Below are 72,089 nucleotides of genomic sequence, written 5' to 3' on the forward strand. Positions count from 1 at the left end.
TGTTTTCCGCAGGGCACTGTACGGCTTCAGTACCTGATCTGAAAGATCCACTCCGCCCATGTACTTATTGTAATCTAGGATACAAATAGGTTTTGAGGTGTGGGTACTGGTACCTCGTACAGGGACGGAGGTGGTACTGTCTCCGTGAATTGTTGTCAGTATAAGGACATCCCTCTTGTCCTTATATTTGACCAACAACATATTTTCGGTGGATTGTGCCCTGCTTTCACCATTTCTCAGTAATTGGGCAACGTGTGTTTTTGGGAGGCCTCTTTGGTTCTTGCGCACAGTACCGCAAGCTGCTGTACCTCTTGAACCAAGGGCCTTAAACAGGGGGATGCTGGTGTAAAAGTTATCCACATAGAGGTGATAACCCTTATCCAGGAAGGGGTGCACTAAATCCCAGACAATCTTTCCACTAACACCTACGAGGGAGGGGGGGCATTCTGGTGGTTCAATTCTTGTGTCCTTCCCTTCATATACCCTAAACCTGTGGGTGTACCCTGAGGTACTTTTGCACAGCTTATACATTTTTATGCCATACCTTGCCCTCTTATTGGGAAGGTACTGGCGGAATTAACCCTTCATTTAAAATGTATAAGTGACTCGTCTACACAAATGAATTTTTCGGGGATGTACATCTCAGCAAATTTGGCGCTGAAATGATCAATGACCGGCCTGACTTTGAATAGCCGGTCAAAGGTGGGATCATCTCTGGGTGGGCACTGTGCATTATCGTTGCAATGCAAAAATTTAAGGATCGTCTCAAAACGAGTCCGGGTCATGGCCATACGATGAAGTGGGGTGCTGTACAGAACATCTGTACTCCAATATTGTCTAATTTCTGGCTTTTTAACTATGCCCATATGTAACACCAGACCCCAAAACGTCATCATCTCTACTGCATCTACAGGGGTCCACCTAGCAAATGATGACGTGGGGTTTTGGGCAATAAACTGCTGGGCATATAAATTACTTTGGTCCACCATTAAATTTATAAAATCATCAGAGAAAAAGACTTTGAAAAAGTCAATTTCTTTGAGGCCTGTAGTATCAAATTGGATTCCTGGGTTGGCCAAAAACTCAGGAACCTGGGGCTCAAAATTGTCTGGTGGTGGGGTCCATACGAGATCAATCATTGGGGGGGGGGGTCTCAGCTGCTCTACGGGGGTGTCTTTGAGGGTGTCCCTCATCACTAGAGGAGGAAGAGGAGCTTAAGACGAATGCAAATTCATCGCTTACTTCACTGGCTGTGTCAGTGTCAGAGGCAATAAGGGCATATGCCTCCTCCGCTGAAAACAGTCTTTGCGATGATTGGGACATTTTTATTATTTTTGTGTTTGTGTAAGTGTAGTGTTTCAACACGTGTATAGTGTAGGGGGGGGGTACAAACTTTATTTCAACACGGGGGGTATGTAGTGTGTATGTAAAAAAGCTCCTGCGCCAAAAATTGAGCACAGATGTTGGTCAGTAACGTCCGTCACTGATCAGCGCTCAGCGGCCACAGGACACCCACAAAATCACCGTGGGTGTAAAAAAAAAAAAAAAAACAGCACCCTCCAAAAAAAATAATTTAAAAAAACTGCTGATGAGTCAAAGGCAACAGGAATTTGATCCAAAAAAAAAAAATTAGATCAACCCTGTGCCAAAAATGCTGATCAGTGATGTCCGTCACTGATCAGCGCTCAGCGGCCACAGGACACCCACAAAATCACTGTGGGTGTAAAAAAAAATAAAAAAAAAACCCCACAGCACCCTCCAAAAAAAATAAAATAAAAAAAACTGCTGATGAGTCAAAGGCAACAGGTATTTGATCCAAAAAAAAAAAAAATAGATCAACCCTGTGCCAAAAATGCTGATCAGTGATGTACGTCACTGATCAGCGCTCAGCGGCAACAGGACACCCACAAAATCACCGTGGGTGTAAAAAAAAAAACCCACAACACCCTCAAAAAAAAAATGCTGATCAGTGATGCAACACTGATTAGCAGTGAGGGGCAGCAGGCACACAACTTTTGGTGCAACCTGACGGGGTATATATATAAAAAAAAAAACCTGCACCCCAAAAAAGTTGCTGATCAGTTAATTTATACTGATCAGCACAAAAGGGGGGCAGCAGGGGGCAGTAGAGACAAAATTATATTATACAATATTATGTTCTATGACACAATGACGCTGCAGCAGCAGCAGCACAAGCACCAGGAAGCAACAGCAACCAGGAAGCACCAGCAGCTGGCAGCACGGATGCCACCAACGCTGATCAGGTCAGTATAAGGGGAAGATGGGCACGGAGACCGCTCTGCACGCTGTTCCTGACCGGAATGGCGGCTGCAGGGCTGTCTCCGTTATTTTCTGTGAGGTGTAATGGCTGTGATTGGTCCGTCGGTCCGACGGACCAATCACAGCCTTGGGGGCAGGTGGGGTGAGGTGGGGTGACCACCAGTGACCCCTTTACACCCGGTGGTGATTGGTGCTGTACTTAACAGCACCAATCACCACCGATCCCTGTGTTACCGAGCGACGTTATTCGCCGGTACACAGAAAACGCTGTAATTGGCTGTTCACATTTGAACAGCCAATCACAGCGATCGCCGATGGGGGGGGCATCGCTGCCCCCCCTGGGCAATGAGGGAAGATGTCTGCTGTCAGGGACAGCAGCCATCGTCCCTCTGTCACCGCGTCTATAGACGCGGTGACAGTTTACAGTCATGACGTACATTTATGCCATGTGTCGGGAAGTACATCCCGACCATGACGTAAATGTACGTCAAATGTCGGGAAGGGGTTAATAAAATGTCAATTTATGCATAGACAATCACGCTTTAAATATCATTTAACTATTCATGTTACATTAACTGTTGTAAATTGTATAACTAGAATTAGCGCTGCTTCCACACACTTTTTATTTGTACTTATCACCCAGGGGTGCCTGACTATACACCCACTCATACAGCAGTTTATTAGTGAAGCTACTCTCTCAGGCACCTGAATACACCATTTGGTTACTGTGTTCTGCCCATTAAGTATGTACATGCCTAGGCACAGGTGAATTTATTAGTACCACAGGGGCAGATTTATTAAGCTCGGTGAAGTGATAAAGTGTCTAGTTTTTATTACCGGCCAATTAGCTCCTACCTGTGAAGTTACAGGCTTGATTTGAAAAATGACAGGTAGGAGCTGATTGGCCGGTGATAAAAACCAGACACTTTATCACTTCACCGAGCTTAATAAATCTACTCCCCAGTTAGTTTGATTATACCATATATGCACAAGCAGGGATTGTCCTAAAACCTTGACTGTTGGGGTACTTTAAAGACCGACAAAAACAGGGGGGTTTGTCAATCGCACAGGAAGATATCGATTATATTGATAGGACCCCTATACACCTATATACATGGTATTATTTATTGATTGTGGGGTGTGCTGCCATTGGACAATGAATAGAATACAATAGGAAGGAAAGAAAAGATTGTCACTAATTGGGCGCACCTGAGAGAAAGAATTTACTAAAATATAGCTTTTATTGGTTTATTTATTAAGAACTGCGACATATAAAAACACAAAAATAAAGGTAAGACAGGGTAAGTATAAAAGGGGATTTGACCCCGCGTAGTGTGTCCCCTCTATCCCCAACAGGTCTGTGGTAATTCTTAATAAAAGATACTGTAGGATTGGATCAGCGCTTTTGATTGTTGGGTATTCTTAAGATACCTTCTAATTGGTTACAGGGCGAGTGATAAGTATATGTGTGGTGCTATTTCCAGCGTTTTGACAGTTTGCTGCGATATAGCCAGATATATTATATCTCGCTGTTGTTTGATAGGGCACATACAATAAATTGTTTACAGAAACACAATGTGTACCGCTTGAATCATCGGCTATATATATATTTTTGCCGGGGGTATTGTTGTTAATGTCTGTTGTGCTGATATCTGCTGGAAGCACTTTATTCGCACAATGTGTATGGTGCTGTTTCCAGCGATTTCACAATTTATTGAGATGTTGCCAGGTGTATTGTGTCTCACTGTGTAGGTGAGGCACGTACAATAAGTTATCTAGGAAAAACAGCAAAGTATACCCCTTAAATCAGCGGCTATATATATTTGTACCGGGGGTATTGCTGTTTATACCTAGAATAAACTGGAAGCACTTCACTATAATCGTTCAAGAGTGATACACAGGATGCACCCTGTTTGGTATGCACCCTTTGATGCTGCGTCTAATGCCGGCTTCTCCCTGAGTAATGGGAGAGAGTCGTGCAGGGCGCTCAAAGTTCAGGCGCTACACTGTAAGTGCAGTCTGTGTCCCGGCTTCCTCTCCGTGTGTTAGGGAGAGCCGCGCCGGACACCGATTGCAAGTGCGCCTTTGCTGCACGGGGGTGTCGGGTCTCTGTGGTATCACTAGCAGTGAATGCTCAGGTGATCCACACCCAGATGCCCGTTACTCGCCTCTGATACGTATTGCGCTGCCAATCTATCTAGGTACAGATCAAAATATACATTTCAGTGGGTAGGGGAAAGAGGGGATTTAAACACACTAGGTGTGTTTGGTCGACGCGCGTGTCGCCACCAGCTTCATCAGGACCGTTAAAGGATCATAAAGACCGTTGCTGGGAACCTCTGCATTTGGGGATATTACACAATAGCTTGCTGCATAAAATATTAATATAATTTACACCAGTCCTGCTTAGCTTCTTGCAAATATAAATCATGATTTAATCCAGATTGTCTGCCATTACTTTACTGTAATTCTTCTTAAGTGAAATGAATTGTCACTCACTTTAGCCCCTATTCTGAACCCTTATTGAAATACCCCATGACTGAAAATCGTTAAGTCTTTACAATATGTAGAGAGAGTTTTTAAATTGCATTTTAGGTGGAACAACATGTGGTAATTATTAAATCACTCCTACAGGGAGATCCTCAGACATGGGCCACTGGCTTCAATCTACTAAATCCTGAATATTAACATATTTCTTTCAGGCAAAAACATGGGGTTATTTTATGATTTCTGAGGCTGCTATTTATATGCTGAGATTCATTATTTTTCACTTTTGCTGTTGGGTTGCCAATTCTCAGTGCAATGATCCTGTCCTTTATAGTGGATTCTTTTTTGGACTTTCAGGAAAGACTCGATTCACTATTTGGTTCAGAACACTTTCAAGAATGCTAATGCAAGTAGCGACAAATTGGCTCTGGGGGATTTCATGTTAGAGACAAGGTTAAGTGACGGAATCTAATTTTATGTTCCACCTGTATTCAAAAGTGCACCTGGTTCTATCCTGCACAGTCAGTATGTTATAACGTAGATGGACCTGACAGAACAAATCTGGATGAGATTTATTTGTAAATCAATAACGAGTACACAATTACAGCACATTTGCAAATTTTTTTTTTTTTTACTTTATTCTAACCTTAAAAATCAAAAATATACTTTGATCTTGATCTTGAAGTTGATCATTGTTCTTTTGGAAATAAGTTATGTCCTTGTACAGGTTATTGTTGAATATTTACCCCCGGAAATGTGTCCTATTGCATTGCTATGTGAACAGGATGTACAAGCAGCTTCTGCTGATTAAAATAAGTGCCATGCCTATATTCTGTATGCAGTTGCAACAGTTTCTGCATAAAAAATGTTATGCTACAGTGTTTTCCTGTCTATCATAATTTGGTATGCTGATAGAGCCACAATTACACAAGGAATATAGGCATGCTGGATATCATTTTAAGAAGCAGAAACTACTTCTGTGTTCAATTGCATCCGTTTCTGAATAAGACTCATTTACAGGGACAATGTACAGTACATGACATATTTTGAGAGATCAAAGAATATTTTTGATTTTTAAGGTTATAAATAACAAAAATATAAAAACCAGCTCTACTTATGTCCAACTTCATAAAGTTGTTTTGTGTCCGACTTTCTAACTCTGGCTCCATTACATCAGACTAGTTGTATGTTTAACATGGGGAAAACATCTGGATCTGACTTTTTACCGGCTAGTATATTAACTTTTTCCTTCTTACAAGAATATCAGAACCAATGTACAATTGTCGTTACCAATGTAAAGAAATCATTCTATACATGCAAAACTAAAAATAACTTTCATCAGGCTGCTCCCACCCTATGGAATGCCCTTCCATGCACAATAAGACTCTCTACTAGCCTCCAAACTTTCAAGCATTCCCTGAAAACTCACCTCTTCAGGCAAGCCTATCATATTTAAGTACCACCCTCAGAGACAGAGCTGGCCCTAGCCTAAATGACGCCCTAGGCAAGATTTTTGCTGGTGCCCCCTAGCACCGCCACTAGTTCCGCCTCTGACCTTGCTCCCCTTTCCCAGCACCATCAACCCTCATCATAGCAGTCATCATTTTGGTGCTCCTACCCGCAATATTTAAATAGAAACAGTGCACACATTCGGTGCGCAGCCCATACAGGGGTGTGTTCTTGCTGGGAAGGGGCATGACCACCCAATAGTACACCCAATTCAAATTATGCCACACAGTAGTGCAACTTTATTCACAATATATCATGAGATGGCGTCCCTTATTCACGTTACATCACACAGTAGTACCACTTTACCTTATATACATTACTCCTCACATTATTCACATTATACCCTTAGAAAAAAATCCTGAGAAAATATTGTATTTTAAGCACCTCCATGGCCACACTGCAACCCAGCACAAAGCAGTGTATGCTGGGCAGAGGAGAAGAGCTGCAGCTGCTGTTGTCACTTAAGGGGAGGGGGCCCGGGGCCCCCACTGGGCCCTTCCATTAGACTTTGGCCTGGGTAATTTGTACCCCCTACCCCGTTTTCTCGGCACCCCTGATAATACCACACAGTAATGCCCCTTACACATGACACACATTATTAATGTCCTTATAACCATAATGACTCTTACACATTATGCCAACCTTTATTAATGCCCTTCATACACATAATGACACACCTAATGCCCCTTACACACATGTTGAACATTATTAATGCCCTTATACACATGACACACATAATGCCCATTACACATATGTTGCACATTATTAATGCCCTTATACACATGACACACATAATGCCCATTACACATATGTTGCACATTATTAATGCCCTTATACACATGACACACATATGTGTCTGTGCCTGTTACACATATGTCGCACATTATTAATGCATTTATACATACCACACATAATGCCCCTTACACATATGCCGAACACTATTGCACAACCAACCCACCGGCAGACAGCACTCGCACAGCCGCTAACACTGTGACCTCTGCCTCTGCTTGGATACAGATGTTTCCTCATACATCTTGCCTCAATAGGTCATTCAGCTCCTGGCCAGTTCTGCTAATGTTGGGTGCATTTTTTGCTAAAAATTCATCTTATTTGCACACAAGGAGCTTCCAATGATTAAAATGATATGCGGCATGAATATATTCTGTGTGCGACTGTGGCTGTACCTGCATACAGAATGCCACGTTACAGTGATTTCCATGAATACACTATTTCATATGCAGATACAGCCTCACTCACACACAGAATATAGGCATGCTGCATATCATTTTAATCAGCAGAAGCTGCTGATGCCCCTAGGCATTCCAAATGCCCTAGGCAATTGCCTAGTTTGCCTATGCCTAAAGCCGGCTCTGCTCAGAGGCACTTATATATTATATAGCTTCCCTTCTTGACTTGCAACTTTGTGGGAATGCTATGCTATTACTTGTGCCTGTCCTTGTGTTTCCCTCCTACGTCCCTATAGATTGTAAGCTTGTAGCAGGGCCCTCCTACCTCCAAGTCTGTCTGTTGTTACCCAGTTTGTTATCACTGTCTACAATTGTAAAGCGCAACGGAATCTGCTGCGCTATATTAAAAACTGTAAATAAATAAATAAATAATGCCTATTTTATACTCTAGAATGTCATTTTAGTTCTTGATTGCTCATACAACCTATTTAAACTGAATGAATGCAAACATCTAAGTCATTAAAGTTTTTATGTTTTGTCAATAATTATTGGAGTGAACCTATTTGTGCCATAAAGAGACCTAAGCCTGCCAAAGGATTCCCAAAACAATCTTTCAAAACATCAAATTACAATTTATTTCTGCATTCCTTAATGGTTAAATCTTTCAAAAAGTTGTTTTATGTCACTTTTCTACTTGTCCTAAATAATGCCACCCCATACAGCTTTGTGTCTATAAACTTTTTACAACCAATACTAGTTATTTATTAATGAAACTCTATTTATTTTGCTCCACCCCCAGTGTTTTTGGAAAGATTTATTCATTTATTTGCTATTTTTAAATTGTGGGAGGAAATCAGAGCTCCCAGAGGAAACCTATGCAAATAAAAGAAAAATAATAACTCCACACATAGCATTTGCTGGTATTAAACAAAACTGTGGTCCCACCATACACAGTTTAATTTTATCAACTTTCAAAAGGGGACCAATGCTGTGTATGGAAATATCAGTTGTGTACATGAATATCCTAATATTGTCAAATCAGTTCCAATACTTACAGTTGACCAGTTAATATTAGCTATTATTCAGGACCATAAGGAAGGGGGATGCAATTGTTCCTATTACCCAGGGCACTAAGGTGGCATTGTTGTGGCCCCATGGCCTCTGTACATGGCTAAGAGGGTACCTGGAATGGCAATCTGCTACCAGTAGCACTGCATCAATGTTGCCCAGAGCATCCAGGTACATATCCTGTAGTGTGTAGCGTTCCAGGCATCTCTTTACCACCGGCACTTCCATGTGACATCACATGTTCAGTGACGACGCCTGCAGAAGATGGCAGTAAGCAGTGTTCTGGCATTCCTCATATCTATCTCTTTACCTAGCTATATAGACATTGACCCTATGTCCATGCTCAGTTCTATGATGTAGGCATATTGTTATATTGGGGCAGATGTATTTAGCAGCGTTAAGTGCTTTAACTGCACTAACACTAGTAAAATCTGTATTTTATCGGCTTGTCCTAATGTATTATTGCCTGCCCACAATGCTCTCTTTGCCAGCCCCATTGTGGCATTGGGATGGTTTTGCCCTTATTTTTAACAATTTTTTTTAAATGAAAGATTTCCTATTTTGAAATTACACTCTGTGGTCTGCGCTGAGGTGAGAGTCTGTCAGAGTCAGATCTCTCTGCTAATTATTCATTTTAATGTTGTTATTATAGCTATACTTTTTAAGTTTATATATATATATATATATATATATATATATATATATATATATATAATTGTTCCATTTTATTATTATTTTAAATATTACTAAAATGTTATTATTTTTAAAATGTTCTTGTCCCCCTAGTTGTCATAAGATATCCATCTGTTTATTCCTCTAAAAACCTTCAACCTTGAGTACTTAACACATAACCTTCAATTAAACTAATTTGACAATGACCTAAATGAGACAACATTAGATCTTATCGTGTAAAGCTCTTGTAGGTGTGAAATAATGACACGGACGTGGTACAGCTCAGCTTAAAAAAGGTCACAGCTTTTTATTCCAATGGTAATTACCCTAAACAAGGGAAAGGTGGACAGGGGACGCTGTATTCTTGCTCTAGCTTACTTACTTCCGGACATTCCCTGGAGGACAACGAAAACGTCCTCCCCAAATTGACGCACCTATCATCAGGGGTCTCAGCTAACCCTCATGAACCAGATCGTACATTAATCGCACAAGTAACACCCAGGTCCCCTCGCACAGAGCAGGACAAACTCACCAATAATTCGAGTATAGGTGCCCCGGAATGGTCATATGCACCCTGCACAAAGAATGCGGCGTGATAAAACACCCCCGCCCTACTACGCTTCTGCACAAACATAAAGCAGTGACAATAAGAAAAACAAAAAACAGGTTTTGGGTGGGTGAGTGGGAATCTGTAAGAATAATTTCCCAAGAGGCCTGATTGGCTAACCTTACTGACAGACAGCCAAACCTAACCAGTTCTGTCCCAGTGACAAGCTTGTCACCTGGCCTTATAGAAAAAAAACCTGGGATTCCTAACTCCTCTCATGCCGATTTGGCCCTCGCTTGTTCTTGTCGTTGTTTAACCTTTTGCAGTGCAAATTTTTTTTTTTTGCAATTCAAAAAGTCTAATTTTAGGAGTGCCTACAAATAATATGATCTTGTTTATGTGACTAGGTACTGGTGTTTTAGAAACATACAGTAACAATGTTAATGTACACAAATCTCTTATCTTGGCCATAGCTCCCGCTTTAATACGAATAAGGGCGTTATCTGCCATTGAACAGATCTGTTTTATTTCTAGCAGAAAACGCAATCAGAATGTGCATAATTTTATTTTATGAAATGAACAAAAATCCTGCAAACGTCCTATCCAGAAACATTTTTAAATGGCTCGGTTCCAGGATTACATGTTTTAATAAGGTTTAAGTTTACACTTTTGGGAGAAGCCTGAATTATATATTTAATACTAAGGTCAAAGTAAAAGCCAGTACAAACCTGGAATAGATTCAACGTGACTCTGGGAAAGACAAGGTTATCAAAACTCTGGCTGAGCGATTGTAATCTTGCATGTGCTCCCATATATCACAGCCTAAAGAAAATACTGCACACCTAAAGGCAATTTAGCATATTACATAGAATAAAAAGATTGTGCCATAATGGAATGCATTTGTTTATGTTGGACTTATTTAGTTATATGGTCCTTGCTTAATGACTATCATGGTGGACACATAGGTATTTTAATGTGCATTTTGTTCTTCAATAATATTTCATTGTTGCAAGTGGTTTTGCCATTTAAGAAGATGGCTTTGCTAGATTTTCTAGAATTCATTATGCACCATAAAATTTCAACTGATTTCTTTACATCAGGATGGAGAAAAGTATTTTCCTACATCATGCATTTTTACTAAAATGGAAGTTCTATAGGATGTTGCCCATGGCAACCAATCAGATTACAGTAGTCTGTTGGTAGCGTTTTTATTGAACTTTACTCTCCAGTCACTTATATACCCATTCCGCATCTAAGTCTTTGTACTGCGGAAAGCTAGTAGGATGTGTCATATGGGCAAAGATGTTTAAATATTAAATATTCACAAGGAGTAAACATTTAATCCAGATACAATTAATCCTAATTTTCTACAATAATTTGTTAGTCGGTACTTGTTTCCTAGCACGGCGCCCGTCGTATGCATCGCATACCACTACTTAAGGTATGCGATGGGATGCGATGGGACCCGATTTTAGGGTTTTAAGAGCTTTACTGTACAATTTTAATATCGCGTCGCATCGTATGCCATTACAATGGCATACAATGCGATGTGATGCGATCAGACCCGATTTTTAATTGTACAGCCACCCTGATGGGTGATTACTATGTTAAATGACACCCAGACCCGATTTTTAATTGTACAACCACCTTGATGGGTGATTACTATGTTAAATGCACCCCCATTGTTAACGCCACCCCCACTATCAAAGTCAACCCGAAGCGTAGGGCGGCGGTACGTGTCCGCCGACCTTTTCATACCCCCACTATACACGTCGGCCTGGAGTTGATTTTAGATAGTGTGGCGAGCACAGTGAGCCACGGAGCCCGAAGCGTGGCGAGCGCAGCGAGCCCCATGTGGGGACGCGGAATACATGTGAAGTAATCCGCGTGCGCTCGCCACAATATAAAATCAACTCCACGCCGACGGGGATAGTGGGCGTATGAAAAGGTCGGAGGACGCATACCGCCGCCTCTCGCGGGTTTGCTGCGCTCGCCACGCTTCGGGTTGGCGTTGATAGTGGGGTTGGCGTTAAAAATGGGGGTGCATTTAACATAGTAATCACACATCAGGGTGGCTGTACAATTAAAAATCGGGTCTGATCGCATCGCATCATATGCATAAGATAAAAAGGTTACCTGGACGTGGTTGGCCAAGAAACCTCTATCTTTTTTGGTTGGCCAAAACCTCTATGTAATTGTAAAGTGTAGAATTATAATTAGTAATGTCTGAATAATGCATCTGCATATTCCTCTTTGTGTGTGACACTAGCAGACTAGGGCCCAGATGCACTGAGCTTCAAAGGTGATTGAGAGAGAGAGTCCCCAATCTGCACTCAAACCAGCGTGAGCAGCACCTCTGAAGGATCCTCTGTCAGACAGAATCCAGCATATAGATATGAAAAAGAACAAAAGTTTCAGAGGGCGCTAAGAATCAGTTCAATTTGTTCAAAATGGGAATTTAATACATAAAACTGTTATAAAATCACATAAAAAAATCGCCATTTTTTGGCAAACCAGAAGTGTATAAGAATCACATATACAATTTCACAGTGTATCAGTGTGGCGTCCTTTAAAGCAATTTGACGACACGTATATTTTAGATAATGCAGATTTCCCAACGCGTTTCGTCATTCACATGACTTCATCAGGGGCAAGTGGATAACAATTCAACCATATGTTATCTGTAGTCAGTCTCCAATGCAATGTATTTAGAGCAATTCCATTGGAGAAAGATCCAAACGGAAAAAAAGGGGAAATCTGTATCCGCTATTGAGTTTCTTTCAAAGAATAGGGTATAGGCTCAGATAAGAGCTGAAGGTCAATTGCTTTAGACCACTGCCAATTCACATATAGTGACTGTGGTGGTGTGATGCATATAGCTGTGATCCCAAACTATATATATATTTGTTGCCTTAGAAACTCTTGTACTGATAACTCCTATTTTAAGGCTCAATGTATTTTAAGATCAACTAGAGGCCACCATAGATTTGCATTTTTCTGGTGCTGAGTATATTATGGACGCCTCAGTATAGAGACTTAATGTGAGTTTCACATTTTCAGTTCTGGATGTACTGTACATTTAAAATTATACAAATAAATATGATCATTCAAACATCCAATATCAAAGGGAATTAGCTTTATAACAATAAGTACACAGTTATTTCTAATAATATAACTAACTAGCGACGCGCCCTGGCTTCTCACGGGAAGCACTAATTATCTACAGCCAGATGACTTCTGGTAGATGGATGGGGGCGGTCATGTGACAAAGTTTTAGCAGATATCTATAGGTACAGTGCCTTGCTACACCCAATGATAAAAAACACATGTATTTAAGGCAAATGGGAAATTATATTTATTTTATTAATTCATCTTAAGGCCAGCGGATAGACAATGTTTTTTGTTTTTTTATTTGGAGCAAAAACATATACATTTTTTGGTGTGCCAACTCGGGAGCAAGCCACTTACAACTGGCCATGTGAAAAACATGAATTTTCAAAATGTAAGCCAGCAATAGTCAACGATTGGCCTTGTGCTTTGTTGATGGTAATAGCAAAGGGAAGACGCAAAGGGAACTGGAGCCGCTTGAATTCAAATGGTAAATCGTCGGAAATCATAGGTATGTGTGGAATCAGTACGTCTTCACCTTTGAATTTTCCACCAATGATTGTTGCCTCGATTAAATTTGGTGACAATTTTTTGATGGTCAATCTGGTTCCGTTGCACAACTTTGGTGAAAATTGCCCAAAAAAAAAAAATTCTGTTGATCTGATCACTACCAAACTTCAGAGGATCGCCCGCTGGGCTAATCTGAAGATTGCCTGAAAATTTCATCAAAATCGGTCAAGCCATTTTGGAGTCCATAGGGAACATACACACATACACACATCGATTTATATATATTTAAAAGGTGCAGGAGAGTTCACTTGCGTTCACCAAATTCTGGTACATTCCTCCCTTTTTCCAGCGCCCTGTCTTGCTCTAGGGCTCTTATCGAAGGCCTATCAACATCGGAATCTTTCCGAATTGTTTCTGATATTTACAAAGAATTTTAAAGATTGGTTTTTAACTCAACATACCGCACACTCCCGTGTACCCCTGAGGAAGTATATATATATATATATATATATAGATAACCCAGTAACAAACTGTTACCTGCTCACTGTCTACTCCATCTGTGTCACCCTGCCTGTCTGCCCCTCCCATTTTGTATGTAAACTCCCACAAGCAGGGCCTTCTTTCAACATGACCTTCGGCTACTTAAACCATCTCCATGCATCCTTTGACAGCATCTAAACCCTTGGTTTTATGGCACTTTGGGGCAGATGTATTAAGCCTGAACAAGAGATAAATGCCAGAGTGATAAACAGAAATAAACGTTCAGCCAATCAGCTCTTCACTGACTTTTTTCAAACACAGGCTGTAACATGGCAGTTAGCAGGTGATTGGCTGGACGTTTATCTCTCTTTATCACTTTATTATTTATTATTCAGTGCTGGAACGTATAGGCACATTAGCGTGTCCAAAGTCTATAGTATTGGCTGACTTCCTGATTCCATGGAGACGTGGAACGCATGAATGGCACGCAAGCTACTTCCGGAAGACAACAATGACATAGTTCCGCTTCCGGAAATCGCTGAAATGGAACGCAATTGAAACTTCCTTCTTTCAGCTGTGCAAACAAACCGGATATTGCCGCTACACTGTGGGTATAAAAATAGAGTCCAGGACATTAATCAACACACTTCTGACGAAGGACCAGAGCGTCCGAAACGCGTTACGTGTGTTGGATACCCCACTGTGGACTTCTGCTGCTGCATCCCTGTCGTGGTCGAGGTGTCCTGAGCCGGCTATCGGACCCTCTCTACCTCTCACCGCGTTACATCTCTGGTGGTGAGAAGAACTGTACGGGAAGCTAGCCCAGCTGTTGTTGCCTTGTGGGATTTGTTTATATGCCATTTATACCTCATATGCTTTGTGAGTGTTTTTAAACCGAATAAATTGTTCACTTTTTTGGATACCAGACGTATTGTACCAAATTTGTCTGAACTGTCTCCCCTCACCATACACCTCATTTATGAGGGTGTTCGGAGGCAATTTATATTGTTTCAGGTCTCGTCAGCATTCTGAAGTCTCTGGATGTACACCTGACTGGAATTCCTTTATTTCATTCTATGTACACCTATTGTGAACAGGAGGGAGCGCTAGTGGTTCTGTGATTGTGAAGTTGGGCACATTCTGCCGAGATCCCTGTTCAATGCTGTCGGGGAAGACATCCTTGAACAGGGCCTTGCATAGGGCCCCGTCACTATTACCCCCGTTCGAAATGGCGGCGGGAGATTGAATATCCCCCTAAAGCTTAAATTCTGCCGTCTGTGTTGCAATACAGAGTTTACATTCTGGTGACTGTAGAGCAGGGCTCAGTTCTGCCCCTAAATATATGACATCATGGTGTTACATCAAGGGTGGGAAGGGTTCTGCAGGTAGCAGGAAGTACAGTAATGCCTTAAGTGTTGTTAGGATGGTGCTAAAGGCAGCAGGGTGCATGTCTAAAGCAGGTTGCAAGTTGTCATTACAGACAAGCTAAACTTAGGTGCTGCGCTGGATTGAAGATGCCAAGCCCAGGGCCTGTAATATTTAACAAATGTTTTTAAAATTGTCTTTTTATAGAATAACATGGGTCCCAGAAATGACGTGTAGTCTATTCTATTCTTGGGCCTTTGAAGCAGAAGAGATCTAACGCAATGGGTCTAAATGAAAACTGGCTGCTGCTTAGTTTTTAAATTACACTTTTAAAGGGAATAACACATTCATTCTGGAATATAACTTGAGTAATGCACTCCCTGCTGCATTTCATTCAAGCTTCCATCTATAGAAATATGGCCGCACAGCACTTGTGAGCCTTGTCAGGTCATTGCTTTATACTGTTGTGTGGGGATTTACATGATAAGCTTGCATCTTTCCTATAGGGGAAATGTTTTCCCTGGATAAAGTGGAATGGGGATCAATCAGGATGTTCCTCATGTACAGCAATCTATAAATATCCTAAAATAAAACCCCTTTAATCCCATAATATGACTGTGTAATGCAGGATATGTACTTAAATGCACCAAAAGCAGTAGTAAAAGGGGAAGCTGGACTTGAATGTTGTTGTTGATGATGATCATGATGATGAAGGAATGTTTTTACTGAACTTGCTTCTGTTTTAATTTGACTGTTAGTGGGTAATTGCTATTAATTTTAGATTGAAAAAAAAAAAAGTATTTCAGTAATTGTTGCTTATTTACACAGTATTAACCAAGTTCATTGTGCAAGTAAATGGATTAAGGGCCAGATGCACTAAGCTTCAAAAGTGATAAAATGAAGAGTGATAAACAACCAACCTACCAATCAGCTCCTGACTTTTTTCAAACACAGTCTGTGACATGACAGGTAGGAGCTGATTGGTTGGTTGTTTATCACTCTCCCTTTTAGCACTTTTGAAGCTTAGAGAATCTGGCCCTAAAAGAGACAAAATGGGAGTTGTACCAAACCCTCTATAGAAGACAAGTGGCAAAGTTCCCTTAGCAACCAATAAGCTTCTAGACTATACTAGATAAATTAATCTAGTCGGCTGCTATAGAGAACACCATCTTATGTCCTCTGTTAAAACAGAAATAACGCATCAATAATTCTATGCTTTTGTTATCCTCTGTTTTCTCAAATATTGTTATTTATTGCTGCAGGTGGCGTTAGCTTGTTGCACAGGGTACTAGCCACGGCGTATGAGGCCTACCCTTTGCGCTAAGCATCAGGTGTTTGTGAGAAGCAGCAACCATTTTGGCAATCATGACTTGCATAAAAAATATATTAAAATGGCTGAAGACACAGAACAGTGCTGTAAAAGTGATTTCTTATAGAGAATTGTTTTTGGTTTTAGAAGCTTAAGAATGTGATGTTGACAGTAGAATGGAGCAAGGACAGAAAGCTAGTCGGTACTCTTTACCTAGAAGGGCGCCCATCGCGGCCATCTCGGGCATTGAATGCACTAAAAAATCGGGTGCGATGCGACCGACAATGTTAAATGGGCCACAGAGGCCAAATAAGCACCCTGAAGTGTGAAATGGCCCCCACAATTGTTAACGCCACCCCACGATCAACGTCAACCCGAAGCATGGCGAGCGCAGCGAGCCCGCGAGGGGCGGCGGTACGCGTCCTACGACCTTTTCATACCCCCACTATCCACGTCGGCGTGGAGTTGAGAATAGAAAGTGTGGCGAGCGCAGCGAGCCACCGAGCCTGAAGCGTGGCGAGCGCAGCGAGCCCCGCGAGGGGACGTGGATACCTTCACAGGTATCCGCGTCCCCTTGCGGGCTTCACAGCTGTCCGCGTCCCCTCGCGGGGCTCGCTGCGCTCGCCACGCTTCGCGCTCGCCACACTTTCTATTCTCAACTCCACGCCGACGTGGATAGTGGGGGTATGAAAAGGTCGTAGGACGCGTACCGCCGCCGCTCGCCACGCTTCGGGTTCACGTTGATCGTGGGGTGGCGTTAACAATTGTGGGGGCCATTTCACACTTCAGGGTGCCTATTTGGCCTCTGTGGGCCATTTAACATTGTTTCCTATGGAAAAATCGGGTCAATTGAGACATTGAACAGGAAAATCGGGTCAATTGGGACATTTAACATTGTTCCCTATGGGAAATCGCGGGCATCGCGTCGGTCGCATCGCACCCGATTTTTTAGTGCATTCAATGCCCGCGATGGCCCCGATTTTTTACTAACGATGCCCACGATCAAAATCGTGGGCGCCCTTCTAGGTAAAGAGTACCAGCTAGTCTCCACAAACTTAATAATATGGGAACAGGGCCACACATGCATAGACCCCAAGGACACTGATTCTTTGCCTAGTAACAAGGAAGTTGGGTGTTGGGTTAATTATGACATCATTATTGAAAGCAGAGCTTGCCAATAAGACTCAATGCTTATGAGTAATTAATTAATTAACGAGGTGAGCGCATGACAATTCCCCCTTTTCTATTGCACTAATTGTGAGATTTGACTACTCAGTCATAGCTGCTCCCATATACATAGTGATCATTAGTGTCGTAACCAACCCTCTCCATAATTAATTAATGTGATTAAGGTTTAAATATCAGAGTTAGAAAAGGAGGAGGGAGGCAGTTGAGGAAGAACAAGCAAGCACGGGGGGCTGGAGGTAACTATGAAGGAGGTTTAATGGCTGATCACTGTCCTTGAAAGGTTTTCATTTTGATTTGATTTAGAATTACTGTTTAAGTATTAGCTAATCCATTTTATGTTTCTTGTGTTAGTCTGCATTTGCAGATACCTGTAATGAAGCTATTTTTCAAGTAAAGCAATGTCATACATTTTATAACAAGGTTGTATTGGTGTGCAATCATTTCAGCGTTGCCGTTATATTTAAAGGTAATAAAGTAAATATATACAAGTTTGGGTTATCAATCATATCTAATCGTTATCAATCATATCTAAGCGTTATCACCTCTTTAGAATTTTTAATAAATATCCCCCTTATAGCACCTTTAATATACATGACATCAATATGAGATGTAATTGCACAGAGGAAAAGGCAAAGATGACAATACGCCTTGATATACAGATTTCCAAAGGCCTGCCTTGGCATACCCTTATGAAAACCACAGGCCATAGAGTACTTCAGTGTTTTCTTTACAGAGCCAGCAAAAATATGAGGCTTAGCCAGGCAAAAAAAAAAAAAATGGAAAAAAAGAAGAAGATGTAATGAAGTAAAACAGTAGTTCCTCTGCCACTGCTTACTCAATCCATATGTGGATTTAAACACAGGAAATACCCACCATTCACCGCAATCAAGCTAGAGGCCTGTGCATCACAAAGTGCCTTGTGGAACTAATTGGGCTTTATTAAGATTGTCATTGACATGAGAAAGCATTTTGAAAATTTAAATCAGAACATGCAATGTATATAGAAGAAGATAACACTCTTCCAGTTGATTCGATAATATAAAACAAAAGCCATGCAGACGTTCCGCAGTATTTCTTGTGATACAGATCCCTTTGTAAGATATCCTGTGCGAAATACAACTTGTTGATATGTTGTGTGCTTTTAGCTGGAGGTTTTTTTTTTTTTGCATAAATGTTTCTAACGTAGGCAAGTTTTCCAAAGTATTTTTTGGCACCACATCACAGTTTTCAAATGCCCTAACTTTGCCAACTTAAAATTATATTAAACAAGATTTGTGGCACGTATCATGAAACCAATATTTGCAATGAAGTTGTGGAATTTAGGATCATATTTTTGCATAATAATAAACTCTGCCAAACATTATTTTTTTTTTATTCCTTTTCAGGATTGCTTAGAATTTGTCTTTACACATACAGATGGATTATGGTTAATTTACACTAATGGCACAATCTGGTACCTTCCAAAGTACTAAAGACATCTTGGACCATTCTGTACTAAGCCTACAAACTTAGTTACAAGACTGTTGTGCTGTTGACAGGTGCTCAGTCATGTCATTATTTTAGATGGGGTATAGTCCAAGGTCATTTTAATAGCATTGCAGGCCCTGGGCAAATCAATGCATTAGGGCCCTATCATGGATATACATTGAAAAAAATAAATTATAATGTCCTCGTCTGCACTCTACATGCTTCCATACAGTGAATGACTGTAAACAATGTGATTGGAGGATAGCTCCAGTTATCTACTCATCAGCATGCTGATAGCCATTCACAGTCTGGCTGCAGAATGGGAGGCAGATAGAAAATCCACAATGTGCTCAGACATTAAGATGGCCCCATGGGTGAATTCAGGGGAGCTGAGGACCGGGGCTTTTCAACGAGCCTGGCCCCATGTCGCTAGCCCCCCCGGGAACCAGAGATATTGCCTGCCAAATCTGGAACGTTTTCCCTATAGGATAACATGGGACCCACTAATTCCGACCCCCACCCGGTTCCAACGGCTGCCAGTCCCTCCCCCCAGCATCACAGCAGCTCATGGTTGATTTAAACCCAAATTGTTGGGCCTTCAATTTGATATCAGGCAGGTCCATATGGGTCAATTGGTCCCGGAGATATTGTGGGTAAACCAATTTTTTTATTTCTAAAATGTAATTTCATGGCTGTTCAAGTTTATTGAGGGCAGATTACTCTGGAACCAAACGGCCCAGTTTCACCGGAACAAAATCATTCAAAGCCCATTCAAAAGTTCTTTTATTTGATACTGGTCTCATGTAAATGGGTCAGTTGGTTCCAAAGATATAGCTGGTTAAACAAGATAGCCGGTTAAAGGGGGGGATGGGGTGGACCCACTGTACCAGGTAAGTCCCCAATAGACCTTCAGAAAATTTTATTGACATTCTAATCATGTCTAAATTTAATCAGCATTGACTCAATGAATGTTGAGGCTGTCACATTGGGGGCTATTTTGGTTCACTCTTTCTGACAAATTCCTTCTTAGATGGACAAAACCATGTGCACTGCAGGTGGGGCAGATGTTACTTGTGCAGAGAGAATTAGATTTGGGTGGGATTTTACTTCAAAGTGAGATCTATATTGCAGTGTAAAAATAAAGCAGTCAGTATTTTCCCTGCACAGAAACAAAATAACACCCAAATCTAATTCTCGCTGTACCTTTTATATCTGCCCCCCTGCAGTGCACATGGTTTTGTCCATCTAAGAAGGAATTTGTCAGAAAGAGTGAACCAAAATAACCCCCATTATGACCAAGTATACATTCTCATGTTGAATTTTGCATGTCAACATGATGAAGGTCGACAAAATATACCACACCCATAGTTGTCATACTTCTATTTTTCCTAAGTAAATGTAGAGATGTCACGTTTAGTTTTTGTGGCATATCATGTTATAGATTTTGATTCTGAAGGAATCCAACTATTTATATTCACATATGTGCCATAAGACTGAATAAACAACTCAGAGAAATTGATGACATTTTGGTAGCTTGGTAATGCCTGATGTTACTGGACGATACCCACATTCTGGCCACAAATTTATACTTCTCAATTATTCACTGACCGAGGGGAATTTCTAACAGAGATATTTGTCCACTAAAGGGAAAAATAGTTGGTTTCAAGATCAGTGACAAAGATTGATGAATTCCTTACTTAGCATAGAAACATACAATTTACAGCATCATTGCCCTAAAATATTACTTAAATAAAGAATATTTTAAAAACGTCTTTTTAGAATTGATAAAAAAACAAAAATCTTAGATTTTTTTTTACATGAAATGCTGGAAAATGCTGGTACATAGGGCATAATTCATTAAGGATCACCCCCTGCCTGCAATTGTAGTTCAAGAGGAACATTGGCCCTTATTCTGATCGGTGCGTACTTTCCCGAATTCTTTCGGTGCGGTCCGCACGCCACGCTGTGCGGTGGCGTACGGCCAACGTCTGTAGAAACGCCCACGTGTCCTCCGCATTCGGACGGACTCCATCTCTAAGAACAGGGCGTGTTTACGGACGACATACAAACCATGCGTGTGCGGGGGAAACAGTCAGATTCTGCACGGTGTGACCGCGTATGCACGGCCTTCCCGTGTCAGAACGCACGCGAGCCGGCCACTACGCACAGATGCGGTGTACTTACGCAAAAAAACAGACTACTCTTATCTGAGTTCCCAAATAGATCACATGACACACTTAGGCAATTATCAAACCACTTTGAGAACAGATTGTTGCTCCTGGTCATCTGTTATTTATCTAATTGATCCTTAAACACTTACAAGCACTATACATTAACCCTAACATTCCCTATGGGGATAAAAATGTGATCTACCCTTTTGCTGCGTACATATCTAAACATCAACATGTTTTTGTTTTAAATGCTATTTATACTTTTAATGTGAAATACTAAAATAACATACAGACAACTTCTTAAATAAAGGGTAACTTTTATTAACAACCAAAAAAAAAATTCAAAAAATTACTCCAGGAGCAGGTCACATAGGTCCTGGACATGTGTGTCATCCTCCCGCAACCTCATGAGGGCCCCTCTAACACCCTGGGCTGGCTCCTGGTAATCTGTGTGCATGAGAAAGGGGGTACAACATTAATTATGCTACTCACGTACACCTTGTACAGTCAATCCTAAGTACCTACACCATGAGAAATCATACATACAAACAAATACTTAGGCAATCTTGTATGTAATGGCATCAAATATATGATCATGATGCTGCCACCACACACATACACACACACACACACACACACATACACACACACATACACACTTGTGTGACATATACATTTCACAATCTATATATCAAAAACACAACCACACTTGAGGATCACTCACAGTTGTCCTGGCCAAAGACTCCTCACTCAACTCAAAACATACACCCACTACAACATGCCACATTTACCCATACATATATACCTGCATGTTACTGCTTAATAGCTAAACTGCATGATAGATAGATAGATAGATAGATAGAGAGATAGAGAGAGAGAGAGATAGAGAGAGATAGAATAGATACCACATTAAAATGCTAGCCTAGTCCCTCTACCCATTACTTCATGATTCCTTGTCACATTGCCAGATAGGTGAAAGTGCAGCACTAATCCGCTTCCATACACCAAACAATTTCTAAGGTCAATCCATCCTACATAATACCTTTCAAAAATACATGACAACAACACGGGCCCACTGGCTAGAGGGGGGCCCAGGCAAACTGGCCACTTGGGACTCCAGTATAAATCAGGCCTGCCCATATTCCATTGATGTTTTATTGTTGCTTCTATACAAAGACCCTCCATAAATAAACACTCATCACCTACATGAGCATCCAGATTGCACGTTTGCAGCATGGCCCTATAAGGCCAAAGTGTGTCTGTTGTTTCCCATTTTTTTGGACTACTCTTTACTATATTATAGCAAAATTTAATCAGCTGTGCGACATAACAAACTGTACCTAAGTCAGTAATGATGCATTATGTCTACTTACCCCTGCCAGGCAGCTCCACCATCTCTTCATCCTCCACATTGGGAGGTGGTGGCAAATCGGGGAGGGGTAGGGTCACCTCCTCCTCCTCCACTTCGACCTCCTGGCCGACCTCCTGGGACACCTCCTGGGCCTCCTCTGTGTCCTCCTCCGTGACCACCTCCTGGGCCTCCTCTGTGTCCTCCTCACTGGCCACCTCCTGGGCCTCCTCTATGTCCTCCTCACTGGCCACCTCCTGGCCCTCCTGTGTGGCCTCCTCACTGGCCACCTCCTGGGCCTCCTCTATGTCCTCCTCACTGGCCACCTCCTGGGCCTCCTGTGTGGCCTCCTCACGGGCCTGTCTGGCTCTCTCCCGCGCTGTGGGTTAAACAAACAAAATGGGTGAGTGTCATTTGACATTGAAATCACTCTAACAAGTACATATCATAACCACATTATATATGTGTTATATATCACACATATAGTATATGGCATTTCTATGTCATCAACACCCAATTGACCTCATGTAATATTAATATTAAATAATGTGAAAATGCAAACACTCACTGGCCTAGATGCACTAGCCTTCAAAAGTTATACAATGTAGAGTGATAAACACGCAGTCAATCAGCTCCTTCCTGTCATGTCACAGACTGTAGTTGAAAAATGCCAGGTAGGAGCTGATTGGCTGCCTGTTTATTACTCTCCATTTTATCACTTTTGAAGCAGACCGAATCCTGGCCACTGTCAATTATATGTATTTTGCGAAAATACTTACAGCGTTGAAGGCGCCGCCTCAGAGCCTGCAGCGGCTCCGGCTCCCGCCTCCGCAGGTCGGACCATCGCCTCTCCAGTTGGGCGATGGTCCTCCGCACATGAGTGCGGGCGAATATGCGGCGCCGGGCCGCAACATATGCCCGGCGCTTGTCCCGATTAGTGATGAAGGGGCCTGCCTGGCCCAGTCTCCTCTCCATCACTGCCACCAGCGACATCAGCTCCGCAGTGGAGAAGGGCTGTGCTCGCTGGTAGGCAGCCATTTTAGCAATGGCACAAATCAAACAATCATGTGCTGTCATTGGTTGGTCAGAGTGATATTTGGTATTAACTTTATTGTTCATTTTTACACTAACAGCGTGTATGCGCCCGAACAGACGGCTAACCCATTGCATCGCACACCCATCCTAAACAGACAGTGTAAACTAAGATGGAAACACATTATATTAAGGGCCGTATTCAATGTTGTGCGAAAATGGTTATGTTTACGATTTTTCGCACCTTTCTCTTCTTTCGGTACAGTGACGCGATTACTAATTTCGATTTTTCGTGTATTCAAAGTTTCGTTTTCGTGGAACGCCTAAATGCGTAAACTAACCAATGAAGTGAAAACTGGGCGTTTCGTTTTCGCTACCCAGCCTCGCCCGTTTACTATATAAGGAAGAGTACTGCGTAGTGTACTGCGTAGTTTACCCTCCATTTTGGAACACTGCGGAGCGCTGATTTGTATCGTGGACTGTGTGCTGGAAAAGCATATCCAAACGAAGGCAGAGCACTGGAATCACTCGCGGTCTTGAGGTTAACCTTTTTTTTAAAACTGAGTGTAATGTAATTGTTTTATTTTGTTTGCAAATGTTTTTTATGATGACAAGTGTGCAGGGATGAATTCCAGTTTTGGGGTGGCCGGTTTGATAGATTTGACAATTCTAAAATGTAATTTTAGAATGTATGTTTTTTGTGAAATTGCGGTTTGCTGTTTTATGTGCAGGTTTGGGGTGTCCTTTTTTTGCGCCAAAGATCAGGGTGTGGCTCTTAGCCTACTGTACACTGCTAGTAAGGTTTGTTTGGGGGCTGCAGGGCTGCTGAATGATGTCTTTGGGGTACCATGTGGGGTGAATATTGTCATTGTCCCTGTTTTTTATCCACCACACATCAGGGTGTGGCTCTTAACCTACTGTACTATGCTTGTAAGGTTTGTTTGGGGGCTGCAGGGCTGCTGAATGATGTCTTTGGGGTACCATGTGGGGTGAATATTGTCATTGTCCCTGTTTTTTATCCACCACACATCAGGGTGTGGCTCTTAACCTACTGTACTCTGCTTGTAAGGTTTGTTTGGGGGCTGCAGGGCTGCTGAATGATGTCTTTGGGGTACCATGTGGGGTGAATATTGTCATTGTCCCTGTTTTTTTGCCACCACACATCAGGGTGTGGCTCTTAACCTACTGTACTCTGCTTGTAAGGTTTGTTTGGGGGCTGCAGGGCTGCTGAATGATGTCTTTGGGGTACCATGTGGGGTGAATATTGTCATTGTCCCTGTTTTTTTGCCACCACACATCAGGGTGTGGCTCTTAACCTACTGTACTCTGCTTGTAAGGTTTGTTTGGGGGCTGCAGGGCTGCTGAATGATGTCTTTGGGGTACCATGTGGGGTGAATATTGTCATTGTCCCTGTTTTTTTGCCACCACACATCAGGGTGTGGCTCTTAACCTACTGTACTCTGCTAGTAAGGTTTGTTTGGGGGCTGCAGGGCTGCTGAATGATGTCTTTGGGGTACCATGTGGGGTGAATATTGTCATTGTCCCTGTTTTTTATCCACCACACATCAGGGTGTGGCTCTTAACCTACTGTACTCTGCTTGTAAGGTTTGTTTGGGGGCTGCAGGGCTGCTGAATGATGTCTTTGGGGTACCATGTGGGGTGAATATTGTCATTGTCCCTGTTTTTTTTCCAACAAACATTAGTGTGATAAGTTGAGATTGAACATATTTCACTTTCATTCATAGAAATGTTGAGGAACTCTCAAAGACATTTCAATGAGCAGGAAGCACATTCGGATGATTCCCTGAGGTTATCCAATGAGTCAGGGCAAGACACAGAGGAAAACAATGTGCCCGGTCCAAGCACAAAAGAATGCAACAAATTAAGGAAGTCCAAAAGAAAGGTAATGTTCTCCTCAATTTGTACCACCCCACTATTGCATTCGCATGCACTGTCCATTAAATGTATTTAATTAATTTTCATTTTCTTATAGGCATGTCACAATTGTTGTCCGACTTTACCTGTTATTTTACATTGATTTTATATTTATTGTTTCAATGGCTGCATGTGTACATTATTTACGCAGACTTCAAGAATGAGAAGCCCTCATCTTTCTGAAAATTCGACATCTGAGGAATCGCTAGGAAGATTTGATAATGCTTGGGAGGACAGTGAAGAATTTAGATTGTGGCGATCAAAAATATCATCATCTCGCCGAAAGGAAAATACTTCTGCAAATTCTCAAACCAAAGTAAGTTAAATACTGTATACTTCTTGTTTTTATTTCAAAAGAATGATGCTAATATTTTGGCTTTGTATCTTTTTTATTAGCAAAATGAAGAAACCCATTCCCGTAGGCATGATACAACTGTTCGACACAGGCGTCAAGAAGATGGTCACCAACATGAAATACGTTGTACAGAACCACAAGCTCCAAGGCATACAGGCAATCGTGATAATGATGGAAATTCAGATGCAGGTGGATCACATAATTCTCCCGGAGATGGATCTGCAGAAGAAAACTGCAAGAAGATGCAGAGAGGAATCCGTTTCAATGAGTCAGAAAGCTTTGCCTTAGTTGATTTAGTTGATCGTTACTACGACATGCTATTCGGGCCAAGGGCACAAACTACTGCTCCTAGACAAAAAAGAAAAATATGGAACACAATTGCTGAGAAAGTAACATCGATTTCTGGAATACGCAGGGATGCAAAGCATTGCATGAAGAGATATAACGACTGCCGTCGTCAAACTAAAAAAAAATTAGGAATTCAACGAAGGCACGAAATGGGGACCGGTGGAGGGCCGGAACTGAAAGTGAATTGGCTTTCATGGGAGGAAGTTATAAAAAAAAGATTAAACCCAATCATGGTTACAGGCGTAGCAGGCAGAATTGACTCCAGACGTCAGGGAGATTTTGTGCACGAAGAGGAGCCTTCCAGAAGGAAAAGAGGATCTGTAATGAAAGACAGAAACAATAAAAGAAGGCAAATAGGTAAATACAATTTTATTTTACACTTCAAGTTTCAGGTATGACCCAAACACTCTGGTCTGAGATGAAACTTGATCGAAACTGAGGTTTAAGCCAAATTCTCAAGTATGTATGGCTGCCCATTGTGTGCTGCCACACGCTATACTGCGTCAATGTCACCTGGAAAGCTATTCGTCTGCAGGTTATTTTCGCAGATGAACAGCATTTATGATGGCGTTGCAAAGTGCTCGGCTATGCAACGCTGTCTACACAATATACTTTGTTGATGGGTGGTGTTTTGAACTACTAGAAAAAAAAATCAGTGCTTATTGACCTGATATTGTTACATAATAATTTCATAAGTATTTCTTCTAAATGATATTGATTTTTTAAATTATATTTGCAGATGATCGTCCAGTTATTGGTCAAAGCATTTGTAATGAAACAGCTGTAACAGCACTTCAAAAGAACGCCTTTACACCCAGTAGAACCCAAGAAATGCTAAGCATACCAAGTTGTTTTTTAAGTTCAGCGGAGACTACTTTCCAGGGTTTTGAAGCAAGTTTACCTGAAAAACAAACATCATCAAGAGATTTGCATCAAAGTAAATCACGAGGAAACAGTGTTGATTCAGTAGAAAATGCACCAACACCGACTGAAGGTACAATATTTATTTTTCCACAGTTGAATGTCCATGGTGTACATATATATATATATATATATATATATATATATATATATATATATATATTGAAACAACTCAATTTATAATTTTATTTATAGATGACAATCCAATGAACATTGCAGGAATGTCCTCCTGTATTGATCCATGTTTTAGTCCAGATTTGATCGGAAATAATTCCAATGAAGAGAATGATGAGCATCAAGCAGCTTCTACACCAATTGGTAATTAGTGTTTTGATAAATAACATTCATCTAAAAAACTCTTAAATTACTTATTAAACCATATAACTGTAATTTGTTTAACTTTATTCACAGCAAGACAGCCAAGGGTGCAAGTAACAACTAGCAAAGAGATTCCAGATGCAGAATATCAGCACATCCTTGCTCTCTCTGATCAAATGCAGGATCGACACAAATCATTCCACACTCTTTTACAGCAAAGTATGGGTAGCCTGGAAACTTCATTAACAGAATTAATTACCACAGTGCAAGAGAATGAAGTTAACCGTCAAAAAGACAACAAAGCATCTCAGGATATTATGATAATCATGGCGACTGCGCTTAACAAATTAGTAGAAAACACATCATGTCAAGCAAGTAGTCTAATGCTAATTTCAGAGGCAAATCAACATTCTGCAACATATTTGAATGTGATGGCAGAATGCCAACGTCAGACAGCATCAAGTTCTGTTTTGATTGCCACATCTTTAAAATTGATTGTTGAGAACATGGCCAATAAAGCTCAACGTAGATCGGATTCACAGCATGCTCAAACAAGTCATCAACAGTTAGAACGAAAGACCACTGCCCTTACAGCAGGTTCAGCAACCTATTCATATTCACAAATGTATACGGGGTTTCCAGGAATGTTGCCACCGGGCCGTTATCCTCCAACAGCAACAGTATCTGTGCAACCAATACAATCACCTTCCACGACTGAGAAGCTGGCTTCAAAGATCGCTGAAAATGAAGAGGAGTGTATTATACCACCAGAATAGGGTAACATTTTTGTCCATCTAATTTTTGGAAAAATATCCTTTTGAGCACTTCCCATTCCATCACGGCAGTGCCCTTTGTGCGAGTTCTCACCCACATCCCATAATGGAATGTAGGTGAGAAGAAGTACAAGGTACTGCCATGTTGGGATGTGTTAATGGCCTTTTCACCTGTATCTGCTTGTACCCACACTTCCCATTCCATCACGGCAGTGCCCTTTGTGTGAGTTCTCACCCACATCCCATAATGGAATGTAGGTGAGAAGAAGTACAGGGTACTGCCATGTTGGGATGTGTTAATGGCCTTTTCAGCTGTATCTGCTTGTACCCACACTTCCCATTCCATCACGGCAGTGCCCTTTGTGCGAGTTCTCACCCACATCCCATAATGGAATGTAGGTGAGAAGAAGTACAGGGTACTGCCATGTTGGGATGTGTTAATGGCCTTTTCAGCTGTATCTGCTTGTACCCACACTTCCCATTCCATCACGGCAGTGCCCTTTGTGCGAGTTCTCACCCACATCCCATAATGGAATGTAGGTGAGAAGAAGTACAGGGTACTGCCAGGTTGGGATGTGTTAATGGCCTTTTCAGCTGTATCTGCTTGTACCCACACTTCCCATTCCATCACGGCAGTGCCCTTTGTGCGAGTTCTCACCCACATCCCATAATGGAATGTAGGTGAGAAGAAGTACAAGGTACTGCCATGTTGGGATGTGTTAATGGCCTTTTCAGCTGTATCTGCTTGTACCCACACTTCCCATTCCATCACGGCAGTGCCCTTTGTGCGAGTTCTCACCCACATCCCACAATGGAATGTAGGTGAGAAGAAGTACAAGGTACTGCCATGTTGGGATGTGTTAATGGCCTTTTCAGCTGTATCTGCTTGTACTCACTTTTTACCCACACAACAGCAATTTGTTTAACGCTTTATCAATATCATTTCAGATGTCCATTTGAGGAATTGTGAAGAAAACAAGAATTTCTTTCAAAGTTTAACCAGTTTTAATTTTATTTTTTCTGGAACAAATTTGTTTTAAAATCTCTTTGACTTTTTCAAAATTTGGGTTCGATGGTCCGCTTTGAACTGCAGTACAATGTTGAGGTTCATTTCAATATTCTGAAGACAACACCCTTTAAAGACAGAAGAAGTTCGCAAATGTTAGAATTTTTGACGAAATAACAGCATTTATAAAAAATAATCGTAATAATGTTAAATTTTCTGTCAACAAGCAGAAATATGAGTACGCTTGAAAAGTTTAATGTCTGGCTACAATAGTAATGTGCATGTGATATCGCTTATAGGTGATACCTCATTTTAGAGTGACAGAATAAAAAAAAGCTTGTTCAGCATCATCAGTTACTCAGGATGACCAACTTGCACTATTGGAAATATCTTTACAGCCACCAGCGTACAAGTTTTTTTTTTTAATAAAAAAAAAATCAGGAAATATGGTTTGGTTTTGGTCAGATGTGCGAAAAGAACGATTGCTACATTTGCAATGAGTGTTGGTGAATGACAGAATATACTTGGAGCAGATAAGATGGATAAATAATAATACAGATGTTTAGGTGGCACAGGAAAATTAGTGTGCAGTGTAACTAGGTTATCCTTGATTATGCCCCCAGCATGCGCAATGCTTTAACCAGTGCATAAAAAAATGCAAAGGTTGCCACAAGATCACATGTCTGCAGATGTGTATTTGTAAATATTGTACTACCTACATAGCTACATATCAGAGACCCATACTTTAATTGGGCATGTGCTAACAACAGAGAAAGGTAATATCTATGGGAGTGTGGGTTTGTGGACATTTCCAGATTACCTTGCCTGGAACTAGAGGTTACAAATCTAATTTAAATAACAGCAGCCTACATTTTCAGAAGATTTTCCAGGCCACCCCTTTGGACAAAGTTTAATTTCAAGAATAAAATATAGATAAATGAATCACGTTTTGCCAAAATGTCATCCGTAAATCAAGTTATATGGTAAGGAAGAATATTAACCTCTGTTTCCTGACATTTTTTATGAACGGAAGCGCACACACTTTACAGGGGGGCAGGGGTTCAGATTAGCATACTCACCAATTTCATCAGCAGAGGAGCAGATAATCCCACCGTCAACAGATCCATCCGTAAAGGTGAGCAGGCAGAAGGGTCATAACTGAGCAGGTCCGGCAGCCACACAGCACATCCTGCAAGGGAAAACAGACGGGGGGCACAGGTTATTGACTGTTTGGTTGGTTAGGAGTCTTGACACCGGATTCCCATGCGCACAGAGCGCACACACTTTACAGGGGGGCAGGGGTTCAGATTAGCATACTCACCAATTTCATCAGCAGAGGAGCAGATAATCCCACCGTCAACAGATCCATCCGTAAAGGTGAGCAGGCAGAAGGGTCATAACTGAGCAGGTCCGGCAGCCACACAGCACATCCTGCAAGGGAAAACAGACGGGGGGCACAGGTTATTGACTGTTTGGTTGGTTAGGAGTCTTGACACCGGATTCCCATGCGCACAGAGCGCACACACTTTACAGGGGGGCAGGGGTTCAGATTAGCATACTCACCAATTTCATCAGCAGAGGAGCAGATAATCCCACCGTCAACAGATCCATCCGTAAAGGTGAGCAGGCAGAAGGGTCATAACTGAGCAGGTCCGGCAGCCACACAGCACATCCTGCAAGGGAAAACAGACGGGGGGCACAGGTTATTGACTGTTTGGTTGGTTAGGAGTCTTGACACCGGATTCCCATGCGCACAGAGCGCACACACTTTACAGGGGGGCAGGGGTTCAGATTAGCATACTCACCAATTTCATCAGCAGAGGAGTAGATAATCCCACCGTCAACAGATCCATCCGTAAAGGTGAGCAGGCAGAAGGGTCATAACTGAGCAGGTCCGGCAGCCACACAGCACATCCTGCAAGGGAAAACAGACGGGGGGCACAGGTTATTGACTGTTTGGTTGGTTAGGAGTCTTGACACCGGATTCCCATGCGCACAGAGCGCACACACTTTACAGGGGGGCAGGGGTTCAGATTAGCATACTCACCAATTTCATCAGCAGAGGAGCAGATAATCCCACCGTCAACAGATCCATCCGTAAAGGTGAGCAGGCAGAAGGGTCATAACTGAGCAGGTCCGGCAGCCACACAGCACATCCTGCAAGGGAAAACAGACGGGGGGCACAGGTTATTGACTGTTTGGTTGGTTAGGAGTCTTGACACCGGATTCCCATGCGCACAGAGCGCACACACTTTACAGGGGGGCAGGGGTTCAGATTAGCATACTCACCAATTTCATCAGCAGAGGAGCAGATAATCCCACCGTCAACAGATCCATCCGTAAAGGTGAGCAGGCAGAAGGGTCATAACTGAGCAGGTCCGGCAGCCACACAGCACATCCTGCAAGGGAAAACAGACGGGGGGCACAGGTTATTGACTGTTTGGTTGGTTAGGAGTCTTGACACCGGATTCCCATGCGCACAGAGCGCACACACTTTACAGGGGGGCAGGGGTTCAGATTAGCATACTCACCAATTTCATCAGCAGAGGAGCAGATAATCCCACCGTCAACAGATCCATCCGTAAAGGTGAGCAGGCAGAAGGGTCATAACTGAGCAGGTCCGGCAGCCACACAGCACATCCTGCAAGGGAAAACAGACGGGGGGCACAGGTTATTGACTGTTTGGATGGGTAGGAGTCTTGACACCGGAATCCCCTACACAGTTTTGGAATATGGCTAACTCACCAGATTAGACGGAGATGAGATCACTCATCCAAGGTAACCAGGCTTCCACAGAAACATCCTTAAAAGCAGACAATAGAAAGGGATAACCACCAACAACCTGTATGGAAAGTATGTGAAAATGTAAAACAGGACATATGAATTTTCAATCAACAAAAATGTAAATAGATCACATCTCACCTGCATAATGAACAATCTTTTGAAATTTATTATCACTTTAGAGGACTTTTAAATAAAACTTCCAACCACGAAACAGTAATAACAGCAACTGGGAATACAAACTCAATGAACTGTAATGAACTCCATCAAGAACAAACTCTGTAAAATAAAAGGTAAATAACATTTATGTAGATAAATGATATATTTATATATATATATATCTATATATATATATAGATATATAGATATATAGATATCTATGTGTGTGTGTTTGTGTACAGATGATTTGTATATACTCACATGAGAAGAAGGTGTCAATAAGATGCCTTCTGGTCTCTGCTCCTTCGTCCATACCCACAGATAATACCGAAGAAAGATCCCCATCCTGGCTAACACCAGCATGAATATTCACCGGCAAACGTCTTGCGACACAGATATTATGCAGAATGCAACAGGCATTAATAATGCCGCAAACTTTTCCCGGTGAATATAAGAGGGTCCCGCCGGAGATATCTAAACACCTGAACCGGCTCTTAAGTACACCGAAGGTCCTTTCAATTACACCCCTCGATGCAATGTGAACCTCCTGGTATCTTCTTTCGGCATCACCTACAGGATCAGGTAATGGGGTCAACAGCCAAGGTTTATTCGGATAACCCGCATCACCTAAAAGGGATAATTGAAAAGGTATTAAACTTTTTTAATTACAGTAGCAACTTAAAAAAAATAATGAAAACTTACATACCCAACAGCCAGCCATCTGGCATTCGACCTTCCTCAAAGTCCAGGAATAGAGATGACTGGCTTAAAACGAAGGAGTCGTGGGTCGACCCAGGGAAACCCACACAAATGTCCAATAATCTCATTGTGGAATCACACACCATCTGTACATTGAGGGAATGGAAGTGTTTTCGATTCCGATAACATTCTTCCGATTCCCTGGGAGGTGTGAGTCGCACATGGGTGCAGTCTATCGCGCCCAACACATTGGGGAATTTCCATTTTTGAAAGAAACCAAATTTGATCTCATTCCATTCGCTGTCAGTGTCTGGGAATTTTATAACCTGGGTCGTTAATTTACGGAAAGCTTTTATGACCTGGGACAAACAGCGTGACATTGTTGGCTGAGAAAAACCGCATGTCTGGGACAAAGTAGGCTGGAAGGTGCCTGACGCAAAAAATTGCAATGCAGCCAGTAGTTTCTGGAAACCACTGACTGCATGATTTGACCGTACCCGAGGTTCCAGGTCAGCTTCCAACAGATCATACAGCGAATAGATATCCTGAGACGATAAGCGAAAGGTACCTATCACTTCCGCCTCAGAGAGACCGTCCAGTACACGCCTAGTACGATACTGGCGTGGACGTGGAATTGAAACACGCACTGACTCACCAAATGTAGACAGATGCTGACCACGATGCTGATATCTACGCCCCTGACCATGATGCTGATATCCACGTGCCAGGCGACGATGTTTGCATCGCAGCATGTATGTCGATAGGACCATGAACATCACAATCAAGTCAGCAAAATACTCCATTATTGTAGGCAGTGATTGAAAAATAATTATTTCTTCTCCAAAAACGCAAATTGCCCTAAAAAAACGCTTCCAAATACAGCTGACTGCAATAAGCTGCTACTCCCTGAAGTCCCAAACGTAGGAGTGAGGCACTGTGAGGGGTGAACAGCATCTTGGGAAAAAATAACATGTGCTTTACCAATGCATGATGGGAAATCAAGTGTATTAATAACAATTTATATATGCCCCTTCTTAGGAAAACAGCAACTTTCAAAGAGGCAAACATTTCTCCAACAAGAATGTTTAGGTTCCGGAGGTTAAAAGGAGGCATCACTCAATAAAAATTTGTATTCGTGACCCATTGGGCGTCGAAATGAAAATGGAGAAACGGATCAAACATGTGCAGATAACAATTTCGTCATCTCACGATTGAATACATTTGTGCGAAAAAGCGAAAAAATCTATAAAAAAAACCACGAAATGTAAGGGTTTGACCAAGCGAAATAAGCGAAATGCAAGCGAAACTTAAAACTTTCGCATGCGTGAAAAATCACAACATTGAATACACGAAGTCTTTTCGTCGCGAAAAAACGAAATTTTTTAGAGAAAAAATGGATTTCGCAAGGGATTGAATACGGCCCATAATCTATAACATTCACCAAACATGGGTATAAGCAACAGGTGAAATAGTCTGCATCACTAGACACTTACACCTAACTCAACAAGGTACTAAACAGCTATTTTATAATGAAAGCTATGCAGCAGAAACATAGCAAATAGTGGCAGACCTTTTCCCCAAATTAGGCCATGCTGCCATGTGTACACTTACCTTCTACTGGCCCATACTACAGAGGTGGAATGAAAAGTAGGTAGCATCCAGCCTGAATTTGGAGTGCTTTCACATGTGATTTGGATGCTAGCACTGATTACTTGTGGCTAAGTGGTGGACTGGATTTACATATGGAATGGGTAGTGTCAGTTGTACTACATACCAAACAAGTGCACAGTACAGATGTACATTCAAATATACATTTCATGTGTGACCTCAGTTTTATTTGGTCTTTGGTGTTGAAATCTGCATTTAGCTACTAAATCAGACTTACTCAGTTTGCCAGGTTTTTGTGAAATATTTATCCACACCAAGGGGCGTGCCGTATGCGCCGCACGGTTGACGCTGCCGTACGGAACGCGGCCGTACGGAACGCAGGTTGCAGCTGATTAACGCCAATTACAGAAATAGTATTTAAAGTTGTCCTAGAAAGGCAAACAGTTGTTGGAAACATGGCTGGCTCAGAGTCAGAGGAAGAACAGGTGGTGCAGAATCTCTTGTCCCGCATGGAGGCCAACACCACCTATGTCCCCCTTAACCCAGAGCAGCCAGATGGGCCATCAACATCAGGCCAATCAGCAGCTGGCCCATCCTCAGCATCAGCAGAATCATTGGGAACACAGCAGGTAGCTTCCCAACAGAGTAGCCAGGCCAGCACTTCAAGTACAGCAACCGGTGGCCGTGGCCGTGGCAGTGCCAGTGGCAGTGGCGGTGCCAGTGGCCGTGCCCGTGGCCGCAGTCGGGCAACAGAGGAACCAACCACAAGAAACATGGCATATGAACCGCAGGAGCTTGACATCCTGGTGACCCGGGCACGTGATTTGATAGAGTGCCCAGCGGTAAAGTTGACACACACAAGGAGATGGAAGATCTGGGAGGAGATAACGGCGGAGATTAATGCAGTGGCTCCACAAGTTCGTGAGGCGGAGCACGTTAAGAAGAGGCAAGTACATTTGTGTTACATTTGAGCAGTACAAGTCCAGTAATGTTTACATTCAATATTAGATGGAGTTGGTCAATGGGTGGGCACGTTGCTTGGAGGCACAGACATGTTTGCCATGACATTGAATTGATAGTTATTGTAGGGTGACTGTGGTTGTATCTTCTAAGGGTTGTTTTTAAAAATGAATATAATCTAAGTTTGGTGTCAGTAGGCACATGTTGTATTATGTTTCAGATTGCAATGGGTGCTACAGCAAACATGAGGAGTGACATGTATTAATATGTACACTTTGATTGCAGGTGGCACGACTTCAAAGGGAACCTCAAGAAGAAATTGACCCAGCGGTGGGAACACAGCCACACCTCTGGGGCTGGCCCCATGCCTGCAAAGCTGCAGCTCACCCCCCTGGAAGAGATGGCACAGTGCTGCATTGCAGTGGAGGAGGTCCGGGGGGTGAGCACCATAGACAGCGAGTCCCCAGCGGAAGGCTTCTACGCTTGAAGGTAATTATTTGCCAGGCCATAAGTAGATGTTTTGAATTTTGCATTGAATGTGTGGTAATTGGTATTTTCTCCTTCAACAGCATCCCCACCGCTTGGTCAAGAATCTCTTGAGGAGGTTGTGGAGTCTGTGCCACCTGGCCCCAGTAGCAGGCCCGTGCAGCAGCAGCCGGCAATGTCCGCGGCTGAATTGTCCACGTGGGGGCATGTGCTAGAAAGTATTGTGCAGCAGGGAGACTCGGCATCAGAGCTGGTGCGTAGGGCCGAGGAGGTGCTGCAGGGTTTGACCACCAGCCAGCAGAGTATTGCTGCGAGCATGCAGGCTATTGCTGCTAGCCTGCAGGTGCTGGCTGATCAAGCCCTGAGGCAAAATGAACTCCTCCTCCGCCATAATGAACTTATGGTGGAGCTAGTTACCACCAATAGGGTCCTAATGTCACCCGTTTCTGGTGCATTACCACCATCATCACTCCCTGCTGCCAGAGGGGGAAGAAGATCCACCCCCTCCCCAGCATGTGCTCCACGTGACCCACCATCTGACTCTGGCCGTGGGCGAGGCCGAAGAGCTGCTGCACGTGGCAAGGAGCCTGCCAGGGGCAAACGTGCCCGCAAATGAACTTGTGTCCCCATTAATCTCCACCGTTATGTCTTCCCAAATCTTCCATTGAGCTATGTGTGTCAGCATCCTGTGTCAAAATCCGTGCCGAGGGTCACCACATTTGCCCGCGGTTCAAATGTCATGTTTGGTTCCCCTGTTGCCCAGTTTTGGCTAGCATTACTGTGTGCTGTACTTGAAGTGTTGGTGCTCTACTTTTGTTGTGAAGCCACCTGATGTGTTCCTAATGATTCTGCTGTGGCTATTTATTATATATTATTTACTTTTAGTCCTGTTATGGTACCATTTATTTTGTGATGGTTTCGAAATTATTTTCTAAGTTTCTTTAATAAATGTTATTTTGGCCCCACAAATGTCTGTATTAATTGATACATGCAGAAGAGACATGTGTATTAGTATTATTAATATTAAGTTGTGTTCATTATTTGCAGTGTAAAAGTGTGTGACAAGTGCAGCATGTAATGTTCCCTTTAAGCTGCAATGGTTCTAATTGAAGCAGTGAGAAGCGTGTAATTAACAAGTAATGAGTAAAGTAGGTGATTGTATTGTGTTCAGCTGACATTGGTTGAGGTGCGTCCGTCCTGATTAGGCGTTCCGATTGCCTAGCGCATGACCGAGTGGTGTCCGCTAAGCAATACTAGCCTTTTGGACACCGCACATTTCTTCCCTTTTTGTTTGCGTGCATTCGGCGTGCTGTCCGAATGCACGCCTACCAAAATATGTGTACTCCCCCGTGTCCGCCCATGTTTCCGCCCAGTTTAGCCCACTTTGAAACTACGCCCCTGTGTCATTCCGCATGACGCCCATAACACACCCATATTGGCCGACTGATTGCGGTGCACATTTCTGTACGATATTAGTGAGAACAAGTACGGAGACCATGCGTGGCACATGCGCATGGCGTTCCCCACGCATGCGCAGACGGCTAAAAAACGCGATCCGAAAGAATTCGGGAAAGTACGCACCGATCAGAATAAGGGCCATTGTGACCACCTTGCACTGCAAAGACGTTCAAAGTTATGCTATGCGATCACTATACGATCACTTGACCCATCCTGCATATGCGCAGGATGGGTCCACTAGTGTGGAATGTTACACTTAAGTTATATTATAAAATAGACCTCCTCTTTCTTATTCTCATCCAATGAGGTAAGGAAGCAATAAAATAATTTACTCTGAGAACAGAATGTTCTTGATATCTGGACCTTAGCCGATCTCTAGCCCTACTGCATTGCTATAATTCAACAAAGAACCACAACAGGAACATAAGTTGTCATTAGCGATTGGTGAAGGTACACTGCGCTCACCTTAGGTGTATTAAATTGTTCGTAGGTGCTGCTCATTCATAAGGGTATCCCGGTCCCTTTTAACAAATTAAATATATTTGGTGGGTGGAGTGAGCGCTAACCTACTGGTGTTGTTTGCCAAAAGTAAATATAGATGGTGCTGTTTGAGAAGGAAATGAAAAGAAACAAATGGAGTGTTAAGAACTAATTTATTAATAAAATGTAACCTTACAAGAGCCGGTGTGTAATAATTTCAGATGGGTTTCTAAGTCACCCAGTGGGCAGATACCTTGTGTGGTACTACGTGGTGCTTGGTATGCACCTATTAGGGGTCCCCAATTGAGTGAAATTTCCTGGACAAATGTCACCAGGAGAGATTCCCAAACGGGTTTCCGAGTGTCTTTCCTAGACCGCTTTATGCTCCCGTGGGTCCTGAGCCCAGGACCTATGGTCTCTCCTGGTGATTTGTGGAGGAAAAATTGGTACTCTGAAGTCAGGGTGTACTGGGTGGGTGGTGAGGTGCCTCTCAGGCTTAGGGCGATTCCTTAGAGCCCCCTTAAAATCTCATAGGTTCATTGGAACCTATGCCTTCTCCATATACTTCAAAATGGAAATGTCTTGTGGGTGTCACAGTTTATCCCTACTAGCGGCGTCCCGCTGAGTCAGGGTGTGTGCAAGAACCTATGAGATTGTAAGGGGGTTCTACGGAATCACCCTAAGCCTGAGAGGCATTATTACACACCGGCTCTTGTAAGGTTACATTTTATTAATAAATTAGTTGTTAACACTCCATTTGTTTCTTTCCGTTTCCTTCTCAAACAGCACCATCTATATTTACTTTTAGCAAACAACACCAGTAGGTTAACGCTCACTCCGCCCACCAAATAAGTTGTCATTAGCCCTGAAATAATTGGGCTCCCCACCTTTCCTGACACCCTCCATAGAGTAATGTATGCATTATTATAATTAAAATTTAGACTTCTAACAGTTGTTAAACATCTAAGATTCCATTACCAACTAAGGATCACACTAAAAATGGCAATTTCTATTGAATCACATTTAGTTATTTTAGTCAAGTAAAGCCTACCAAACAGCGGCGAGTGCTGCCCTTGGGCTACAGCACTGACCAAAGACTGCATTGAGGAACCGGCCAGCACATACTGGATCAGCATACAGTACATGTAAACTTGTATATAAGATATGCGCCGACTGCCGTGCCTGGGGATCAGCCGCTGCCGCAGCACAGGACACAGGCTAACTGTCATGAACCTGGGTGTTTGTCCTGTTGTTCATAGAATTTCAGTGTATTCTGCCTGGATTCATTCAGCCTGCACTTAGGCTGCCATCATTGTCCCAGTAGCTATCGGGTAACAGCGGCGACTGGCGCACAGAGTGTACTAACACTCGTACGGCACCTCTGCTACCCGCAGACTACCAGAGAGACACCCGCGCCCAAAGCTGCACCGGTCCCCTCTCCTCCGAAGACCGCACAAGAGGGTGTAAGCTGGCTGTCTAAAGAAAATTAAAGGGGTACCCGAAGAACTTTTTACATTTACCATTTATCCTTATCTTTATCATCTTTATCAGCTGTTTGGTGGGACGCCGCAAACAGTTAACATTTAAAGACAATAAGGACTGAGTTAAGACACTGATCTGAAGAAAGATTAGTAAGCGAGTTTGGACATTGGTCTCTACCACATACAGACCAGGAGATTGATGCCACGATCTGACACACACGCCCAGGGCCCGGTGTACAGAGCATGACACATATCAACATTATCTGTAGGCATAATTTTATTGCCATACGTGTAATGTTTAGCTATTATTATTATTGTTAACAATCACCTTTTTAAGTAAACTCAATTCAGAATTACTATTGTGTCATCCATAATCATAGGTGCTGATTTGAACATTGGAGACAACTGTGCTCCATAATATTAATTGGTATTATTTTGTGGCCACACCCCTTCCCCAAGAAGCCACTCCTCTATATTTTTGGCATGAGCACCCACCAGCAAAAACATAAATCGGCACCTATGTCCATAATTATCCAATATGCATGATGAAACTCACACTAGAATGACCCATTCAAACGAGACTAAGCGCAGCACTAACCCAAGATTTTTTATATATATGTTTGAAATTTATGGGGTCCTAGTCAGATCCCGTGTATTGTAGCTAGTCAAACCCTTTATTCAGTGCGCTGGTAGAAACGGAATTTGCATAGTGTGTGAAATTTATTCAGGCCGGGGGATTAAGATCCTGCTCTCAAACTCAGAAGTTGCCATCAGCAACGACGCTACTATATTCTGATACCTTGCATCCTGTATGGTTATTCCACAGTTTCATAATTCCTGTTTCCAGTCATTACTCTGTGACAGTACAGCTCCCTAGCTGTCCACAGTTTCTGCCACCATCAGTACCGCTGCCGTAGTCTGGCTTCCGGCTGCTTCCCACTACCTGCTCTCTATGAGCTGCATCCAGCTATCTAGTTGCTGTCTGCTACATCTCTGCTGTGCAGCTTCGGGTAATCTTGCCATTCAGCTGTATCCTGACGCTCACCAGTCACTGCACAGTAGCTACACTTTAGTCCTCCAACTCTAGTCCAGTTCCTGGTCATTTTCCAGTCCACTCTACAGTATTCTGCAGTTCACCAATTCCAGTCCAGTTCCTGGTCATCCTATGGTCCGCTCTACAGCACTTGGCAGATCACCTCTGATTCTAGCCTGATACAGTCCCCTCTGGTTCTATTATGCCGGTCCAGTGATTTCCTATTGCTGCCTGGTCCAGTTATCTCCAACTTCTGTCAGGACTTATCCTGCCTAGTGTTACTGGCACTACCTGGTCCTGAGACTCTCATTTACATCCCCGGATCCTGCCTTATTGCCAAGGAGGCATCCCTGAGATTACCAGTTTATTTAATTTTATTGCCAAGGAGGCATTATTCAGTTGTTTTGCCTAGAGACATTCTTTGTTGCTCCCATCCAGAGACATTATTTAGAGACTGTATAGAGATATTCCGGCTTCTCCAGATTCAGTAATGAATGCTTTGCAAACATTAACAAATCTCCACGTCATTTGGTCCTGATATCTAGTGTCTACCACTGACCACTACTGGTGTACTGGTCTAATAATGAGTATTCAATGAAGTATAGAAGAAAACAAGGTACTTGTGTAATATCTGGGCGCCCGATTTTGTGATTGTATGCCTTACCTTAAGGCATACAATCAGATGCGATTTTCGGCAAAATCGCATTGAATCGCATCGAAATCGCATCGAAATCGCATGCAATTCGATGCGATTTTCCAAAGGATTCAATGTTAACATGGTCCTGTTCATTTCCCCACTATCCAAGTGGGCATAGAAATGGTTTTATATAGCGTGGCGAGCGCAGCGAGCCACCGAGCCCGAAGCGTGGCGAGAGGACGCGGAATACATTGTAAGTAATCCGCGGCCCCTCGCCACGCTTCGGGCTCGGTGGCTCGCTGCGCTCGCCACGCTATATAAAGTCAACTCTATGCCCACTTGGATAGTGAGGAAATGAACAGGACCATGTTAACATGGAATCCTATGGAAAATCGCATCCAATTGCATGCGATTTCGATGCGATTCGATTTTCCGACCGATCTTAAAATCGGGCGCCCAGTTATTACACAAGTACCGAAAACAAATACCTGTGACCACAAACTGCCCCTTGCTCTATAACACTTTTAACTAAAACTGTCACATTCAATTTTGAAAAACATTCCAGGTAGAAGGTATAATATTTTGTTTGGGTACCTTTTTTATATACAAAAGGCTCCCCAGAAGGCCCTAAAAGTTATTTCTATGATAACCATAACAAGAGTTATCATTAACGCAGAAATTAATAATAATAATTTATTTATATAGTACTCTTTCTCCTATAGGACTACTAGGTGCGAGTGGGATGGCGAACATGTAGTTCACCATGCCTGCTCACACCCTGCATCTGCACATGCACAGATGCAAAACAAATCGGAATAACCCCCATAGTGTTGTGTATTCCTTTCAAATAGCTCAACTTTGGTGTCATCGGTCCACAGAATATTTTGCCAGTACAGCTGTGGAACATCCAGGTGCTCTTTTGCAAACTTCAAACGTGCAACATTGTTTTTTGTGGACAGCAGTGGCTTCCACCGTGATGTCCTCCCATGAACTCTATTCTTGTTTAGTATTTGTGTATCATAGATTCGTCAACAGAGATGTTAGCATGTGCCAGAGATTTCTGTATGTCTTTAGCTGACACTCTAGATTCTTCCTCACCTTATTGAGCATTCTGAGTTGTGCTCTTGCAGTCATCTTTAAAGGATGACCACTCCTAGGGAGCGTAGCAACAGTGCTGAACTTTCTCCATTTATAGAAAATGTGTCTTACAATGGACTGATGAACATCAAGGTTTTTAGATATACTTTTATAACTATTTCTAGTTTTATACAAGTAAACAAATCTTAATCATAGGTCTTCTGAGAGCTCTTTTGTGCGAGGCATGGTTAACATCAGGCAATGCTTCTTGAGAATAGCAAGTTCAAAACTGGTGTGTTTTTATAGGGCAGGATAGCTTTAACCAACATCTACAATCTTGTCTCATTGATTGGACTCCAGGTTGGCTAACTCCTGACTCCAATTAGCACTTGGAGAAGACATTAGCCTAGGGCAGCTAATTCTCAAACGGTGGGTCCTGACCTTCTCAGCATGGGGTCGCGACTCCATGTTGCTGACCATCAGGCTGATAACTTCTCTAATCTCAGTCAGTGATTCAAGGAGTCTGAAAAGTCTGTTGAATTGTCTGTTATTTTAGACTCCTCCCATCATTTTGTTCCTCCACAATACTGCCATGTATGTGCTGTCTGCTGAATATACATGTGATAACCTTCTGCATGAACTTGCTGGGGTCCTGTAATTGTTTTTTATTGGACTTGTGTAGTTTCACGGTGGCACTCCCCTGCGGATCGCATCGTTTGCAAATCGCATGCAAATCGTATGCAAATATCGCACGTGATTTGCATACGATTTTCATGCGATTTGCATACGATTCGATCTGCAGGGGAGTGCCACCTGCCACCATTTTTAGCACACCCCCACTATCCACGTCAGCCCGAAGCGTGGCGAGGGGATGCAAGCCTCCCGACCTGTTCCTACCCCCACTATCCATGTCGACGTGAAGTTGATTTTATAAAGTGTGGCTAGCGCAGCGAGCCACCGAGCCCAAAGCGTGGCAAGCGCAGCGAGCCCTGCAAGGGGACGCGGAAAACAAGCCCAAAGCGTGGCAAGCACCGCGAACCCCGCGAGGGAACATGGATTACTTGATGTGTATTCCACCTACCCTTGCCGGGCTCGCTGCGCTCACCACGCTTCGGGCTAGTTTTAAGCGGACCATCGCCACCCTTCAGGCTCAGTGGTTCGCTGTGCTCGCCACACTTTGTAAAATCAACTCCACACCGACGTGGATCGCAGGGGTGTGAACAGGTCGGGAGTATGCGTACTGAGCCCCCTAGAGGGGCACACTGCGCTCGCAATGCTTCGAGCTGACGTGGATAGTGGGGGGGTGTTAAATCTCATCGCAGATCGAATCGTTTATAAATCTTATGCAAATCGTATGCAAGTATCGCATGCTATTTGCATACGATTTACATACGATCTGCTGGGAAGTGCCGCCGTGAAACAGAACAAAATAGTTTGGGGACCCCTGGCCTAGGGATTCACATACTTTGTGCCCCCTGCACTGTGAATGTTTGCATGGTGTGTTAAATAAAAACATGAAAATGTTATTAGTTTAAACAGACCGTGTTTGACTTTTGTTGTCACAGATGAACATTATAACACATTTTATGACCAATTTATGTAGAAATCTAGGTAATTCCAAAGTATTCACATACTTATCCTTGCAACTGTATGCTACCTGTGCAGTCAAATTAGGCAAGGGAGGCAGAACCTCCCCTGTCATACTCCAATATACTCTAGAGTTCTCACTATAAAAATGCTAATAATAATAATAATACAAATAAGATATTTATAACTTCTGAATATCATCTTTGTATTATAGTAATCATTTTATAGTCAAAACTCACCAAACTTGCAGAACCCTGCAGGAACTGCCAGGGAAAATGGGCAGCACTGTGCATAGTATCAGCTAGTGTTAAGCATCAGTCACAGAAAATGACCTTCATCAGGACTTACTGTATCCCAAATCAGACCAAAGGACAGAAGCATACAGTGTTGTGCCCAGATCTTTCTTAAATACATGTCCATAGCCTCCTTAAATAATTGTGGCAATTAACAGCCACCTTGGCCCTTCCCCCAGATTAACAAGGCCTTTTTCATGGTGTGGAGGCTTAGACAAACTGACCAGGTATATATACCTGGAGACATAGTAAAATCCGGACTGGATATTCCAATTACAATCATTTAAAAATGTCATATTTCATACAGATGAACACAGAAATCAATCTAACATGATGACAATACTAAAATATTAACACAACATACACGACTCTATTATAGCGCATAATTAAAACATATTTATATTCTCAAGTCCATTGGCCAGGTTTTGCTTTATTACAGCGCCATGAAACTCCGACATTATTTCCGGAGTTCACTACCACAAGCGGAGATGATGAAAGATGCTACTTGGAACGTACTGCCATTACTGGTGATACGTATGATGCTACACCACTCCCAAAAGTTATTTTGTTACATACATTGTGGCGATATGATACTTGTGGAATGCATATATGGAACGCAACAAGGAAGTGGTCTTCTGTGTCCATGTCGACTGTGTCGACATTTGGGCAAAAAAACAGTGAAAAACCCCATGTCGACCTTTTGACTGTCGACCTAGACATTGTCGACCTAATGCTTCGGTCGACCTATTGACCTGTTGACCTTGTCCCATATCGACCTATACCCATGTCGACCTTTCCCCACGTCAGCCTAACGGCGTCGACCTAATGACTGTCAACCAACTTGTTGTAGACCAAACAATCCCAACCTGTGGAATGTTGAAGATCTCCTAAGCCTCAGGTGCTGTGGTGTAAAAAACTGGTTGGTTGGTAGTCACAGACCAGTCCTCCCTTTGAAATGGAGACAAATAGGATCCTCTTTCATATGGTATTTCATGGTGCTGGATACAGTAATTGATGTTGTCTCCAGTACTCCCAAGTCCGGTGATGAATGGATGAATCTGGGGCTGGTTCAGGCAAATATCCAAGATATAACCTGTGAGGTAGGAGAGCAATGTCCTTATGGGGTGCAGTAGGTAGGCCTAATGCATTTCACTACATCAAACATCTTTATTACAAGTGAATAAAACTTGGTCATGGTGAGTTCATATACCTTTCTAATGAGCTGAATACATAACATGTTCAATTCAGTCAATCCAAGTAAAAAACTTTAAAAAATGATTCAACCTTAGAAAGGAGGCATAATGAAGTATAGTAGCACATATACTGTAAATAAGGATTCTAAAAGGCTTTGTAAATGACAATTATGGAACTTATAAGTTACCTTATTAGACCAGAAAAGGTAGAATCCCTGGAAGAGTAAATTAATCTTATAACTTCCAGCTACTTGATGAGAACCTTCTGTTTGATCAATATTAGTCACATTGGGTGTCATAAGTGAAGTTTGGCCAGCTGGAGCTGTTATATGCTCAAGAACCCCAACATCAGGTGCTGGTTGGTAATTAGTGATCATATGATTGCTGTATCGTAAAGGAATTGGCCCCAATGTCAAACTCGGTCACATATGTGGGGACAGCACATGTAAACTAGCTGAAGAGCAGAAGGATGGAGAAAAGCACCATCTTGATGCAGCAGGTGTAGGAGGGCCTCCCTGGATAGCCACCAGCCCCCTGGAGAACAACAAGTGACTTGCAGAAGGATGAGCTGGAACCTGGAGTAAAGCCTCCATGTGCAACATGTGCAAGAGTAACAAAAGGCAGGACCCACTTCTTAAGAACCTAGGGACTGAATGGATCCAAAATGGCAGCCAGGACCACACCAGAACATGCAACTAGAAGAGATCAGGACACCATTATGAGCGGCACTAAGTTAGAAGCATAGGCAGCCCAAACTGGGCCTGTGAATACCAGCTGCAGCAGATATGAAAGCCAGCAGTCTGCCACCGTACTCACCAACCAGAATGCTAGGAACACTCAGCAGGATGCTGAAGATGACAGGCAGCCAGGTAGAGTGTAGTAGAGTGCAGGCACAGTCTGCAGAGGTAACAGCGAACCATAATCAGGCAGGAAGCTGCAGAAGGAGACTCAGAGCATGAGGTACTAGGACCTGCCACCAACAACCAGGGCTGGGTAATTACAACCAGGACTCATGGGGAGGGAACTAAGCATCTCCATTTGTAGGCAGTAGGCAATCTCCATATATGCAGGATATTTGTAGGATTTTGGAGGTGAGCAGGCAAACTGGGACTTACACCAAGCTGCTCCAAGCCATGCCCCTGACATCTGATTGCCCCCACTGCCTCTGCTTCTCACTTTGACACTCCTACTGCTTTTGCCAGGTTGGCTGTATGAGTTGCTGTCCGATCGGAGCTGAGAGCTCCGATCACTGTAGGCAGCCAGAGCAGTGTCACCAGGTCTGTCCACCTGTCCAACTGCTGCTGTCAAGATGAAACTGCCCCAGGCTTAGAATCCATGCCACCCCATGGCATTCCCAATGCCCCAAGCAATTATCTAATTTGCCTATGGCTAGAGCCAGCTCTGGAGGAGCCTTCCGGCATCTGTCACAGTGTGAAAGCTCATTGGAAAAGCCCTTGTGCATCATATATAAAAGATTGCAGCAATTTGCCTATTCAATCGATGTGTATAGTCTTTTCCCTAAAAACATTAATTATTTAATGCTGCAATGAAAGACATGGAAGACCTGCAGTCTTTACTAATGCCCTGTTATTCACCTAGTTCATCATTAATAGGTCATAGGTTAATAGGAGTGGACCAACCATAAGAAATCAAATTTTGATCCTGGTCCCCTCTCTCCATGTGAAAAATATAGCAATAAGCAATAAATAAATATCAAAGTTTCTGTGCAACAGCAGGTGTATATAAAACAATTATTTTTTGAACATTGGTAAAAGTGAAAACTATATATATATAAAAGAGAGTGTAAAACAGGAGGAAAGAAGGGGAAGATGAAGAAAAATAAATTAATAGCCACGTTTGATTTACAAGAGGAGAGGACCAGTGTTCAGGCCTCCTCCTTTCTGGCAGTGGCGTGTACAGTACTTTGGCTTTGTGCACTGGTGACCCTGTGCATTACATACCCTCCACCCACTATAGATATGAAAATGTTATCAGCATAAGGAAACCAAATTGAACACTTGGATTGCTCTTGGTTGGTGAAGATCTGGTCTTGTCAGTGATTTATTGTAGTTTTGACCCTAGGCCTACCCTAAAAATGTTCTACAGCAATTTGGTATTGTTGCTGGTTTCCCCTGTAAAGTTTATTTGAGGATTTTGGTGCTTCCAAACATTTAGGACATGTCCCCATACAGTTGCAGATTGGCCCATGTCCCCATGCACTTGCATATTTGTCTTCATTATGGATTGGACCCTGCATTCTGCTGGATTTACAAAAAAAATGGGTAGCACTTACTGGGATTCCAAAATGCGTCTAATTAATGGGCAGACTTGGTCATAGATGAATAGAGACCAATACTTGACCAAGTTTTTCTGTTGTCTGCTATGATGTCTTTACCTATTACAAGACAGGTATTACTGTAATATTTTTTATTACCTTAAGGGATTACACACTTAGTTTTTTAATTACATTTTAATATGATATTTTCATACCAGGTAATATTATTTTTATATATTTCTCTATCTATCTATCTATCTATCTATCTATCTATCTATCTATCTATCTATCAATAGATTTGTCATAGATAAAGATAGACACTGTTCAAACTCATACTTTAAATACTTATACATTAGAAGAGGTAATCAAATTAACATTAAGAAACAATAATAATAATAATCTCCAATCTTACACAGTTGTCATGTTGTCATAATAATGTGGAAAGATAAAAATTAAACTGCCAACATAGATTATTATTATAACTAATGATTATATTACTAATATTTGAATTTTGGTGCCAGTAAGTCTGATTTCCATTTTGTTTCACCGTCCAATACATACAAATTCAGATTCATATCTCTGTAACGAAGCATTACCGCGGATCATGTCACAATATTTTTAAATCATTCTATAAATATTAATCCTAAATGATTTTAATTGATGCTTAAGTGAGTTCCGACTACGCCAAAAACCCTACAAGCAGAATGATGGATGACCAATATCAACAACATAAATGAATAAATAATGCACATAAAAAGTCCTAATTCTACCATGAATCCATTTCCTAAATGTTTGTTTCCACTTTTAAAAATAATGACAGCAATATGCTTGTTTAAAACAGTGCGTTTCCAACCACAAAATACAATTTAAAAAATGTGGAGGTAACATTAAAAAAATACTCAGGCTAAAAAATAACTTCAGTTATTGTCTACTAGAAAAAAATTGCTGGTGTGTAAACACAGGAATGTCCTTCCCGTTCTCATCCAAAAGTATTTACACAGGAAGTAAAATATTTCCCCACTGGATGAAATAACATTATTATTGACCATAGCATATTTACATTGTATGTGTGTCCGAGAACTTGTACTCTCTCAACTGATAACTTGAATGCTGGAAATATTTCAAATAAAGGGGAGTTCATGGTTCCTTCGTCCTGCTCTCAGTATTCCTCTTTTGCGTGTAAACAAGTAAACCATTATGTTTCTTATTGAGATAAAGCGCACAATGATAAGTGGAGACTTTCCTAAGACAAAGGGCCTCCTATTGCGAGTGTGGATAATCTTCCAGAAAACTCTGTGTTTTGGCAAATCTCACCAGATTAATCTATTAGGCATCTTCTTTCATTATCAAATTTCCGCTGCCTATCACAGTGACTGCCTTATCGAGAGCCCCTTTTTCAATAGCTGGCCCATTCCTAAGATTTCAGGTGCTAGCCTCCTGTGCTGAGCAAACAGGTGTCTCTACTGTTTCCAGGCTGCAAAGGTCTCTGCGCAGAAGCCTGGGAAAGGGCAGGGATATCAGCCACTGTTCTACCTGAAGGAACAGGTAACTGAAAACTGTTGATTCAATGAATTGAACTTAATTGGCACACATTAGCTAGCAGTAAGTGTTTTGGGAAAAAACTGCCTTCAAACCATCGCAACAAAGGTATTAATAAAACACACAATTTTAAAACAATAGGCGTTTCTTCTGAGTGCTGGGTTTTATAAAGTGCAGGTAATCTGCCCCTTACATTTCTCGTGTTTATATGCACTGTTAAGCACACTGCTTACATCCCGAAGGAAATAGACTTTAGATCACAACAAAAAGCTAATATTCCAGAGCAATTAGTATGAAGTATCAGGTTTGCTATCCCCGCAACATGTGTGCACGCCAGTCTGGAATTTCTTCTCCAGTTTTTAATTTTGATCAGACCTTTTGCACCTTTGGTTGAAGGCTTCCATGTGGTTGTGTGCATAAGCGAACATTACATTTGTATAACAAAGTCTTCATTTAAAGCAAATGAGAAATAATAATAATGAAAAAACTAGTGACTTGGTCTTAGATATATTTTAAAAATATGTTTATGGTTTTTATTTTTTTTATGTTTTTTATGTTTTTCAGCCTAATAAATGTTATTGTAACTACATGTTACTGTATATTATTTTGCAGTTTTCGTTCAAAGGCTTAATTTAGTACCTAAGAGCTGTCTTCATTCAAGACAGTGCCCCTTTATTCCCTAAGGAAAAACTTAGGGTCGTCAGGTCAGCCATTTTGAACTGAATACTTAAGAAATAGCTGCATGGTTCCATTGAAATGAATGTTGCTCAGCATTGCGAGATGCATGCCTGTCACAGCTTCCCAGCAGTACTGCGGCGTGCGTTGAAAAGAATAAAAAAACTGGCATACGGAACGTATATTTCAGAAGTGTATGCCTGTCTGGTTTTGATTTAAAGACCCAGAAGTCTTAGTACCAGGAAGCACAAAGGAAAACGGTTTTTGAAAACTTTAAATGTAATATATCTTAACCCTTTCATGATCAGATGAATGGCTGTATTCATTTTTGCATTTATTTTGTGCTACACTGCCTTCCTCGGCAATAATTACATTTTAATTTAAGTAAAGAAAAAACAAACAGGAAATATTCAATGCTTCCCGATTCATTTATAAATATCATCCAAAAATGTGAGTTATTTCAGTTTACAACCCTGGCCTTATTTAGTTCCTCACAATGGGCCTGATTCAGACCTGTTCATAAGGCTAAGTATACTCGCAGCCTAGCAAACAGGTCAGCGCTGCCCCTACATTACTTCACAACCTTTTCTCACAATTCAATCTCCCCTACAACTGCAATTGTTCATATACTAGCAATATAATACACAATATTCAATGACAATGTGAATGCCATATGTAAAAATTGGGGGTTTGCAATTACTCCGTATTGTTCTTTGCTTCACCATTACACTTGGCCATCATTAAGAGTGGTAGAATTACAGTCAGAAAAGTGGGTCATTTGTACAGACAACTGGGCACTCCCCTTTTTTTGTTATAGACAATTATCTTAAACAAGTGAAAAGGTTAATTCCCTTAAATCTCAGTGATGTTCTCTGGTATTAGTTTTCTTTTCCTTTCCTGTTCCTTGGTTCTGCCGCTCTCCAATGGTACAGGAAATTAAATAAAAAAATAGAAAAAGAGAGGGTGACTGCGCTAGATAGGTCAATTAAACACCTGTTACCTAGTACAATTATTCCACAGTAAAATCACAAAATATACTCCACATTAATAGTAACCAATGATATGGCTATATAACCAATATTGGGGGAAGGTAGGAAGAAAAATAGTAAAAAAAAATGGTAAAAAATGGTAAAAATGGGTTAATGACTGACTTTAATTGTCCATACGGTACTGTATTAATGAACCAGCTGGTGTAGATATGATGCGGGGATCTTTCGTTTTAGTGTCACTGAATTGCCTCACTGGTAAGTGGCTGTTGGAACAGGGGCAGAAAGTCCCAGTTGGTGGCCCTTGTGGAGGATGCAGACCCCCCTGTAGTTTTTTGTGGCCCAATGATGTGAAAGAAGGGGGGGACGTCTCTGGTCCAAAGGTGGTTTCCAATGCCAAAGAATTTTCAGAGGCTTTATCGGTCACTCCGCAGTGTGATAAGTGGCTTTGAAGTGATTAAGTCAGTCAGTCCCAACATAGTACGCCGACGCGTTTCGCTCCACTGGGGAGCTTTTTCAAGGTTCACACCTTGAAAAAGCTCCCCAGTGGAGCGAAATGCGTTTGGTAAATCTCTCTTGGGACTCTATTTGTCTTCTTATGAGCTATCCGAGAGTGAAGTGAATTTATTGAGCCGTGGGCTTTCTTTTGTGCCCTCAGTACATTTTGATAACCTGAAATGGCAGATTGATAAATTCGATCTCATTCGCAACCTTAAACGAAATAAATTCTTCCACAATAAACCACCATCTTGTATCTACTAATATGGTCCAAAAGAGGAATCATTCCTCCTGCCCTGAAAAAAATTGGCCTTCTACTTTTGATCCACAGACACATAATGCCAGTATAAAAACAGTATAAAAATATTCTCCCTTTTGGTTGACCGTAATGTTTCTTTACAGGCTCATAATTCTAAACCTACACATCCGAATCTTTCTATTCACATATAAAAATTGCGCTTTAACCCTACATCCAATTGTACACAAAAGTTGAAAGAAGTTCTCTGCTTTGGCACTGATGCTGGCGCTATTTCAGAATACTGTATATTTCAACCATTTTGCTACCTCAACATCCGGTAGTACCAGCCCTATACACTATTCCCAAAATACACAAAATTCTGGACCCGCCTCTTGGATGCCACATTGTTTTGGCGAATGGATCATTATTACAACCTTCTGCTACTTATTTGGATTCATTATTCCAGCCTCTGATTCAATGTGAACCATCTTTTTTGCTTGATACTACCTCTTTGCTTAGAGAATTTGTGAAAATTACATCTTTACCAGAGATCTGTTGTCTGGCTACAATAGATATAGCTAATTTATATACAACCATACCACATGATATGGGCTTACGATCTGTGAAATTGTTCTTGGAGCCAATTCAGTGCCTCTAAATTTCTTAGTTTGTTGGAATTCATTTTGACCAATTATTTTTTGTTTACAATTATGAATTTTATTTACAGGTCCGTGGCTGTGCAATGGGTTCTTCGGTTGCACCAGCCTATGCCAATATTTTCATGTTTGCTATTGAGTTTGATTTATTTTACTCTAATTCTCTGCTTTCTTCCAATATTTATTTGTTTAAGAAATACATTGATGATCTCCTAGTCATTTGGTGTGGGAATAGTGACACCCTTTCGGATGCAATCTCAGCATATAATGCCACACAGAATCCGATAAAATTTACTTTGGAAATAAGTAACTGTAGGGTTCACTTCTTAGATGTTGACATCCAGATGGTTGATAATCAACTCATGACATCCATGTACACCAAGGCCACAGACAGGAACACGCTTTTAAAACCACAGAACTGTCATCCCAAGAGTCTTATTAATGGTTTACCATATTCTCAAATAGTGCGAGTGTTTCGCATTAACAGTAATGCTGAAACATGCACCTGACAACTTAACGAGCTAATCTGCAAATTTAAAGCTTGGGTTTATTCTCCACAGGTTTTGGAGGACTGTAAAAACAGAGCATTACAACTAGATAGAGCAGTATTGCTCAATGATATTCCAGTAGCTGGTGCTTCTAAATCCAAATCCAAAAATAAAAATACATCTGAGTCCCTTTTACCTTGGGTGAAAAAGGTATAATACCAGTTCTATGGTTATTACTTCAACCATAAAAAAACACTGGCCTATTGTACAGTGTGATTCTTCTTCACCTTTGTCTAATAAAACAGTTATGCCCTGTTATTCAAGAGGTCATAACCTTCGTGACCTCTCTGTAAAAACTGAGATGCAATTAGTGAAACCACAATTGGGACCTACCATCCTTGGTATGCCCAAATTGGGTTGTTTTATTCGATGTTTGTAATTTATCAAATTGTTTGCCCATGTAGTTTGAATTATGTAATTCAAACTACATGGGCAAACAATTTGGAAATGTAAAGAAAGAATGGGGAGGGGGGGTCATCGTAGTGTCATAAAAGAAGCCTTGGCATGTGGGCACAGTGATCAGCCAGGTGCCCGGGTTTGTTGAATGTGGCCATCCTCTTAGTAGCCTTCGCTATAGGATGATCGATTGTGTACCACCGTCAATCAGAGGTGGCAATCGCTCAAAACAATTACTACAGCGTGAAGCATGCTGGATCTATAAATTGGGTGTTATAGCACCTAAAGGTCTTAACGAGAACATGTCCTTTTCTATCTTTAAATAAATTAATTAATGAGTAATTGGTAGGATTTTTTCCGTTATAGCTGTTGTGTTGTTTGCAGTAGAATTGCTTTTTTGCAAATGTGTCTTTTTGTATATTTTTTGTATTACTGTACATGTTTTTATTTTGTTTAAGGGTTTCCTTTGTGATTTCCCTCTTCCGACTTCAGGCTGACGCTACTTCCTTGCGGACGCTACCTGATGATGTCACTCCCCCGGCGTGTGGGCGGCTGCATGGTCCCAGTCCTGCACGCTGACTTCTGCTCTGGTATTCCCTATAAAGGTATGCTTCTTTTGTTATTCATATTGTATCCTGAAGACAAATTTTAATATTTGAAACGTTGATACGACTGCACGAGTCTGTGTGTTTTTTCAAATAAATATATACACACACACACACATACATACACACATACATACATACATACATACAGTGGCGGATTCAGGGGGGGCACCTGGGCACGTGCCCCCCCTGTCATTTTATTTTGTAGCTGAGGACCAGGGCTTTCCAACGAGCCCAGCCCCGTGTCTCTAGCCCCCCGGGAAAGAAAGATATCGCCTGGCAAAGCTGTAACGTTTTTTCCCCATAGGATAATATGGGACCCGGCAATTCCGACCCCCACCTAGTTCCAACAGCTGCCAGTTCCCTCCCTGGCATCACAGAAGCTTGTGGTTGGTCTCATTCAATTCCAAATCGCTGGGCCTTCAAGATGATGCCAGGCTGGTCCATATCGGTCAATGGGTTCCAGAGATATTGCATGTAAACCGATTTTTTTATTTTTGAAATGTCATTTCATGGCTGTTCATGTTCTTTGATGGCAGATTACTCTGGAACCAAACGTTTCAGTTTCACTGAACCAAAATCATTCAAAGCCCACTCAAATCAATATGATACTTGTCTCATGTAAATGGGTCAGTTGGTTCCGAAGATATAGCCGGTTAAATGAGATAACTGGGCCAACCTGGGAATGCATTTTCTGGTGTGAAAGGGGTATTATTTCAAATAGCCGGGACCTGCAGTGCTCTGAATACAGCCAGGCTCTGCCACTATCAGTGGCTATCACTTCTGCCTGGTGGCGGCTGTCCCCCATTTACCGCGAGCATGTATTCTCCCTTGGCAATGAGCATGTAATCCCACATGGCAACGAGCATGGAACCTCTGGCAATGAGCATGGAACCAGCAGCACTTATGTAGCATAATTTTTAATAGGCATTATGGTGTTTGGCATAATACATAATGGACATAATGGTGTGTAACTTAACGTGTAATGGACATTATGGTGTAAATGTTTAATGCGCGCCTTTGATGGACAATGTCCCTGTTTATGAAGCATATTGGGAATTTTGGCTTAATCTGTGTGGCATTATGTGAATTTTGGCTCAATCCGTGTGGCATTTTTTGAATTTGGATCAATCTGTGTGGCATTATGTGAATTTTGACACAATCCATGTGGCATTATGTGAATTTTGGCTCAATCCATTTGGCATTATGTGAATTTTGGCTTAATCCATGTGTTATTATGTGAATTTTGTCACAATCCATGTGGCATTATGTGAAACATTGGCTCATTCCATTTGGCATCATGTGTAGGGGCAAGTATAGTGGGGTCTAGTATTTTGTTGCATAATGCGTAGAAGTTGTATATAGTGTTGTACACTACATTCAAGGACATGCCTCTTGTTAAATGGCCTCACCCCTTTTTCCGGAGCGCGCCTTCGGCGCGCGCACAACTGCATCCTTCACTTTTGTCGCCATGGTGAGCCTGCGTACTTTAAATGCTAGGGCCTATTTTTAATCCCATTCTCACCCTCTCTCTGCCGCTCTCTTAGCATGTACACTGGCATTACTAACACCGCCCCTCCCCCACCTAAACCCTCTTTTATCATGGTGCCCCCCATGTCATTTTATCCTGGATCCGCCCATGCTTACATACATACATATATACATACACACAAACTAGTAAGCCCACTCAGAGCTGTTACCAAGCGGTCAATTGACTGAATCCAGCGGCTGCAGCAGCTCCATCCCAGCATCATTTCCAGTGGTATCTGGACTTTTGATAGATTGACTCTAGGTAGACAGTCATAAGGTTGACCACTATTGGTCGACAGTCAAAAGGTTGACTGGGTGAAAAGGTCAACAGTCAAAATGTCAACAGGGTACAAAGGTTGACAGTGTGAAAAGGGCGACAGTAAAAGTGTCAAAAGGGTACAAAGGTTGACATAGTCAAAAGGTCAAAATGGAAAAGGTCAACATGAGAAAGGTCAATATGCAATGTTTAACAAAATTTAGCAGCGAGGCACCGAGCCCGAAGCATGGCAAGTGGACGCGGTACACTTAGACGGTATCAATGTCGACATAAACACCCCAAAAAACATGAAAAACTCATGTTGACCATTTACATGTTGACCTTTTCCCTGTCGAACTTTGAACCCTGTTTACCTTCTGACTGTTGACCTTTTGACCCTATAGACCTTTTCACTGTCAACCTTTTCACTGTCGACCTCTGGACCCTGTCGTCCTTTTCACTGTCGACCTTTTGACCATGTTGACCTTTTGACTGTCGACCATTAGTGGTCGACCATATGGCTGTAGACCTAGACATTGTAGATCTAAACTACCATAACCTGATATCTAATGCTGTGTACACACGGGGGAGATATATCGCTCAGCGACCATATTTCTCGCGATTTTGCACAAAATCGCCCCCATGTGTATGCACCTTAACCCTCCAGGTTGCACCTAAACCTATCCATTGACATGCTAAGAATGATGACATTGTGTTTATTGACTCGTTGAACATTGTCTACACGGATTTGTTTAGTTACAGTACGTATTTAAATATTTTTTTTTTTCTTTTAGACTCCCTCACTCATATGAATCTTGTTTTATACCATGGTGGCCATTATTTTTCCAAGCATAATTGGGGTTATTCTGGTTGGTGGAATTCACAGCCTTGCGAGTTCACCAAGCCCCGCCTTGCGAATGGTTGGAAGAGTGACTCGCTCGAAGGGGCTTGCGAATGGAGGTTACACAGTAACCTCCATTCGCATTGCAGGGGGAATCTCCCACATCTTTCGATGGTCTCCGACCATCGAAAGATGTGGAAGGTGCACGCATATAAAAGTGTCTCTCAAGTCACTTACATATGTGTGTACGCTGGGAAGGAAATGGGAGGGCACCCGCGTCATAGCCTCATTAGAATGAGAATGCCCAGCGTTCTCATGGGAACGCCCATGAAACACTGGGCGTTCCCATATGCTAATGGGGCCGCTCGCTGCCCCACACCCCTCTCCACCTCCCACCTCTGCCCTGGGTGTGTGCATGTACCGGGGAACAGTCTGTTCATAGTGGGTGCACGCACCCTGTGTATGCACCCGTGCGAACGCAGCCCTGCTGTGAACACAGTTATTTATGCCACAGTTATAGAGCAAACGACTGCCTGCACATTATGGTAATAAAATAAAGGTATTCATAAAAGACTTGTGTTGTGACAACAGGAAAGCCTGTCTGCGTCCCAGCTCCCACCTCTGACAGCGCGGTTGCTCAGGAGAAAAAGAGAGATGAGTCCCTTGTTCTGCTTCGTGAGTAGGAAGCATTTGATAAGTGCATGACTTTGCTTCCGGTATTCCACAGCACAGTCTTTGTTTCATCTACACATGATTAAATGGTCTACAGGGCAATTATAAACTGGAGGAAGGAAAAGCCAACTCTCTCCAGGTTTCCTCAATCAGTGTGATTGAATTTCTCCAAGTACAGCAGCAGTAGCACAAGCAGTCTCAATGACTTTTCCTGGTGCATTTTCTGTAGCTTAGCAATGAGATCTTGTTTAACTGCTTGCTGTTCCATTTTATTACGTGCAAACTGGAGCGTAATAGATTTATATTAGCTATAAATTTGATATTTTTTTTTCATAGAAAGTCTAACGATCTACTAAACAAAGTTCATAACTGATCTTGGTTCAGCTCCTGCCTACCCATTAATGTGTGGAAAATGCATATTTTCCCAGTTTCCCACAACTGATTGATGATATGGATGTGAAACTGGAATCTCTTAGCTGTCAAAACACTTTCACATTTAAAATCTCACTTACTATCTGAAATCTGCTTGAACATTCACTAACACATCTTCTTAAGTTGTGCCTTTGTGTCCTTCTATTTACTAAAATTGTGCAAACACCAGGTTTCATGTCATTTTTAGTTCTCTCTTTTTTTTAAAATGTAACATTGTTATGGGAAGATGTATTAACCCCTTCATGACAGAGCCAGTTTGTGCCTTCATGACAGAGCCCTTTTTTTCAAATCTGACATGTCTCACTTAAGTGGGGATAACTTTTTTTTGCTTTTACTTATCCTAGTGATTTTGAGATTGTTTTCTCGTGACACATTGTACTTCAAGTTAGTGGTAAATTTGGGTCGATACAGTCTGTGTTTTTTTGTGAAAAATACCAAAATATCGTGAAAAAATGGAAAATTTAGCAATATGCAAAATGTTAAATTTTCTGCTTGTGAGACAAATAATCATACCACTCAAAATAGTTAATAACTAACATAGACCATATGTCTACTTTATGTTTCCATCATTATTTCAACTTCCTTTTAATTTTTTTGGACACTAGGAGGCTTACAATATGAATAGCAAATTCTCAAATTTTCAAGAAAATTTCAAACACTGATTTTTTTAGGGACCAGTTCAGTTCTGATGTGACTTTGAGGGACTTGTATGTGAGACACCCCCATAAATGATGCCATTTCAAAAACTGCACCCCTCACAGTATTCAAAACAGCATTTTGGAAGTTTGTTAACCCTTTAGGTGTTTCACAGGAATTAAAACAAAGTGTAGGTGAAATTTCAAATTTTCTTTTTTTTTGCAGAGTTTCAATTTTAATACATTTTTCTAACAAATACAGTAGATTTTACTAGAGAAATGTGACTAAAAATTGATTCCCCCAATTCCTTTGTTTTCAAAAATATCCTATATGTGGCCCTAGTGTGCACGTTGACCAAACCACAGGCTTCATAATAGAAGGAGCACCTACTTGATTTTGGAGCCTCCTTTTTATGAGATTTTTTTTTAGGCACCATGTAGGTTTCTAGGCACCATAAGTGCTAAAAGTTAGGAACCTCCCCCACAAGTCACCCCATTTTGCAATCTACACCCCTCAGGGAATTCATCTAGGGGTATAGTGTACATTTCAAACCCCCAGGGGTTTCACCAATTTTGGTACAACTGGGATGTGAAAATGGAAAATTACATTTTTTTACACAAACATGCAGTTCTGGCTCAAAATTTTTCATTTTCACAAGGAATGAAGGAGACAAAGCACCCCAAAATCTGTGCCCCAATTTCTCCCGAGTACGGCAATGCCTCACATGTGACCAAAAAATACCAGTTGGGTGCATGGCAGGACTCAGAAGGGAAGGAGTGTTTTTTGGATTTTGCAGCACAGATTTTGGTGGAATGAATGGTGGGTGCTATGTTGCACCAATACAGTGGAACCCCCCCACAAGTCACCCCATTTTGCAAAGTACACCCCTCAGGGAATTCATCTAGGGGTATAGTGTACATTTCAAACCCCCAGGGGTTTCACCAATTTTGATACAACTGGGCAGTGAAAATGAAAAATTACATTTTTTTACACAAAAATGCAGTTCTGGCTCAAAATTTTTCATTTTCACAAGGAATGAAGGAGACAAAGCACCCCAAAGTCTGTGCCCCAATTTCTCCCGAGTACGGCAATGCCTCATATGTGACCAAAAAATACCAGTTGGGCGCATGGCAGGACTCAGAAGGGAAGGAGTGATTTTTGGATTTTGCAGCACAGATTTTGGTGGAATGAATGGTGGGTGCTATGTTGCATTAGCAAGACTCCCAAAGCACCAATACAGTGGAACCCCCCCACAAGTGACCCAATTTTGCAAACTACACCCCTCAGGGAATTCATCTAGGGGTATAGTGTACATTTCAAACCCCCAGGGGTTTCACCAATTTTGGTACAACTGGGATGTGAAAATGGAAAATTACATTTTTTTACACAAACATGCAGTTCTGGCTCAAAATATTTCATTTTCACAAGGAATGAAGGAGACAAAGCACCCCAAAATCTGTGCCCCAATTTCTCCCGAGTACGGCAATGCCTCACATGTGACCAAAAAATACCAGTTGGGTGCATGGCAGGACTCAGAAGGGAAGGAGTGTTTTTTGGATTTTGCAGCACAGATTTTGGTGGAATGAATGGTGGGTGCTATGTTGCACCAATACAGTGGAACCCCCCCACAAGTCACCCCATTTTGCAAAGTACACCCCTCAGGGAATTCATCTAGGGGTATAGTGTACATTTCAAACCCCCAGGGGTTTCACCAATTTTGATACAACTGGGCAGTGAAAATGAAAAATTACATTTTTTTACACAAAAATGCAGTTCTGGCTCAAAATTTTTCATTTTCACAAGGAATGAAGGAGACAAAGCACCCCAAAGTCTGTGCCCCAATTTCTCCCGAGTACGGCAATGCCTCACATGTGACCAAAAAATACCAGTTGGGCGCATGGCAGGACTCAGAAGGGAAGGAGTGATTTTTGGATTTTGCAGCACAGATTTTGGTGGAATGAATGGTGGGTGCTATGTTGCATTAGCAAGACTCCCAAAGCACCAATACAGTGGAACCCCCCCACAAGTGACCCAATTTTGCAAACTACACCCCTCAGGGAATTCATCTAGGGGTATAGTGTACATTTCAAACCCCCAGGGGTTTCACCAATTTTGGTACAACTGGGATGTGAAAATGGAAAATTACATTTTTTTACACAAACATGCAGTTCTGGCTCAAAATATTTCATTTTCACAAGGAATGAAGGAGACAAAGCACCCCAAAATCTGTGCCCCAATTTCTCCCGAGTACGGCAATGCCTCACATGTGACCAAAAAATACCAGTTGGGTGCATGGCAGGACTCAGAAGGGAAGGAGTGTTTTTTGGATTTTGCAGCACAGATTTTGGTGGAATGAATGGTGGGTGCTATGTTGCACCAATACAGTGGAACCCCCCCACAAGTCACCCCATTTTGCAAAGTACACCCCTCAGGGAATTCATCTAGGGGTATAGTGTACATTTCAAACCCCCAGGGGTTTCACCAATTTTGATACAACTGGGCAGTGAAAATGAAAAATTACATTTTTTTACACAAAAATGCAGTTCTGGCTCAAAATTTTTCATTTTCACAAGGAATGAAGGAGACAAAGCACCCCAAAGTCTGTGCCCCAATTTCTCCCGAGTACGGCAATGCCTCACATGTGACCAAAAAATACCAGTTGGGCGCATGGCAGGACTCAGAAGGGAAGGAGTGATTTTTGGATTTTGGAGCACAGATTTTGGTGGAATGAATGGTGGGTGCTATGTTGCATTACCAATACAGTGGAACCCCCCCACAAGTGACCCCATTTTGCAAACTACACCCCTCAGGGAATTCATCTAGGGGTATAGTGTACATTTCAAACCCCCAGGGGTTTCACCAATTTTGATACAACTGGGCTGTGAAAATGTAAAAATTTAATTTTTCATTTTCACAGCTCAGTTGTATCAAAATTGGTGAAACCCCTGGGGGTTTGAAATGTACACTATACCCCTTGATGAATTCCCTAAAGGGTGTAGTTTGCAAAATGGGGTCACTTGTGGGGGGGTTCCACTGTATGGGTGCTTCAGGGGTCTTGCTAATGCGACATAGCACCCACCATTCATTCCACCACCAAAAATCACTCCTTCCCTTCTGAGTCCTGCCATGCACCCAACTGGTATTTTTTGGTCACATATGAGGCATTGCCGTACTCGGGAGAAATTGGGGCACAGATTTTGGGGTGCTTTGTCTCCTTCATTCCTTGTGAAAATGAAAACTTTTGAGCCAGTACTGCATTTTTGTGTAAAAAATTAAATTTTTTTACACAAAAATGCAGTACTGGCTCAAAAGTTTTCATTTTCACAAGGAATGAAGGAGACAAAGCACCCCAAAATCTGTGCCCCAATTTCTCCCGAGTACGGCAATGCCTCATATGTGACCAAAAAATACCAGTTGGGTGCATGGCAGGACTCAGAAGGGAAGGAGTGATATTTGGTGGTGGAATGAATGGTGGGGGAGGGGGGCTGGCGCTGCGACTGGTGGGGGGTGGGAGGGGTGCTGGCGCTTCGGCTACCGGGTGGGAGGGAGGGGGGGCTGCCGGGTGGGAGGGGGGGGGCTGGCGATCGGTGGTGATCGGTGCTGTACTTAACAGCACCGATCACCACCGATCACTGTGTTACCGAGCGGCTTAGCCGCCGGTAACACAGAAAACGCTGCAATTGGCTGTTCACATTTGAACAGCCAATCGCAGCGATCGGCGGCGAGGGGGGATGTCTGCTGTCAGGGACAGCAGACATCTCCAAACTGTCACCGCGTCTATAGACGCGGTGACAGTTCAAAGCCAAAGTACCTCCCGACCATGACGTATATATACGTCATATGTCTGGAATATCTATCTGTCTATATATATATATATATATATATATATATATATATATATATATATATATATATACATATACATATATATATATATATGTGTATATATATACATATATATATATACATATATATATATATATATATATGTGTATATATATATATATATATACATATATATATACATACATACATACATATACATATATACATATATATATATACATATATATATATATATATATATATACATATATATATACATATATACATATATATATATATATATATATATATATATACATATATATATATATATATACATATACATATATATACACATATACATATATATATATATATATATATATATGTGTATATATATATATATGATTTCATTTTATAGATTTTTAAGTTTTTTACATGCGGGGGGGGTTGGAGCTGGGGGGGAGCGCTGCGGCTGCTTCCTGATGACAGTGACAGGGAGCGAGGTAGGGGGAGCGGCTGCCGGAGGGAGCGCAGCTGCCGGGCGGGTGGGAGGGAGGGAGAGCGGCTGTCGGGCGGGTGGGAGGGAGAGCTGCGGATCGGTGGTGATCGGTGCCAGCACCGATCACCGCCGATCCCTGTGTTACCGAGCGGCTTAGCCGCCGGTAACACAGAAATAGCTGTGATTGGCTGTTCACATTTGAACAGCCAATCACAGCGATCGCCGACCGGTGGGGGCATCCCTGCCCCCCCCGGGCGGCGAGGGGGGATGTCTGCTGTCAGGGACAGCAGACATCACCTAACTGTCACTGCGTCTCTAGACGCAGTGACAGTTTGAAGCCATGACGTATATATACGTCAACGGTCGGGAAGTACTTCCCGGCCATGACGTATATATACGTCAATTGTCGTGAAGGGGTTAAACCTTCAATATATATCAAGTGAAGATGTTGCCCATGCATTTGAATTGGCTGTAATCAGGGCTATACTGGGGATGGTCATTGACCATCGATGATTCAAAATTATTGATGCTTTATGACCAATGTAGTTTTGCCATCGATGGATGGATTGTTAAAACCATCAATGGTCATACATCAAATAGTATGCGACCATCGATTGTCATTTGCACTATCACCAATTGTCATTTATCAACCATCGATAGTGATAGCATTGATGGCCATCCCTAGGCTACACTGGCCATCTAGCAAAAGGGCTGATAGCTGGCTGTGCCTTTTGGCTATCTGCTCAGCCACCCACCCTCCCTCTCTTCTGTACCACCAGTAGTCGATATACACGGCATGGCACACCTCCAGCCCCCCATACTTATGGAATTACCCCCTTAGCCATGGTCATGTTTACAGCACATGCACACAGTGACATGCCGGGCAGCTTCATAAACCCAGTCTGTCCTGGGTGCAAAGCATACAGAGTAGAAAGAACCTCAATGTAATACGATCCTCTTCTGAAAATACTTTCCTGCTGTGTCCCGCCCTGGCAGAGAGGCAAGGTTTTCCCCCAGGGTAACAGAGTGACACAGATATGATGCAAAAGTAGCAGCCACTTTATCACTTCACTGTGCTTAATAAATCTGTCCTATTTTGCCACTAAGCAATTCCAGCATCTCCAGAACAATGGGCAGGTCCCCAAACTTCTGCAAATTTTTACTCACTCTTTTCCATCTACTTCCACTCATTGACACCGAGCACCTTTTAACTGCGATTTTACGCAACTGTTACTTCAAGATCAGGGTTTTTCTCCCCGGCCTGCTGACAGTTACTGCTACCAGGGCTGGCTTGGCACATAATTTGGGTAGAGCGCCAAACTGATGAGAGCTCAGCTTTAGTGAGTGACAGTGAGTTATTGTCACTCAATCTGTACCCTACCACACGGAGCCGAACTGGAGGTAGCCTAGTTTTGGCTCTCTCTCGTGGCTTTTATCCATTCTCCCAAGGAGGGGGTCCACAGCACTCAAACACCACTGCTACCGATACGGCATCTTTGATGCAGCCTCTGTGTTTACAAGCAGGTGCTGTTGCAGGTATTTTGCTGTTGTAGAAAGCCTGCAAGTGGCAGTTGGAAACTCCACCCCAACCACGACTCTCTCTCCCTATGAAGTATAGCCATAATCTGGCACAGAGCAGAGAAATGATTCACTTGTCCACATGTGGGGGAAAGGTGCATGTACAAGAGGGTGTATATGTTGGGATATGTTTATACAGTATATAGGAAAGGTGTGTATTGTACAGGGGGATGTATATATGTATACAGGCCTTTGACTGTTGAGTTGCAACTACATGCATGTGCATCATGCATGAAAACATGTGTGATGATGTATTTGTGTAATGCAATTGGCTCTTCTGTGGTGTAATGTGTATTAGAGACTCTACCATGGCATAGTGTGTATTAGGGTGTCTTCTGTAATGTACCATGTATCAGCAGCTGTACTGTTGCTTAACATGTATAAGGGGTACTACTATGAGGTGTAACATTGTATAATGGGTACTACTGTGTAGTGTAAAGTGAGTAGCAAGCTGACACTACTGTGTGGTGTGGTGTAATGTGAATTGATGCTATTCTTTGGCTATGCTCCTTCCCTGTGAAGCCACACCCCATATATTGCCCTAACACTAAGCTGTACTGAATATAAATTTGCTTACCAAAAAAATTAGGCCCAGGCTGGCATTGACTGGTGCTTTTCTGTCATCTCTCCAACTATCATTTTTTGCACCTCACAGGATTGTGGGGGCTGTATTATCTGCAGCAGTGTAGCTCCCAGACAAAATAAAATGATACCTCACTAATGTAGAGCATCACACAAATAGTAATCAACTTTCTAGCTATCATCAGTGCCGTCTTTCCCATTGGGCTTAATGGTCAGTTGCCCAGGGGCCCAAGGATTCTAGTGGCTCACCCCAATGGGGAAGACGGCACTGCCCCAGGGAGCTGCTGCGGTGGTGGGTGGTGGGCAGCGGGGTCCGGGCAGCGGCAGTTGTGAGCTTGTAGCGCTATTTGCTGGACAGCAGGGCGGGAAGTGCTACTGAATTTGAAAACATTTTGAAAAGACTGGCCGGACACGGGCTGAATTCTCTCAGCCAATCAGTGTCCGCTCAGTTTTTTAAAAATGTTTTCAAAGTCAGCTGCTCTTCCTGCCCCGCCGCCCAGCAAATAGCGCTACAAGCTTCCAGACGCCGCTGTCCGGATCCCCGATGCCAGGACATTGCTGCCCGGATCCCCGCTGCCTGGGTGCCGCTGCCCGGATCCCCACTGCCAGGAAGCCACTGCCCGGACCAGCTGCTGCACATCGGAGGGGTGGGGGGACATTGTATTATTTAGCCGCGGGACCCGCGCTAATGTTAAGATGTCCCTGGCTATCATGCAGCATGGCCTATAAAATGATGGTTCCTACGTGAGTTTCCATCTTCCTCCATGCTACCAATAAAAACAGAATAGAAATAGACTGAAATAATGTCAGAGTGCAATACCCCTAATGTGGGCGCCACACTGCAGTTGCTGCCCGGTGATATAAAAGGGAATCACAAGTGTATAAACATTTTGGGAACAGGTTTTTTCTACTATTAGTTTAATATGACATAAAATGTTGCCTTTAACATAAAATGATGCCAAATGTCAATTTTAGTCTATCTACTGCCTTCTTTGGACACGTTCCTGTTCATATTCCTACAGTATGAAATTGATACGTGTACTACACTTGTGATGAAATGCCATGGTAAAAGTAATTGAATCATATATGTAAATTGCTATGTGGTGTAATTCTAAAATTTCTATTAGAGAGAAAGATATGCACATCATAATCTTTCTCTGCAGGCTATAAGTCAACCTATGCTCTAAATCAGCAATCTTGTACCAAGTGGTGCCATTTATTGCCACTGTGCATATATATAAGTCCCTCTGTGCATATTGTTCGATGATCTTGCAGCTGCGCAGAGGCGATTATTTTGCAAAGTGATTGATATTCAAGGACTGTTTGTAGGTGGTAACAGGGGTGACTACTAAAACACAGGCATTTTCTGGCATTTTTGGGGGTGTCACTAAATGTGATTACGATACTCTACATTAATGTGACTCTCAGTTCTGTTGGCGAGTCTGCACAGCCATAGGTCTACTGAAGTCTGAGATCAACTGATGTGCTTCCAATGGTTGCATCTTTCTACACAAGGGGCGGATGCCTCCAAGTTCAAATGTCTCCAAGTGCAAATGCAGGTGGCAGTAACATTTGCATATATTCATGCTTATGGCATAGGTGTACAGCTATGGATCAGGACATTAGTAGGTTGCGTTTGTTCTTATTTGTCTCACCAATCTCAAGTTTTTCGTCCTTCCCAAATCTAGACCACTCTAATGTATTTTAGTTTGCTATATTTTTATTACACCTCATTAAGACTGCCAGGGGAGCTCTGACAGGAGATACAGGAATTGTTGAGAAGAGTAGTCAGGGGATAATTGTGTACAATGTCCTTCCGCCTCGGAGCGCCATTCGCTGAGAATGAGATGCCAGGCACTCGAGACACTCGCATGCCCATTTAGGGCAATGGGAAGCGCGTGCATATGAGCCCGCAGGAAGAACAAAGGTGGTTCCATCTGTAGTATCATCTTTAAAAGTGCTCCACATTCAAGTACAGCACTGTTCCCCCACCATCTGGAGGGCATGGAGTAAGCTGATGTTGAAGTAATCGAATCATTGTCTTTCATTGTAAAGCGCAACGGAATCTGCTGCGCTATATAAGAAATTGTAAATAAATAAGTAATGTTCTGTGGGGAGAGCGATGTACACTCACATACATACATACATACATACATACATACACACAATATATACACACATACAAACTCAATACTTAGTGGGATATTAAGTACATATAATTATCTCTTAAAATTAGGCAAATTATAAACTTATGTTTTCTGGAGAGGGAGATACGTTTTTTTTTTAAAACAGAAGCTTATTATTATTTCCCCAGTGGCAGTTGCAGCCCAGTCCAAAATTGAAATGGTGGAGCCACACCAAATGCTACCCGAAACACTGCCAAACATTGCTGGCCAGGGCTCCCTGGCAGTGGGTGTGGATCCCTTATTTAAATTTTGAACTGGGCTGCAACTGCCAATGGAGAAATGATAATTAGCTACTTTAAAGAAAAAAACTTCTCTCACTCACAAGTATAACATTTGTCTAATTTTAAGAGATAATTATGGTTATTAAATAATTAATATTAAGTATTAATAAATGAACATATGATGTAAATGTATTAAATACAACTTTTCTTTACAAGGAGTTGGTTCTGATCCTTGTCATTCAATCAAATCACTATACAGTTGGAAAATACCATCCAAATAACTTTATTTAATTCTTAAAGCATTTATTCTAGTCTTTTTGTTTCCTTTTGTACAACTGAATACATTTTTTTACCCTTAAATATTATCTGGATTGTGGTTCGCTGCATGGTAACGTGTACGTAATCACTGAAGAAATGTGACCTTTAGCCTATAGAGCATTCTCAATAAACATCAGTTAAAATATTTGAAATTGCACCTCACTGTATATCTATGCAAATGGGAACAGAGTAACAACACTGAAGAACAATTTTGGCTACAGATAAACCTGCAGTGAATTAATAAATATTATTTTTAGCAGAAACGCCTGCTCAGTACTGTAATATAACATCAACCTGACAATGATCTTTCACCTTTATCTGGGACATGATGTTTCATTGGGTCATGTTGCAATGTGAAAATAGGAAATAAGTGAAAATTGGTTGACAGCTCTAATTAAATGTAACATTATTCCCACATGTATGTATTGAAATTATTAATATAATTACATAATTAGAAACAGTTGCAAAAAATACATATGCAATCAATTCTATGAGTCACTGCAATTATGGCCCTAATATTTAATGCACAATTATTTATTTGGTACATTCTGTACGTGATGGTACATATGTTTGAATTGTTTCATGAATTTTTGGGAGAACTCCTGAATTGTGTGGTACTGGCTATATCAAGTGTTCAGTTTTATTATAGGAAAATGCAATTGTAATATAAATTTTGGAATAAAATATTTGATTAAAATACAGTTTTGATTTATTTGCTTTGAAATTACTACAATGTGATTTTTAAGTTTGAAGGTTTAACATCGTTGTGTGAGTTGTGCGTATATTACCATGTATTTTCACTTCTGCATTTTTAATGTTGCAGTGACAATAAATTATTTGAATTTAATTGAATTGGCTGTCAGTCTTCTGTGCTGGAAAAAAAGCTATTTACAGTACTGTATATTTGAAATTGAGAAATACAAATGACAGAAATGTTATTTTTAAAACATAAAAATGCAGGAAGCCAGTAATGCAGGTCTATGGTTAAGGTTAAGGCTAACATGTTGGGATACAGTATGCAAAAACTGAGGGGTAAATTTGATTAAGCTTCTAAAAATGAAAAGAGGTGATGTTGCCATAACAACCAGTTCGATTTTGTCTATTACAGTATTTATTTATTACATCCTAGAAAATGAAACTGAATCTGATTGGTTGCTATGGGTAACATCCCTGTTTTCAATTTTAAAAGCTTTACTAAATTTACCCGCAGCAACATTCTTCCGTCAACATGTCAACCGTCAAAATTATGAAAATATACACACTTTAATCATGTCAACATTTGTGAATGGCTACATATTGCTTGCCAACCTAAGATCCATGTTAACATTCTAAAGGTTCCCTGCAAATGCAGTGCAGCCAGGCGGACTCGTCCACGCTCCCGGGGTTTAAGGCAGTCACTCAGAGGCTTGAATGTGGCAGTAAGTGGTACCGGTACCGGTGAATAGCTCCTTTACGCGTTTCCCCGCCTTTGGTCTCAGCGGCTTCCTCAGAAGGACATATGTCCTTCTGAGGAAGCCGCTGAGACCAAAGGCGGGGAAACGCGTAAAGGAGCTATTCACCGGTACCGGTACCACTTACTGCCACATTCAAGCCTCTGAGTGACTGCCTTAAACCCCGGGAGCGTGGACGAGTCCGCCTGGCTGCACTGCATTTGCAGGGAATCTGCAGCTGAAAAATCCGGAACCTGGCAAGTTACCAAGCTTTTTAAAGCATTAACATTACTAACTGGCTACTACATGCAAATATCCATTCACTCACAGGAGCTGTGAGAGAGCTGCCCAGTGTGAATTGGACTAACCGGCCAAACTACAGGCTAACATAATAATTACTAACCTTACTAATTGGTTACTGCATGCAAAGTATTCTTTAACAAACAGGAGCTGTGAGAGAGCTACCTATTGTTCAAATCGGACTGATTGGCCACTCACAGGCTAACATTAAAACTGCCAGTATTCTACTATGAGTTGGGCTAAATAATATATTCAGTACCCCTAAAGGAATTACTCCCCAATTAATTCACCCACATTTCCCCTTTTTAGTAATTGTTTTAAATTTATATGATTGTATATTGTGTACCACCGGCCGGTGACTAATTGTTATATTTCAAAAGATATAAATTCTTTTAAATAAATTTTGTTATATTTATAAAGAAAATTTGAGTCAGCGCTATCACTAATTTCTTTTCCACTTTGTCCTTTCTACAAGGGGAGGAGTATTCCCTTGATAGTGACAGCAGCAGACTCAAATTTATTATTGTATATATAATGCGGATTTGCGCTCTGACAAATTGTCTTGTTTTCTAACATTCTAAAGGCCTCCAGTTCGACTTGGCCTGTTTTCACCCGAATCGGAAGGATCGGGGCAAGAAATGTGGCCAAATCGCAGGTGTTTGATGTCTGATTGGATCCGATGCGCATTCCCGTGTGCATTGGGTTTGAGACAGAGGTCAGACCTGCAGCATATAGAATATATTGCAATCGGACCCGGCAGCGGTACATCGCAGGTAGTTTTTAGCATGTATCGCATCCAATTCCCTTAAGTGATAAATCGCATAAAAATGGCCCACCAAGGCCATTGCACACCATGGCACGCCTTATTCTGGTTGACTCTTTGGAAATGCACGTTCGTTCGGAAATGGCCAACGCACGGCGGTCATTCCAAGAAAACACGCCCACAGGTTGTCCGCATCCGTTCGTGGGGACTTTCTAAGAAGAGGGAGTGTCTTCTGACTGCATTCACACGTCCTTGTGCGGTCGGATCTCACAGAGTTTGCACGGTCCCTACTGCGTCCGAATGAAGGAGAAGCTGGCCGTACGCACCAAGTTGGTGTATTTGCGCAAACCTCAGTAATCTATTCGGAAATCATGCTTCAGCAACATGACACACTTATCCAATTAGGCTAATGTTATAATTCACATTATTATTTATTAAATATATTTTTTTCCAAACATGTGTGCTGTTTCACATTAATGTAATAGGCAGATTTGCATATAGATTTGGGTAACAGAATTATGTCCATTGAGTGCAGTGTAAATGTGGGCCAGATACCAACAATAAAGTTGTGTTTGCAGCATACTGTATATTCAATTATTTTGTATTGGCCCATTTAGCCAGCAATGTGTCCAGTTGAACCTGTGAAAAGTGTATAATTAATCACTAATGACTAGAGGACTGGATTGTATTGTGATCAGCTGCGAGTGTTTAAGGTGCGGCCGTACTAATTGGGCGATCCGAATGCCTAGCGCATGAACCAGTGCCTTCTGAGAAGTGAAAGCTGCTTGTTTTCACCGAAGATTTCTAACGTGTTGGTTCACTTGCGCTCGGTGTCCGGTCCGAATGCACGCCTACCAATGTTTGTACACTCCTACGTCTATGCCCAGATCTACGCCCAGTTTCACCCACTTTGAAACCGCGCCCTTATACACGCCCACATGACGCCCATATTATGCCCATATTTTCCGAGGGAGTTCAGTGGACAATTGTAGACAGTATTGCTGAAAACGAGTGCGAAGACACTGCGTTGCACATGCGCATTGCATTGCTTACGCATGTGCAGGTAGCTAAAAATCGCCATCCGAAAGAATTCGGAACGGACCGCACCAACCAGAATAAGTCCCCAAGTGCTAAAGTGGATGTAAGCACTCCTAGGGAGCTGATCCTGTCAGCAAGAATATTCATTGCACATGCCCCACACCAGTCCTGACAAAGCTGAAGTCATCTGTGAAGTTTTCTTGTTCCAGGAGAAAGTCACATTTGGGTTAGTTAATTAGGGGGTTATTCCTTTCTGACAAATTCCTTCTTAGAGGGACAAAACCATGTGCACTGCAGGGGGGCAGATGTAACATGTGCAGACAGAGTTAGATTTGGGTGAGTTATTTTGTTTCTGTGCAGAGAAAATACTGACTGCTTTATTTCTACACTGCAATATAGATCTCACTTTGAAGAAAAACCACACCCAAATCTATCTCTCTCTGCACAAGTAACATCTGCCCCACCTGCAGTGCACATGGTTTTGACAATCTAAGAAGGAGTTTGTCAGAAAGAGTGAACCAGAATAACCCCCTTATTCTTATTTTCCTGTGATTCTATCCTTCGCAACTTGCATACAATTCAGTTATATCACAAAGTATATCATATAACCTAACAATTATATTTGTGAAATAAATAAATACATTGTGAAATACATTTTTATGTGGGCGAGATTTTTTTTCTATTTGATTTTTTTAGTTTGGTTTATTTTAAGTCCTAGAGCAGGAAAACTTTTTGGTACTTGTTTCCTAGCATGGCACCCATCGCATGCCATCGTGTACCTTATTTAGTGGTGTGCGATGCATGCGATGTGATGAGATGCTTGGACAATTAAATATCGCATAGCATCGCATGCCAGCAAATGGGATGTGATTTTTAATTGTACAAGCACCCATGCCATGAGATGTGATGGGTGCTTACAATGAGATGTAACCCCCAGTATCCACGCCATCCCGAAGCGTGGCGAGCGGTAAGCGTCCTCTGACCTTTTCATACCCCCCACTATCCACGTTAGCGTAGAGTTGCTTTTAGATAGTGTGGCGAGCGCAGCGAGCCACTGAGCCCGAAGCGTGGTGACATGACAGAAGCGTATTGCGTCCGGCGCTGGGGAGTGAGTATTGCTGCTGAACACCCGGCGCCGGGGAGATGCTGCAGAGGGGGCTGAACACCCGGTAACTGCAGCCCTGCGCTGCTGAAGGTATCTCTCTCTCTTCTCTTTCTCTTCTTTGGTGCCTATGAGCGGTATGGCA

At 42.0% G+C, this 72,089-nt stretch overlaps 1 protein-coding gene across 1 annotated transcript; it reads left to right on the top strand.

The window, feature by feature from the left end:
* Window positions 1-25,427: 25,427 nt before the first annotated feature.
* LOC146005692 (uncharacterized) lies at window positions 25,428-28,381 on the top strand. The gene is made up of 6 exons (XM_083145119.1): window positions 25,428-25,631; window positions 25,815-25,979; window positions 26,060-26,723; window positions 27,106-27,360; window positions 27,483-27,605; window positions 27,699-28,381. The coding sequence occupies exons 1-6, from the start codon at window positions 25,476-25,478 to the stop codon at window positions 28,379-28,381; spliced, it is 2,046 nt and encodes a 681-aa protein (XP_083001245.1). The 5' UTR covers window positions 25,428-25,475.
* Window positions 28,382-72,089: the final 43,708 nt, after the last annotated feature.

Source organism: Crinia signifera, chromosome 5, assembly GCF_055691185.1.
Source record: "Crinia signifera chromosome 5, ASM5569118v1, whole genome shotgun sequence".
Classification (NCBI taxonomy): Eukaryota; Metazoa; Chordata; class Amphibia; order Anura; family Myobatrachidae; genus Crinia; species Crinia signifera.

Excerpts from the sequence above, each read along its gene's own strand:
- LOC146005692 (XM_083145119.1), top strand. The coding sequence starts at position 25,476 with ATGTTGAGGAACTCTCAAAGACATTTCAATGAGCAGGAAGCACATTCG. Across the intron at positions 25,632-25,814 it reads TAAGGAAGTCCAAAAGAAAG|ACTTCAAGAATGAGAAGCCC; the intron begins GTAATGTTCTCC and ends TTATTTACGCAG. Across the intron at positions 25,980-26,059 it reads CTGCAAATTCTCAAACCAAA|CAAAATGAAGAAACCCATTC; the intron begins GTAAGTTAAATA and ends CTTTTTTATTAG.